Source organism: Scardinius erythrophthalmus (assembly GCF_964197995.2).
Source record: "Scardinius erythrophthalmus genome assembly, chromosome: 8".
Classification (NCBI taxonomy): Eukaryota; Metazoa; Chordata; class Actinopteri; order Cypriniformes; family Leuciscidae; genus Scardinius; species Scardinius erythrophthalmus.
This window is the reverse complement of record NC_138228.1, coordinates 41,524,466-41,596,554: the sequence shown is the minus strand read 5'-3', so window position 1 is coordinate 41,596,554 and position 72,089 is coordinate 41,524,466. Positions and strand designations below refer to the sequence as shown.

The window sequence follows — 72,089 nt, the reverse complement described above, 5'->3', positions numbered from 1 at the left end:
GGCGATAAAGGTCGTTAACCGGAATCAGTCCAGGAAACATCCACAAATCCAGAGGAGCAAAGAAACGAATGAGACTAAATAGCAGACAAATCAAATGGAAAAACTAAACAGTGTGAGCGAGGCTACGTTTGTCATGACTAGATCCAAGGAGGACGGAGATCATTGAAAAGTAACAAGTTTGTTTAATGCCAAGTTCACACTGCACGATTTTTAAAGTTGTCAGGCCATTGGCCAAATCATAAAAAGTAGGAGGGGTCATAACCATTCCTGCTACACTTGCTCGATGAAGAATGAGACAACACAGTGAGCCCAACGGGCGGTTGAAATTTTAAAGACTGATTTTCGCACTTCAGGGCAGTGACGAGTACATGTAGTCAAGTGGTTGTCAAGACACCATAGGCACAACCTTAAGCAATGGCCCTGAGCGGTGGTTTAATGTCAACATTGTGACAACGCTGTATCAACCTTCACCACACAACGTAGTTATAGCATCCTTATGGCCATGTTGTTAAAACATTGTTAGAAGGTCAGGTACGTTGTGCCAACATTCTGTTTCCTCGGTAAGCAGCAAATGCTGGCTTGTTTCAGTGATCTGAGAGCAGACTGAATGAAGACTGATTTTTATATGTGACTGCTCAAAATGTTCTCAGATCCCTTTAACCCTCAGAGGTCGGAGATCACGCCGGCGTGATCTGCTCGCTTTTTTCCTTGTGAGTTGAATTGAGACCCGAAATACTCTTTTGACTTTGATTTTACAAAACAAGTTTCATACATCAATCGATTCTGTTAAATGTGTATTATTTTTGTGTATACTCACAATAAAAACAAAGTGTTGTGCTTTTTGCCAAATAAAGAAAAGTAAACACGAGGCGAGTTCTGCCTTCTCTCTGCCAGTGTAGTCCATTCTGAAACGCGTCCGAAAATGAACAATAACTCAGCGAATACTCAGTCAAACAGGCATACAGTCACACAGGCATGAAGCTTGAATTCTCTTCTTTTTAATGAAGTAATTTATATAAAAAACAAATATTCTCATCTTGTGAAATCTGTATTAAAAGAGAGCGATTCCAGTCAAGCTAATTACATCTGATTCAGATGTAATGTGACTCCGCCCACGGAGAGCGCGCGCTATTCAAACGCAAATGTCTGAGGCAATCCACGCAATCCTGTGAACGCCCCCATATCAGCTCGAGAAAACACAAGTTTATTCAGATCATTACTTGTTTACACCGTCTTGCAGCTGTGAGGAATAATAATGGAAAATGTCCCCCAGAAGTGCGGGTATATCGAGGAGCGAGCTGAGGAATACTAGTAAGTTTTTTCCTTCTCACGTGAATTTCTTCACGTGGGTTTCTGTTTATGAATGAATGAACGGCAGAGATGCGCGCTGTTTACCACAGCTGGCAAAGACAGTTTAAATTTAAATCGCGTGTGTGAATGAATGATGATGTTTCAGCAAACTGTATTACTATACTGAGATGAGTAAAAATCGACTGAAATATGCTGAAATAAAATGTAGGCTATTTGTATAAGCAACGTATTAAACTGCAAATTAACAATATGCCCTAATATTTCATGAAAACAACGTTACAGTCAGTCGAAATATGAAAGTAATGAATACATAGATAAAATGTAGGCCTATAATCATTTTTTTTACAAAGAAAGAGTACACTTGAAATATTGTTGAAATTGTAATATTGTTGTAATTGTAACCTTTTTAATAAAATGGCAAAACATATTTACAAGATAGATGTAAGCAAAATCTTAAATGGTCAATATAAGTCTTCTTCTAAATATATCTTTGTCCTTGCATTGTGGCTCAGTCAGTGTCACACCTGAATGAATGGCTAATTATGCAGAGTCATTATGCAGAGTGGGTGTTCTAAGTTGTAAACCACTCCTCGTTCACGCCCCCTCGCATATTGGCTTTCCAAGCAAAACCTGTTTTACATCAATTTAAATCAATGTATTGTTTTATGTGAACGATAAAGCAAGACTATTTTCACATAATTTTGAAGAAAAAACACTAGGCGAGGACATCCATTATTCAAAAGTCTTATTGACACATATTTACTATGTGTTTTGTGGCCTTATTTCAGAATTTTTTTTTTTTTCAATAACCATGCATAAACATTATTCTCTCAAAAATGAAAACATGTACATACACGTGGCTCACATATTATGGTAGCCCTGTTTGTGCTTTATAGAGTGAATTTACACCTTTGCCATTAATATGTTTATAAGCAACTGAAAAAAGCACAAATGTCAGGGCATGTCAGAACATCTCAAGGGCCCCAAAAACAGCCCAGACCCCAGAGGGTTAAAGCAATCAGAACTGGGAAAATCTCATTTGGTGTGGGTATACTTTAATATTTTGGACTGTTACAGTTTACACTACAGATTAGAGCAATATGTAAATGTATAATATAATATCACTTAAATGGGTCTTAATTTGGTTCTTTTTTAGACTCAAGTGTAAAAACATGGGGGCGGTATTGCATGTATTTTTTTGCAGCTGATACAAATCAAGAATGCATTGCAAAAAGCAGAGTCAAGGCAATTTTGATTGGGGTCAGTAAGAGTTGTTTAATGTTTTTGAAAGAAGTCTCTTACACCAAGGCTGCATTTATTTGATATACAGTAAAACAGTAATATCCATCTGATTAAAAGGGTCTGTTTTCTCAACAATTATGGTTACGCGCAGTAACGAAAGAGATGAAGGTCATTTCATCTCTTCGCGCAGTAACGAAAGAGATGAAGGTGAGGAGGTGGGGGTTTGGGAGGAGGAGGAGCAGCAGACGGAGGGCTGGCAACAGGAGTGGGCGAAGGTCGGTGGATTACTGGGAGAAGAAGAGGGTCCAGGCAGAAGGGAGGTGTGTCCAACGGGAAGACTCGTGACCCATGGTGGAGCCGATGAAGGGAGGAGCCATGGAGGTTGAAGGGCAGAGGGTTCTAGGGTGATAACAGACTGAGGCGGAACCGATGGGGGAGGATGACAGGGAGGAGATGGAAGTTTGATGGGCCATAGTGGAGCAGAGGGACACGGGGAAGCTGCTGGCTTATGCTGGGTACACACCAAAAGATAATCGGGCTGATGTTGGGCCAATTTCCCCCCTTCCGGCAATCCAAGGTATGTCCCGATTATCTTGATGGTTCAACAGATTATCTTATCAGTTTTTCCCTTGGTGTGAGGTGTGTTACGAGTGTCCGAACCTGCTCGGATGAAAGTCGGAGCCGATCAGAAATCCTGATGTGTGGGGGGGAACTCCGAGCACAAACGCGCACACGTTCTGGAGATTATCACATGAAACAAAACAATATCCAATCAGAAAACGAGATGATGGAAGACACTGTCATTCTCTCACACACACTTGTAGGAAGCTGAGTGTTAAGGGTTCAGTGAGGTTCTATAGAGGGATTAAATAACCTTTTCTAAAGAGACAATAAATCCAATAAAGAATAAATAAAGACGATAAAGAATTAATATATTTCTGTATAAAAGGTTATATATAATGGTGGGTACAATCTACAATGTTTTTTTTTCACGTGAATTTTCTGTGAAAAACATTCCAAAAACAATCACAATTTCTTCCTGCATATCATCCGCCATGCTTTTTCTGAAGTCTCGCAAGATTTTGCAAGATTCCCTGTGTTCACAGTCGAGACTCTGGTTGAAAATCGGTTTGTGTGTGGTGTGCGGTCTTTGTCACATCATGGCACACCACACACTATAGGAGCAAAACGCTTAAATCTAGGATTTTTTTTCCTCACGTTTGTGGTCATCACATTTTGAAAATCTTATAAGATGTAAAAAATATTTTGGTGTGTACCCAGCATTAGGCGACTGAGGTGTAGGCGGGGACACAAAAGGGCACGGTGGAGACAGAGGGACTGATGACCAAGGAGGAGCAGAAGGGAGTGAGGACTCCAATAGAGCCGGGGGAATGAAGGGACGAGGTGAAGTCAGAGGAGTGCAGTTCAGAGGTGATGGAAGGTGGACGAGCAACCAAGGCGGACCCGGGGGGACGAGGGAGCCTGGTGGAACTAGTTAACTGATGGGCCACGGTGGAGATGAAGGAGGTAGAAGCCAAGGGTGAACTATTGGATTGATGGGCCGATGTGGAATCCTGGATGCGGTGGCTGGAGTAGGATTCCAGGCATCCACAGTCCAAGATGGTGCTGAGGACTGGAAGCCCCTCAGCAAGCCCACTATACCACTAGCGTGTAGAGGGCGAGTGATGGGGCTGATAGGAGGCAGATGAGATGAGGATGATGGTTGGATGATGAGAGGGGGGCAGGAGAGGGTGGGAATTCAGGCTCAGGAACCGACTAAAGCGTGGTGGCAGCCATCTTGGCCGGAAACAAAGGCTCGACAGGCATGACATGGGAACAGTCTTCGGGAACGGTCTCTGGCTCGGCAGGCATGACTGACGTGAAGAAACTGGGGCTCGGCAGGACTGACGGATAGTTCCGGGCAGACAGATAAAAAGACAATTTATATTGGTTTCGAAGTCTATTAAATCTACTTCCTCTGGACGAGGATAGGAACAGGGGACTCTGTAAGGGTGATCTCGACGGGACAAGACTCTGGATGAAGATAGGATGTGTGGCGATAAAGATGGCTGGTGACAGTGGTTGAGCAGTGATGTCAGAATCAGCCTCACCCATGGTGAAGGCTGAACCGCTCAACCAAAGCACATGATCCAGGTATTGTTCGAATGTGCCTGGGATTGCTGCTGCTGGGGCTTGCTGGTGCAGATGATCATCCAGTCCGTACCAGAATACAGTCTTTAGGACGTCATCTGCCCAGTCCATGAGGTGAGGAATTTCGAGGAACCTCTCAACATATTTCTCGATCCGTTGGCCGTCCTGGAAATAGGTTACAAGCCGATCTGAAGGATTCAGCAGGGTACAGAGAACGCCCATGTATTTTACCAACTCTTTGGATGTGGTCGGTTCTTCTGTCACACTTGGGCTGCGTGAGACAAGACCAGGAAGACCAGGAAGACCAGGAAGACCAGGAAGCACTATTTATGAACAAGACACATACCAAACATAGCAAGCAGAAAAGACATAGAACCAACAAGGAAGACCTGAAACTAGGGAGACTATATACACAGACAAATGAGGAGACTAAGTGACAACAGGTGCACACAGTGCGTGGTGATGACAGGTAACAGGTGAAACTGATTAACAAGAAAACACATAGTGCACAAACACAGAAGGCAAAACAAAGTCCAAGACAGGTGTCACAGTGACAGACAGATGTCAGACACATAATCAACTACTTTGCACTTAAACCATACTTTAACCCTCTGGTGCTTCGTGTGTCTGTCAAAAATGACCTAAATTATTATTTTTTATATCAATGAAATGAATGTACTATATTTTATTTCGATTTTTGTATTTTAGGGTATTTTAATGATCCTTAATTATATTTATGCTGTATTTATAATAAATTTATTCACTTTTTGAGCAAAGACCTGAAAATATAATTTCCAACTTAAACTGTCGTAAATGTGGAATGCTTTAGAGCACAGACTTAAGTTTGATCTCTTTTCAAAGACAACACTTGGCAGATTATTGCTGAAGTGAAAAACGTTTTAAAAAGTGAAATTTTATTGTTATGAAAAAAACTCTATTTTGTTTTACTCTAAAACTGAGAGAAAATCAAAGCCATAAATCTAAACAAGTTGTGTTAAAAATTTTAGCCTGATATCTCAAAAAAATTGCTTTCAGTAAGATTTGGTTTGGCCACAGTATAAAAAGTTTCCACTAGATGAAATTCATCTCCCATTCATTTCCAATGAGGTCAGGACCATGTCCATGATTTTGTGTGTGTGTGTGTGTGTGTGTGTGTGTGTGTGTGTGTGTGTGTGTGTGTGTGTGTGTGTTTTCACATAGCAAGTGCCAAAACCTTTACCAAGTTTCATACCATTCCGATGAAGAAAAAAAGGTAAGACTTTATTTTGATGGCCCCTTTTGAACATTCTGTTTACTATAAGTAACTTTGCAACTACATGTCAACTAGCAGTCATTAGAGTATTAGTAGACTCTCTGCTTAAACGATTAGTTCACTTTCCAAAAAATTTTGATGATAATTTAGGCTACGTCTACATTAATCCGGATACATTTGAAAACGGCGTTTTCGTTTGTAAACGCTCTCCATCTACACTAGCGTTTTCAGGTGTTTTCGGACGTTTCAGTGAGTATGAGAATTCTTTGTAAAATGCCTGAAAACGCAAAATTCACCTTACTGCGCATGCGTAAAACCCCACAAATGAACACTGATATGATTCAGATGGAATAATAAATAATGAAGTTATCGCGCAATTCTTCTGACAGGATCATTTTATTTAGTAAAATATCTCACCATGCACTGTTGCGGTCCAGGTCGCACGCAGTCACCATATGTTTGGTCTAAAACGCAAATGCTCTCATGTATTGCCGCAGGACAGCAAATGTGAGTAAATTCTGTCATCTTCGAAGGAATGTGATATGAAGAGTGTGCAATGTAGAATATTTTTAGCAACAGTGTGAAAGTGAATAGCACATAACAGGCACAATACTGGTATAAACATGAATATCTATTGGTACAATATGCGTCACATGACTAAATTTACGTCATCGTTTTTAAATACCACCGGTTTCACAGTCCACACTACAACGTGAAAACGAAGGTTCAAATGTCCGTCTCAATGCAGCTTCAAAGTCTCTACACGATCCCAGTTGAGAAATAAGGGTCTTATCTCGCGAAACGATCTGTCATTTTCTAATATATATATATATATATATATATATATATATATATATATATATATATATATATATACTTTTTATCCACAAATGCTCGTCGTGTACCATCTCTGAGATGTGCCACGCATTGCGTCATCACGTTGGAAAGCAATTATCAGCAAAAAAAATTTTTGAAAGTGAGCTAATCCTTTAAAGGGGTCATATAATGCCATTTTTGTACAAGCTAATATGATTCTTTAGGGTCTAAATTAAAAGTTTGTAATATACTTTAATTAAAAATTCTCATTAGTATTGTAAGAAAACACTAATTTTACCTGGTCAAAAACAGCTCTGTTTTCAGCACGCCGTTTCAGTGCATGTGTCTTTAAATGATAATGAGCTTTGCTCACCCCGCCCCTCTGTTCTGTGCGTACACCGTTTCTAACACAATAACCACGCGTTGTTCATTATAAACGTGGGATTATGAATTATATTGAGAAGGTCGTACATAGAAAACATGCCGTAATGTACCCTGAGTGTAAACCTTAGATGCATTCATTGTGAAGCCTGCAGCAAGGTTTGCAAATTTCGCATAGATTATTATAAATACTAATATAAAGGTTAATAAAACATTACACTCACATTTTCTGGAGGTTCAGCAGGAACACGTTGGTACCGATCCGGTTTTTTCTCGTTTGTAAAGCTGTCTGGTGTGAAATGATTCGCGCAAACATGAAAGCATGGACGATCGTGGGGAATCCCCGTGAGGGAATCCCCGCGTCAATCCTTTGGGCATATCGCTTCAAAAACAAAACTCTTCAACGGCTCGGATTTAGGAACATCCAAATTACTGCTGTGTTCCTTATTTCATCTAAGAACAGAACACCACAATCGCTTAGACGCCATTCTGCTCCAGCATATCCACAATGGCGGACTACTAAGACGGCTGTCACAGCTCACTCAGGGCGGGTCTTGTGTTGCAACACAGCTGTCAATCACAATCGCGGGAGGGGCGTACGATCTTATGACGTCACAATATCGAACGGCTTGATTTCAGAGAGGGTCAAACATATAAGGAGATTAAAACAAAACCACTGGATGGATTTTTATCATGATAGGATGGTTGTGTACAGGCACTGCCAACAGACATTTCAGTGCAATTAACTTGTAGAAGTGCATGTACCATTATATGACCCCTTTAACTGCTGACTCTTTATTTTGATGCTCCCAACAGACATTCGGTAGCCTGACTTCGTCATACTCATATTCTAGTCAGAAACAAAGTTCGGGAGGAGCACGTACAAATAATCAATCCAATATCAACTTGTCATCAAACAATACCATGTCTAACGTTACCCCTATCTATCAGCATGAGGAAGCATATTCACTCTGTCAACTTACCTAACACTCCTTGACAATTTTTCAGCATCCCTCCACCACCCCGAACCCTCACTCAAGTCAAGTCAAGTCAACTTATTTATATAGCGCTTTTCACAATACAGATTGTATCAAAGCAGCTTCACAGTATTAAATAAAATAGTACATCAGTGTTTGTTTCTGGTGTAAAACATCCACGTTTGGTAATCCTGATCAATAGCACTGTTGAATCGATTAATCAAATTAAGTATCCCCAACTGAGCAAGCCAAAGGCAACAGTGGCAAGGAACCGAAAAACTCCATCAGGTGAACTAATGGAGAAAAAAAAAAAAACCTTGGGAGAACCCAGGCTCAGTCGGGGGCCAGTTCTCCTCTGGCGTTTATGAAGTAGAGACCGGATTTAACTGTAAGATTAAAATATTATATGAATGCCTGGCTGAAGAGATGCGTCTTTAATCTAGTTTTAAACTGGGAGAGCGAGTCTGAGCAACGAACAGTATCAGGAAGGCTATTCCAGAGTTTTGGAGCTAAATGTGAAAATGCTCTCCCTCCTTTGGTGGATCTGGATATCCTAGGTATGACCAAAAGCCTCGAATTTAGTGATCTTAAAGAGCGCGATGGATTATAGGGCGATAGAAGATCCGTTAAATAAACTGGAGCTAAGCCGTTTAGGGCTTTATAAGTCAGTAGCAATACCTTGTAATTAATACGGAACTTTATAGGTAACCAATGTAGTGATGATAAAATTGGTGTTATATGGTCAAACTTTCTTGATCTAGTAAGAACTCTAGCGGCGGCATTTTGGACTAACTGTAGCTTGTTTATTGAGGATGCAGGACAACCAGCTAATAAAGCATTACAGTAATCTAGTCTTGAGGTCATGAATGCATGAACTAACTTTTCTGCATCAGAAACTGATAGCATGTTACGTAACTTAGCAATATTTCTAAGGTGAAAAAAGGCTGTTTTTGTAACATATGAAATATGATTTTCAAAAGACAAGTTACAATCTAATATAACACCCAGGTCTTTTACTGTAGAGGATAAAGTAACAGGACACCCTACTATGTTAAAGTTGTATTGTAAGAGGTTTTGTGGGCGGTTTTTTGAACCGATAAGTATTACCTCTGTCTTATCTGGATTTAATAAAAGAAAATTGTGCGTCATCCAATCTTTTATATCTTTAACACACTCTGTCAATTTGGATAATTTAGCGTTTTCATCCGGCCATGATGAAATATATAGTTGAGTGTCATCAGCATAACAATGGAAACTAATTCCATGTTTCCTTATAATATTTCCAAGTGGCAGCATATATATTGAGAATAATAGAGGGCCTAACACAGATCCTTGCGGCACTCCATAGTTTACTGGAGTTATGATCGATTTTTCTCCGTTTAAATAGACAAAATGGTAGCGGTCAGATAGGTATGATCTGAACCAGCTTAATGCTTGTCCTTGAACACCGGTATAGTTTTGTAGTCGATCTAAGAGTATTGTGTGATCTATAGTATCGAACGCAGCACTAAGATCAAGTAAAACTAGTATTGAGATACAGCCTTGGTCAGAAGCTAAGAGTAAATCATTTGTGATTTTAACAAGCGCAGTTTCAGTGCTATGATGCGGCCTGAATCCAGACTGAAGCTTTTCATAGGTGTCATTTTCTTGCAAGAAAGAGCCCAGTTGGGCAGACACAACTTTTTCTAATATTTTGGACATAAAAGGAAGATTTGAAATGGGTCTATAATTTGCTAGGTTATTTGGGTCTAATTGTGGTTTCTTAATGAGAGGTTTTATAACTGCCAATTTAAATGTTCTTGGAACATGACCTAAAGATAAAGACGAGTTAATAATATTGAGGAGAGGCTCTTCCACTATAGGTAACACTTCTTTCAATAGTTTAGTTGGTATGGGATCTAATAAACATGTTGTTGTTTTAGAGGAAATGATAAGTTTATTTAACTCTTTTTGTTCTATAGTTGTAAAGCACTGTAATTGTTCTTGCGGGGTGATAATCGAGGCTGAATTATAAGGCGCGATTGAAGATTGAACGTTTACAATTGTGGATCTGATGTTTTCTATTTTCTCTGTGAAAAAATTCATGAAATCATTACTACTAAACTGTAACGGAATATTTTGTTCAGGTGACGCTTGTTTATTTGTTAGTCTAGCCACGGTGTTAAATAAGAACCTAGGATTGTTTTGGTTATTTTCTATTAGTTTGCGGAGGTGCTCAGCCCTGGCCTCTTTTAGGGCCTTTTTATAACGTGACGTACTGTCTTTCCAAGCGATTCTAAAAACCTCTAAATTAGTTTGTTTCCATTTACGCTCTAAATTATGGTTTTCTCTCTTTAGAACACGAGTAGTATTGTTGTACCATGGTGCTTTAATTTTCTCTCTGACCTTTTTTAGTCTCATTGGTGCAACAATATCTAATTTTCCAGAGAGAATGGTGCTCATAGTGCTAGTTACTTCCTCAAGTTCATCTGTTTGTTTAGGTTCAGGCAGCAGCTGAGACAGATCCGATAAGCAATTTGAAAAATTATCTATGGTGGATGGAAGGATTGTTCTGCCTAATCGATAACGCGGCGCAGCATGATATATTACCGGGGTACTTAATATGCAAGTTACCATGTAATGGTCAGTTACATCATCACTTTGCGGAATGATATCTATATCGGTTGGATCGGTTCCATGTGATATAATTAAATCGAGTGTATGATTAAAACGATGAGTTGGTCCGGTAACGTTTTGCTTAACCCCAAAGGAGTTTAATAAGTCTATAAACGCAGCCCCTAACGTATCATTTTGATTATCTACGTGTATGTTAAAATCTCCAACAATTAATACTTTATCGACATTGACCAATAGATCTGAGAGAAAATTTGCAAATTCTTTTAGGAAATCAGCGTAAGGCCCTGGTGGTCTATATACGGTAGCCAAGGCTAAAGATAATAGGGATGTTTTTCTATCATCTAAGAGCGTAACATTTAGTACAAGTACTTCAAATGAAATAAACTTATAACCCGTTTTCTAAGTAACATTGAGAATATCTCTATAGATAGTTGCAATACCGCCGCCACGACCAATCAGACGGGGCTCGTGCTTATAGGAGTATCCTGATGGAGTAGACTCATTTAGACCGAATAATCATTTGGTTTAAGCCAGGTTTCAGTAAGGCAAAGTACATCGATGCTATTATCTGTGACTATTTCGTTTACAATAACTGCCTTAGGTGTGAGTGATCTAATGTTTAAAAGACCTAGCTTTAGAAATTGTTTTTGTTTACTAATAGCAACATTTTCTGTTTTAATAACAATTAGATTTTTCCTAGATCCTGCAGTAGATTTATTATTTGATCGCACTAAACGAGGAATAGACACAGTTTCTATGCAATATTCTACACTAGTATTTATATCAGTTAATTTGGTGCAGCAGAGACTATGATTTGGACTTTTGGTTACTAGTCAAAAGGTATTTAACATTTTGGAGATGTTATCTGACAGAAGATCCGATCCGAATCTGTTTGGGTGTAAGCCATCAGCACGGAAAAGCCTAGGACGCTCCCAAAACGAGCAGTTTCTGCTCATTGCACCATGACGTTAACCATTCATTTAGCGCGAATAATCTACTAAACTTGTCATGTCCTAGACGGTACGTGGGAAGCGGTCCTGACACAATGATCGTTATATCAGGCGATGTGCTGCGTACCGTATCGATCAGATTCCTGAAGTCTTTCTTCAGAACTTCCGTCTGGCGCAGACTGATGTCGTTCACTCCCGCGTGCAATACCAAAGTTCCGACGCGCTCGTTATCGTTCAGAATCTCGGGAACGCGAGCAGCGATTTCAGAAACATGAGCACCAGGAAAGCAGTGACTGTGCACCTTATTTTTACCTGATGTAGCATGGACGTGCCGAACAATGGAATCACCGATGATCACAGCATCGCGTTCTGTTTCGCGAAGAGGGGAGAAGCGGTTTTGTGTGGATAACTCGAAAACCGGGAGGGTCGGAGAGGGTCTTGGTCTAGACCTGACTCGCGTCTTCCGCTGCCGAAATATCCAGGCTTCGTGGTGGCGTGTTGGAGCCGGAGTGAACGAGACCATGGCTGATCGCGACCTTGGCGCTCGGGACCGATGCCGAGTAACGCACGGAGTAGACGAGGTCGGAGTCAGCGGGTTAGTAACATTAATCTCTGATTTGTGAGCATCGGCGCGTGATGTTTCAAGAGCCAAACGCCGGTCTCTCAGCTCGGCCTGTCTCACTAAAAGGTCGTGGATCTGTTTCTCAACAGCTTCCAGCTCAGACTGCACAGCGTGCAGCTCAAATGTGTCCTCACCTGCACCAAGAGGTAGACTACTTACATCTGATATATTCGCCATTTTAACAGATGGACAGTAAGTTAGCAACGACACTACCAGTGATGCTATCAATTAATACTAATTTCTGACAAACGTCTTAGATATAATCCGTCTTTTTAGTGGTACGGGTGTAGAATAGACGCACGATAGGTGAAAAATGTTTGTAAGTGAGTGTTGAGAAGACGCGTTCAGCCGTGATCCCTGGGAGTAACCTATAAGAGTATCCAGCGTTGGATCACTAACAGGCTTGAGACACGTCTGCTCAACAGTCCGCGTTGTAACTATGAGGTTTGAGCAGTAGTGCTTCTCAGTGAGGAAAAGTAGAAAATGTTTGTTGTAAGTAAGTTTAAAGAGTAAAATCAAGAATTATAAATCAAATCGATAGAGCTCCAAAGACAACAACGCGTTCAGACGCGACGCATGCGCATTCGACAACAGGAAGAAGAATATGTTGCACTCTTGTCTTGGCTTGTTCTCTCTCAACCAGGAATACGGGGGGACTATGGCTAACGAGCCAACAGCCCTCTCCTCGGACAGCACGTCATATACGCATTTATTCTATCTGACTTATTTGTGTGAACTTGTTAAATCTCATATACGCATTTATTCTATCTGACTTATTTCTAAGTGTGAACTCGTGAAATCTCAATTCTCCAGCGGCAGTCATCTTTGTTGTAAACTAATTCAACCCAACCACCCTTTGATGACGTGGGTGATTACGTAACCGCAGATCATCTGTCCATCATCGATTAAAGCCCGCCCTGGCAATTTGATTTGCTCGGCCTTCTGGGAGCCGAGCATAATTACTCCTCAATGGATCGAGTCCAGACCGAATTTCCTGACCAAAAAATGTTGTGGGCAGGGTTTGGGCTGGCACCCAGGCTAGACATTCGGCTGACTATAAGTAATTTTGCTACTACATGTCAACAATTCTAACCCTAACCCTACGAATCTACTAATACTCTACTAACACTCTAATGAGAGTTAGTAGACATGTAGGTGCAACTTTACTAAGTCAACAGAATGTGTTGAAGGGACCATCAAAGTAAACTGAAACCGAAAAGAATATAAATAAAAAAAAATAAAAAAAGACCAAATAGTACCAACAGTTTTAAAGGTTACTAAGTGTAACCTTTTATTTTTTTTAAGTGTGTAGGGTTTGGAACAGAGCCAGTGTTTTCTGTTTATCAGCTCAACCCCTGTATGTGTGCGTTGGTGTGTATATATTTCTCACCGTGTCTTCGTTGAGCGGATTACTCTGCTTAAATCCCGCTCAAAATGCCCCTGCATAGCCAAGTGACGGCCACCGCTCTTCTCCGCACGAGTATCTACAGCTCTGCCGCCCAGGTATACACACTTCCAAACCTCTGTTAGCTCCATAGGGCAGGCATGGATTAGCTAGTCAAGGCTTTGATGTCAGATTCTCACACAGAGTCAATACACAGCAAGAGCCCCTCAGGATTAAAATGATAGCCACATCATGTTGTTACTTTAGTAACAGAAAATAACAAAGAACAGATGCTGAGAGAAACTTGTTAATGTGTTGAGTGTGATGATTATTATTATTATTTTTATGTGAGATATAATGACAAGCATGATACAAATTCCAGGGTAGTACTTTACTCAAAGCCATTGCTTCATGCATTAACATTGATTCATAAAAACCTATAATACAGTAATCAGAACATATTAGTTCCTGTACAATTTACAATAGGGTATACAAAGTGCAGTTGTAACACAGTTCGAACTGTTATCATCCATCCACATTCAAATCAGCATACTATCTGTATGTGGAAAATGATCCACATTCCTGTAAAGATGTTAAAGGGGTATATGTTTTTATTATTATTATTATATATATATATATATATTATTTTTTTTTTTACTTTTTTACTCGTCTTCTATTTTATTGATAATGTTTTTCTTTTTGTGATGGCAAAGCTGCATTTTCAGTATCACTACTCCAGTCTTCAGTGTCACATGATCATTGAGAAATCATTATAATATGCTTATTTGATGCGCTCAATAATTATTATTACCAATGTTGAAAAGAGTTGTGCTGCTTAAAGGTATAGCGGAGGATTTTCTTTTTCCGGGTGAATCATCAAGAATATTGGTCCTCTTAAGTGTCAATCATTCTGGTGATATGTTTACGTAAGGCCGTCGTACGTGCTCGTGCACACGATTCACACGATGGCGTGCGCTCAAAACACAGGTTGGGTTTCCCACTGATGCCTCAGTCGCAAAGTTTCTACTTGACAGGTACAGTTTGGCATGCTATTTGGAGAAATCCATTTAAAATCACTGCTAGTAAAAGTTAATGTAAGCAATGATTAGCTCGTGCATGCTCTCTCGTGCACACGTTTAATAGGCGTTCCCTCTCTGGAGCAGGTAGAGTGTTGCGCATGTGCATTTTTTCAAATTGTGGAGAGGGCGGTTCTTTTCTCAAATTCGGGAAAATCCTCCGCTATACCTTTATTAATATTTTTGTGGAAACCATAATACATTTTTTTTTTTTTTGATGAATAGAACGTTTGAAAGAACAGCATTTGTTTGAAAATAAAAAATACTTAACTGTCACTTTTGATCAATTAAATGAATCATTGCTGAATAAATAAATAAATAAAACTCTTATTGACCTCAACATAATGCTTCAAATAAAGTTCTACCACAGCAGCTCTCCAAACACGATAGATAGAGACAGCTGTGTTCTCACCCCACTTTCTATATGACAATTTAAACTCTCAGCATGTGTGAATCCATACAAGTTTTAATGAGATACGTGTGTTTTCTTCACTCCCCAGTTAAAAATAAATGAGACATATGCAGTTTGACTCTGGATTGAATGAAAACCATAGCTAGCATCTGTCCCTAAGGTCAATTTTCCTTTATTCCTTCTTAATTTCCCTCTTGTCCCTCAGCCATGTTCAATCTCCTCTGGCTTGGTTTTATTATCTGTGAACGCACAGATGTCAGCTGGTATTGACATAATCAGGAAAAGTGCCGCTGATGCAGTGACATTTGCAGTAATAGCATCCTGCTAATGTTCATATTCACACAGTACCAAATGGTACAAAGGACAAAACGGTACAAATATGCACACAGGCCATGTATTTACACACACACATACAAACAAACGCAGGCTCTCTCTTGAATGCTGAGGTTTTAAGGCATTGAGCTGGCTGTGGTATTGTGGCAGTATTGTATTATTCAAAAACTAAATAGCATGGCACCATCATAAAATGGTGATATATATAGCAATTCAGTCAAATGTACAAGCAGCACCCTAGTACAGGATTTGAGTGAAATAGCCTAAATACAAAGTTATGAAACTTAATTTTCCCCTTAACCAAAATCGATTGTCTCTGGAACAAGATTAATAAGACCAAAGATTGCCTGTTTGATAGACACCAAATTAATTATATATCATGTTTAACGACTATCTACATAAGAGCCAGCAGCAAATTCCAGAAGGACTGGCCAAGATGAAGCTGTTCTCTGCGGGTACATGAGCGATGAACACCCGCTGACGGCCTGGAGCTCGCATCACTGAAAACGTATAAACAAATTGTCAAATAGGTGCTATATTAATAAGTTGCATATTTAAGGCCTAAAAAACTCGTAAAACTACATTCCGTGACACAACAACAGTAGTATTTGTAAAATTATGGAGGCCATTTGAGTATAGTGAACTCATTGTCATGTTCAAGAGACCAGTTTGAGGTGATCTGAGGTTTGTGACATTGTGTGTTATCCTACTGGAAGTAGCCATCAGAGCATGGTAATCTGTAGTCATAAAGGGATGTACATGGTCAGCAACAATACTCAGGTAGGCTGTGATTTTTAAACAATGCTCAATTGGTACTAAGGGGCACAAAGTGTGGCAAGACAATATCCCCCACACCATATATATACACCACCAGCAGTCTGGACTGTTGATACAAGGCAGGATGGATTCATGCTTTCATGTTGTTTATACCAAATTCTGACCCTACCATCTGAATGTTGCAGCAGAAATTGAGACTCATCCAACCAGGCAACGTTTTTCCAATCTTTTATTGTTCAATTTTGTTGAGCCGTGTAAATTGTAGCCTCAGTTTGCTGTTCTTAGCTGACAGGAGTGACACCCGGTGTGGTCTTCTGCTGCTGTAGCTCATCTGCTTCAAGGTTTGACGTGTTGTGCGTTCACAGAGATGCTCTTCTGCATACCGTGGATGTTTGAGTGGTTATTTGAGTTACTGTTGTCTTTCTATCAGCTTGAACCAGTCTAGCCATTCTCCTCTGACCTCTGGCATCAAACAAGGCATTTTCGCCCACAGAACCGCCGCTCACTGGATATTAACTATTTTTCAGACCATTCTCTGTAAACCCAGATGGTTGTTAGGTAAAATCCCAGTAGATTATCAGTTTCTGAATTAGACCTGCCCGTCTGGCACCAGAAACCATGCCATTTTCAGTCACTTACATAATCTTTCTTCCCCATTCCGATGCTCAGTTTGAACTTCAGCAGATCGTCTTGACTTGTTGCTGCCATGTGATTGGCTGACACTATAACAGGTGTACCTGTTTTATTTATATATAACAACATAATTATCCCTTGTTAATACACTGTTTTTGAGTTTTAAGTACTCCTCCTTATATATTTGATTTCAGTACCATCTATTTGAGTCACCAGTTGATGTTTCCAGTTTCACTGTGAATTTCACTCTCTTTCATGTAATTACTTTCAGCTATAATAAAATTTTGTGTCCTGCCACCAGCTGTGTTGCATGTTTGGTGCTTCTAATATTATGCAAATGTATAAATTAATTGCCATTGTCATTAGCAGGAGCTATTTTGTATTTTCAGTTTATCATGCTGGGCAGAGAAATGCAAGATATTAAAAAGACTGACAGCTTATGTATATAGTTCAGGGGAGACCAGAGTTATCACACTTATTATTCCAATGGGCATTTCATAAGCATATATCTTTAAAGTCTTGACTTCAAAAAGCTATTGAACATTTCCACAATTATTCAGTTAGTATATATGGAACAATTTATTGCATTTTGAGCCTGCCATTAGGCTTTTCAGCTAAATTTAAACAGCAAACCAATTATAGCATTCAAAAATGTAAAAGGTAACATAAAAATACAAAATAAAAATATCCAACAACTTGTCCCAACAAGATATTCAAATTCTCTTGTTTTGAGAAAATAAAGTTAAAAGGAAGTTGACTGTAGCATACACTTAAAACAAATATTTAATTCTATTTATGGTGTGAACTATATGTTTTCAGAAATGTAATTGCTTATCTATTATAAATGTATTATAGTTTTGAAATTTCTATTAAATACACTGAACATTAGAGTGTAGAACTTAATTACAACTCTATATACAATTGCATAATTCTATTGAGTTTAAATTGGTTATATATATATATACAGTGGGGAGAACAATTATTTGATACACTGACAATTTTGCAGGTTTTCCTACTTACAAAGCATGTAGAAGTCTGTAATTTTTATCATAGGTACACTTCAACTGTGAGAGACAGAATCTAAAACAAAAATCCAGAAAATCACATTGTATGATTTTTAAATAATTAATTAGCATTTTATTGCATGACATAAGTATTTGATCACCTACCAACCAGTAAGAATTCCGGCTCTCACAGACCTGTTAGCTTTTCTTTAAGAAGCCCTCCTGTTCTCCACTCATTACCTGTATTAACTGCACCTGTTTGAACCTGTCCACACACTCAATCAAACAGACTCCAACCTCTCCACAATGGCCAAGACCAGAGAGCTGTGTAAGGACATCAGGGATAAAATTGTAGACCTGCACAAGGCTGGGATGGGCTACAGGACAATAGGCAAGCAGCTTGGTGAGAAGGCAACAACTGTTGGCACAATTATTAGAAAATGGAAGAAGTTCAAGATGACGATCTCCCTCGGTCTGGGGCACCATGCAAGATCTCACCTCGTGGGGCATCAATGATCATGAGGAAGGTGAGGGATCAGCCCATAACTACAAGGCAGGACCTGGTCAATGACCTGAAGACAGCTGGGACCACAGTCTCAAAGAAAATCATTAGTAACACACTACGCTGTCCTGCAGCACATGCAAGGTCCCCCTGCTCAAGCTAGCACATGTCCAGGCCCGTCTGAAGTTTGCCAATGACCATCTGGATGATCCAGAGGAGGAATGGGAGAAGGTCATGTGGTCTGATGAGACAAAAATAGAGCTTTTTGGTCTAAACTCCACTCGCCCTGTTTGGAGGAAGAAGAAGGATGAGTACAACCCCAAGAACACCATTCTGACCGTGCAGCATGGAGGTGGAAACATTCTTTGGGGATGCTTTTCTGCAAAGGGGACAGGGCGACTGCACCGTTGCGAGATCTTGGCCAACAACCTCCTTCCCTCAGTAAGAGCATTGAAGATGGGTTGCGGCTGGGTCTTCCAGCATGACAATGACCCAAAACACACAGGAGCTGAAAGTCCGTATTGCCCAGCGACAGCCCCGAAACCTGAAGGATCTGGAGAAGGTCTGTATGGAGGAGTGGGCCAAAATCCCTGCTGCAGTGTGTGCAAACCTGGTCAAGAACTACAGGAAACGTATGATCTCTGTAATTGCAAACAAAGGTTTCTGTACCAAATATTAAGTTCTGCTTTTCTGATGTATCAAATACTTATGTCATGCAATAAAATGCAAATTAATTACTTAAAAATCATACAATGTGATTTTCTGAATTTTGTTTTAGATTCCGTCACTCACAGTTGAAGTGTACCTATGATAAAAATTCGACATGCTTTGTAAGTGGGAAAACCTGCAAAATCGGCAGTGTATCAAATGCTTGTTCTCCCCACTGTATAATATAAATATATATATATATATATATATATATATAAATCATATTTTATTGAGCCTATAAGTGTCCCACCGTTGAAAACTGAGGCATGTCATGTCGTGGACAGTCTCTGCTTCTAATAGACAGAAGCTGGTCTACTTTGAATAAGAGATTGAATCTGCCAGGCTTTGCTATGTAAATGCATGCTAATTTATGCGTGAGTGATGTGCAGATGTTGGGCAGATCAGATGTAGAGGGGCAAAGGAACGTGATTTATGTTCCATGTTGATTTGTCATCATCAGTGTTTTTCACAAGGTGGCCAGGGAGTGATCTGATCCAATGATCCCTCTGATAGAGAATAGCGGTATAACAGCTAACATACATGCTGAGCTCAAATATTTCCATTGAACTATACTTGAGGAATCACAGTTTGTGCCCTCCGGTGTAAGTCCTAATTTGGTTGTTGTTAATCGATGATTTATGACTATACACCTGTATGGAGAGTATAAATACAGAAAAAGTCATGATGATTGAATGTCCATAATACAAAAGCGTTCAGATTACCATGGCTTTTTTGCTGATAGTTGCATTTTGTGCTTGACTTATTACCTCAGCTATTTCATATTAGTTATTTGTAGGATGCAGCAAATGGTTCGGAAACTCTGGCCTTTTGTAAAGATGCATTTACATAAATAGGATAATTTATAAAAAAAAATAAAAAAAAATACTGATGACTAAACTTAAGTGTGCCTTGTGTAATCCTGCAATACGTGTTCATGGTTTTTTTTTTTTTTTTTTTAAATACATGACTATAGGGTTTGCTCAGAAAAACACTGGCAAATGCCCTTATCAGCAATTTAAGCAATGGGCAATTAGAGTCCTATGTAAGGACAGAAGGTAAGGCACTATACAGCATTGTTTACATAAATGTTCCCCTTTTTCTTGAGGTTTACTATTTGTCTTATTAGTCTATATTAATCAGTGAAACAGTAAAAACCTTTATCTAATAAAAAAATATATCCATTTAAATGAGAACTAATGGTGATCAGGCACTCCTACCAGACTCCTGTGGGAATGTACAGTCCAGTCCAAATATGAAAAGGTGTCTGCCGCCCTCATGTGGCTTTGAGAGAAAACGCAACCACTTCCCACCATCCACTTCAGGTGAAGGCAAAACATGTACATACATGTGGCCAGTGGGCAATGTAAAAAAATAAAAAAAAATAAACAAGAGGCAGAATATAGAATGTTAAACAGCAATCACACATATAATTTTGAAGATTGTTAGTAACATAAAATTTGAATAATTATAAGAAACCGAAATATAAGGGATCCTGGGGCTAGTTGTCATATGTGGAAGCAGTCACAAGGACAATGGTTTGCAGTTGCACAAATGTTTTTTTTTATTTATTCATTTTTTTTTTTTTATCAGTCTATGCTATATGTTTGTTTTATACCTAATGTAATCTTAAATTATTATTATTATTTTTTTTTAAATGCCGTCCTCCAAACTATAGGGCCAATGTTAGATGCTTTTTTTTTATTATTCTTTTTTTTTTTTTTTTACCTGGAAACAATATAAAGTACCGCTGTGCCACAGTAAAATATTACTGTTAAATTGGTTGCCTTAATCTAAATGGAGATTGCCGTATACTGACTCCATATCCATTCCCCCTTTAGCCTGGTTAAAACCAGACCCTTCTCAGTTGAAACTGAGTGTAGGGTCTGGGGAAGCTGTGTATACAAATCATTTCCAAAGGGGCGTCACCAACTGACGTAGCTCAAATTCATCTGTGCGCAATTGTATAGTCTTAAAACCAATCAGATCGATGAAGGGGATGACGTATGCTTCGAGTGTTGTTCTTTGCTCCGGTTTTAACGAAAACGGTAAGTTTAAATCGCTCAAAACAGTCGCGATAATTGATTCGTTTATATACTGTCTATGATTCAAACGAGTGATGTTTCACGGCGGCAACCGGGAAGGGTGCCCTTTGCGTCGGATATTAAAGAAATTTCAAAAGCGTCAGTATTATGACGCCCTAGGATGAGAATGCGTTGCATGTAAATCCCTCCCCAAACGTTTCTGATTGGTGCCGCGATTTCAGCGGCACAGTAATGAGTTTGAATGGGCTCTTCTCCAGACTATCCTGAAGAGAGAATTAAAATTCGCCGGAAGTAGTCTGGGTTTTCCCAGGCTATTCCCCCTTATAATATTTTAGCAATCATGTTTGTTACTGTTATGCTTTCGTTATGATTATTACGTATTCAAAGAGAATCTGGGTGCACGCAGAACTAGTTTTATCATGAGGATTTATTAACTCGACTCAGCAACATGAGTGTTAACTCATCAGCAGCATAATACACACTAAACTTTTAGAGCTAATTTGCATAAACTTTACTGACAAGTGCTATAGCCAATAAGAACACAGGATACGATGTCTCTGGCATGTAATTGGTTCTTAGCAGAACGTAAGAATACTACATCCCCCTTCTTTTGAAATAAACAATATAAGGAAAATATTGCATATCACATTAAGTGAAAGGAACATTCAGCTTTCAAAAGTCACATGCACAAACTAGAGCATCAATATAGTATTATACTAAAGTACTAGCATATTGTACATGTTCACACATTAATGGATTGTCACATACAAAACACAAACTGCATTGAACATTGTGAACTTTTTTTTTTCTTTTTTTTTTTTTTTAAGGGCAGCGATCCGCCTACACCCTTGTACAATCACAGATCCAGAATGACTCTGGGCTTTATCTGGCGTCCATATCTGGTTCTGTAAGTGACGGATTTGGGCAGATCATCTGTGTGGTCTGGTGTGTGTATAATGTCATTGTGTGGTGAACTGTTGATTGGTGTTTCACATAGCTCAACACCATCATGTCCCAAAGATATGTCGGAACTGTCCTGAGGTTCCTTCGTGTCCAGGAGGTGGCGTCTGTTTCGTCGATATTCCCGTCCATCAGAAGTACGCACGTGATATGATCTCTCAGTGTCGGCTGCTCTGACGATAACGGCTGGTTTCCAGTATCCTTGCTCCTGTACTCTAACTGCCTGTCATTCCTTGAGCTGAGATAAAGGTCTAGCCGATCTGTCATAATAGCTTTTTTGACTCTGTTGTTTCTGCAACCTCTTTGCTCTGACATCCTCCCTGCTGACAACTTTTTGCAGGAGCTGCTGATTGGTATTTGGTAAGGTTGACCGCAGACGGCGACTCATCAACAGCTGAGTTGGGGACTTGAAACCATCAACAGGGCTTTTGCGATACTCCAGGAGGCTGAGGTGTGGATCACTTTTGTCAGCCTTAAGGCCTGTTCACACCGGGAAAAATTTCGTGCGCGATATTCGCCGACGTTTAACGCCTTGTGACTAAACAAAGGGCGTCAATGTGAGTGTGCACACCAACGCGAAAAACACCACGCGTAAAAGCGTCATTTTTTAAAAAACGCCTCGGGTTCGTTTTTTTGGTTTGACGCGCCGCGTCAAAAAATATCCGACCAATGAGATTGGCGCTTTTGCTCACATGTCTGGAGCTTCTGAAGTTACAGTAAAACACAACTTGGGGGCGCTCAAACACAAAACGGTCTTGCCGAGCACACATACGTAACGGCAAAGAAGATATACGCCGAGTAGCGTCTACACTGCCGGGAAGAAATAAGACGAGGAAGATGCAAGGCAAGTTGAATGTAGAGCTGCTGGTCTCGTTGGTGTCGGAACATAAAGAACTATATGACAAATGCGACAGCGACTACAAAAATCTTGATAAAAGAGAACTTTTATGGAGTGGTATTAAGCGCCATCTAATGTCAGGGAATGAATTTGCATGTTCACTCGGCTCATCGTCAGCGAAAATCGCTTGGGTGTGAATACAAAAAACGCGTTGAAAAACGCTGGCGAATAACACACGCAGATATTCGTCCCAGTGTTTACGGCCCTTTAGCCTTTTCCAGCAACATCTTTGCAGTTTGCACAGATTTCTCTGCTAGTCCATTACTTTGCAGGTAGTATGGACTGTGGTGGTATGCTTAAATTCCCACGTTCTTGCAAATGTCGCAAACTCACCCGAGCTGTACTGGAGGCTGTTGTCTGAGATGACAGCCTCTGGAATGCCATGTCGTGCAAAAGCAGCTTTTAGTTTGTCTATCACAGCAGTTGAGGTTGTGCTGCTGAGCTTGTCCAGCTCAAAATATCTGCTGTAGTAGTCCACTGTCACAAGATAATCCTCATTGCTCCAGGTGAACTAATCGGTAGCCACAACTTGCCATGGTCTATCTGGAATTTTGTGACTGATCATAGGCTCTTTGGTGTTGGAGGCGCGATATGTGAGGCAGATTGAGCATTTCCTAATTATGTTCTGTATTTCCTTCCCCATCCCAGGCCAGAACATGATGTCACGGGCTCTCTGCTTGGTCTTCTCGATGCCTAAATGACTGTTATGTACACGTGACAGCATGTCTGAACGAAGGCTTGTGGGAACGACAATCTTTTCACCTTTGAAGATTATTCCATGCAGGTACGAAAGCTCATCACGGTGGTTACAGAACTCTGACACACTCACGGTACACTTTCTCTTTTCCTCAGGCCATCCTCTTTGTATCACTCCTTTCAGTGTCTGGCACTGTGGGTCCTTTTCAGTTTGAGCTCTGATTTCCTCCAATTTTGAGTCACTGACAGGAAGACTGCTGTACACTGTGTGCACTTGAATATCTATACCCTCACTTAGGCTTGGATCCTGGTCAGACAGCGACTTTCTGGACAATGTGTCTGCGACAGTATTTTTGGAGCTGAAGGATCATCCTCTGTAGCCTTGGGGGAACTGATGCCAGGGATTTCCGTATTATTGACTCAAGGGGCTTGTGGTCACTTTCAACAATGATTTGATGGCCATAGATATATTGATGGAAACGCTTGCAGCCAAATAGTATGGCAAAGAGTTCCTTCTCAATTTGAGCGTAATTGATTTTGCATTCAGAGAGTGACTTTGATGCGTACGCGATAGGTCTTCCATCCTGCAGCAGCACTGCCCTGAGCCCATACTTGGAGGCATCAACCTGTAACCTGATCTCTTTGAGAGGATCGAAATAGGCCAAGACTGGTCCTGGTATGCATGTGAGTAGCCCTTTTATTTTCTCGAAGGCTTTGTCATGCTGAGCATCCCAAACGAACTCACTTGACTCCTTTAGGAGCTGTCGCAGTGGTGCTTTGACATCAGAAAGGCCAGGTGCAAATTTGAAGAGGTAATTGATCATACCTAGCACTTTCTCAAGTACTTTGGCAGGGTCTGGCTTTACTCCCTCAGCAGTGAGGAGATGTCCAAAATAGCTCACCTCTGTAGCACAGATGATACTCTTTTCTGGATTGAGCCTGACTCCTCTCTCTCTGGAACGGTGCAGCATACCATGGAGGTGTTCATCATGTTCAGCTTTGGTCTTACCATAGATGAGAATATCATCAACAATGGCCATGACCCCGTTCAAACCTTCATACGTTTCATCAATTTTTCTCTGGAACTCGTCCTGGGCTGAAATCAGTCCGAAGGGAAAACGTCGGAAACGGTAACGCACAAAAGGTGTGTTGAAAGTGGTCAGCCTTGAAGATTCCTCAGTGAGCTTAATAGCCCAATAGCCCGATCTAGCGCACCAGCCCAATAGCCCGATCTAGGGCACCAGCTAGCTTGGACGTTATATCTTTGAGAGTAGGTAATGGGTAATGAGGTCACTTAATGGCCTTGTTAAGGTCCCTTGGGTCCAGACAAACCCTTAGCTGACCTGTGCGTGGTTTTTCAGCCACAACCATAGAGTTAAACCATTCAGTAGGCTTGGTGACTTTAAAGATGACATCTTGTCTTATCATGCTCTCAAACTCCTCTTTGAGATGACTGCGTAGTGTGAGAGGAACACGTCTGGGTGGGTGGACTACTGGGGTTGCATGTGGATCTAAGTGTATGGTACACTCACCAGGAAATAGTCCAATTCCCTTGAAAACATCTGCAAACTCCTTTAAGATTGGCACTTCCTTCTGTGTTTCTGTAACTGATAGTACTAATTTGATGAGGCCAAAGTCAATGCATCCTTTTAGATCTATGACGGGGATGCATTTGTGTCGACTACATAAAATGTCATAGCCATCTCAATGTCTTTGTGCTTGCATATCAGGTCACATTTGCCTTTTACTGCCAGGCGTTCACCACCATAGCCAAAAAAGGGGCGAGATGTCGGCTGCAGAGTGCACTGAGTGTTCAGCTTGTCATACTCATACAGGGGAATGACGTTGGCAGATGATCCAGTGTCTAGCTTGAACTTGACTTCAAGTTGTTTTGGACCTATTTTAATATACACAAAAGCTTGCTCTGTGTCTGAACTCTGTCTGCCCTGTGTCACCGAGTCAATAAACAGCTCTTCATACTCATCAACTTGGTCTTGTCACAGATTGCTCTGAGACTTAAGTATAATCCAAGCACAGCTTTATTTGAAAATCCAGAATCGTAGTCATGCCAGGCAAAGGGTCAAAACACTTGCAAACAATCCACAAAGAATAATAGAGACAACAGAGAGTGCTCAAACATGCAATGTGACATTTACAAAACCTCAATGAGAAATGGCAGAGAGAACATGGTATAAATAGGGTGAGACAAACAATGTAACGACACACAGGTGAATGCAATAATAATGATGAGTCCAGGCAAAGAATTTTAAGAACTGCAGTTCATGGCTGAGTGGCAAAGGTCAGAGAAAAGAGTGCCCTCTGGTGGTCAACATGGGTACACCAGCTGGTAACTGTGACAGGTCTGAGTTTTCTTCACTTATTGCATGGACAGTTTTCTCACAGCTGGAGCGACAGACTTTTGCAAAATGGTTTAATTTACCACATATTTTGCACACCTTTCCTTTTGCAGGACAGTGAGATCGATCAACGTGAGGTTTGTTCCCACAGTAGCCGCATCCTTTGTGGTGCACTGGGGTAGTATTTCTAGGTTGCAAATTCTCGCTGTATTTCTTTGTGTATTTAGCGTTACGTTGCTTTGGAACTGCGTCTTTTGATGTATGGCGGAAGATTGCGTGCACTGCATGTTCACGTGAAGCACTCATGTTGCTTGAAATAGTTTTTAGCTGTGCCTGCGCCAACTCATGAGATCTAGCGACATCTATCGCTTTTTCGAGCGTTAACTCGGAGCCCACATTCAAAAGTTTCTCTCTCACTTTCGGTGAATGTATCCCGAACACAATGCGATTGCGGATCATCTCGTCACTGTTTGCATAATTACAGTCTTTGACAAGCAGACACAGGTCTGTCACAAACTGCTCAAAAGGCTCACGGTCTCCCTGCATTTTTTCATGGAATTTATAACGTGCAAATATCACATTCGCTTTGGGTTCAACTTATGCCATGAAGCGGTCGTAATATGACTTTAAGATATTTGCTTCATCTGCAGACAGTGACCATGTATTAAAAATATCACGGCCCTTCTCTTCGACCCGTAGGAGAAGATAACTACATTTCTCATCCTCACCCTTTCTCTTCAGGGGTCCGCTGAACATCAGCTCTGCGTGCTGTTGAAACTTGCACCATGCTTCAGGCAGGTTAGTTGCTTCCCAGTTCATTGTGGGCATTGGAACTCCAGCGGTATCCATCCTTGTTCATATGATCCGTTCACTCTGACACCATGTTATGCTTTCGTTATGATGATTACGTATTCAAAGAGACTCTGGGTGCACGCAGAACTAGTTTTATCATCAGGATTTATTAACTCGACTCAGACTCGCAACATGAGTGTTAACTCTTCAGCAGCATAATACACACTAAACTTTTAGAGCTAATTTGCATAAACTTTACTGACAAGTGCTATAGCCAATAAGAACACAGGATACAATGTATCTGGCATGTGATTGGTTCTTAGCAGAATGTAAGAATACTACAGTTACTACCATCAGCGATTTAGAATTAGAAGGGATTTGCAAATTAATCACTATTAATTGCAAAAAGATTTTAAACAGTCTGAAAAGGGGATACTTCAAAAAATAGCACTGAATATTAACCTACAATCCATTGAATGAATCAAAACACGCAAATGTACGGTGGCCGAGAGAGCTCAACCCGCTGCAACTGAAGAAAACACTTGCAAATAGAAAAAATACCTGCAAATTAAGAAAACATCTTTTACAACACATGTGTGCTCCAAATACTCACAAGACAACCAAATACAGAAACGCGCTGCAAAGGTTCACAACACAACCAAATACAGAAACATGTTGCAAATAGCACAGACCCCAATGGAAATGTTTCCAGGGGACCCCAATAAGTGACAAACCCGGTTGGGACATGCTTATAGCTCAAAGTGTACTTTTTTATTTTATTTTATTTTTTTAACTTTTTTTTTTTTTTGTGCAAAACATACAGAGATGTCCTGTTTATGACATATACATTTGTATGCAATATACAAAATGTATTAACAATATGTTTCACAAATTTCCAGTATACAGAGTTAACAATGAGCTGAAACCTAAAATAAATAAATAAGATAGAGAAAAATAACATGAGGGTAAGATACTAATCTATATATTAGTTACATTCAACATATTTTGTCATGCTATGACTTTAAATAAGTTTCATAATAATGTTAGGTAATGCAGAGTCCAAAGATGAGAAGGCAAGTTTTAAAGTTGAGACACTCACACACAGATATAACGCATATTTTAAAACCTTTTTTATATAAAATATATTTATTTATTTGCAACATTTATGTTAACCGCAATAATAGGTGAAAATAATGAGGAAATGAAGTTGTCTTTCGTACGTTGCTCCCTTGATCAAGTGCATTCCAAACAGCTACATAATGGCACACAAGTCCCTGCTCACTCCAAAGTCCCACTTCAAGGGCTCTGCTGTCTGCCCTTCAAAGAGAGTAAGACATACCTGTAGGGATGCTCATGAGCAATAAGCATGTCCCAACCCGGTTCGTCACTTATTGGTAGGGTTGCCAACTGTCCCAAATTAGCCGGGACGTCCCGTATTTTGGATTTAATTTATTTGTCCCGTACGGGACCTCCCTTGTCCCGATTAAAAAGACTGCTACGCTGATCTAACCACTGACTGATACAACAGCAACACGACACTTTAGTGATCACGAGACCGCATCATCCAATCACAGTCCATACTTATGCGCATCAGACCATACGAATAACAGACTCTAAATTGAGAATTAATTATTAATTATTCTTTTGGGACAAATTACTGTTTGATTTGCGCACAGAATCATCTGCTGTCTGGTCACGCAGCTGTCTTATATCCGGAGATTCTGGACTCGCGCTAACGACAAATGCCTTTCACTGTCCTGCCGGGTTTTGATTTTGGCAAATCAGTTTTGGTGAATTCAAACAACGTGATTATTGTTCATGAGTCCAACACCCAGCCACGCAAGAAAACATGAAATCTTCCTGAGGGAAAAGTATGCTATTACTTTCTTTAATTTCTCTAAAGTGTAGTGTAGGCTATAATCTTACAAAAGCTTTCTATTTCAGATAAATGCTATTTTTTTTAACTATGGTTTGTGTGTAATGTGACTTTTTTGTGTGACCTTAAAATTGTGTGATTGTCCCGCATTTTTCTTTTCTGAAGTTGCCAACCCTACTTACTAGGGTCCCCTGGAAACATTTCGGTTGTGGTCTGTGCTATTTGCAGCACATTTCTGTATTTGGTGGTGTTGTGAACTTTTGCAGTGCGTTTCTGTATTTGGTTGTGTTGTGAGTATTTGGAGCACACATGTGTTGTGAAACTGATGAAGATGTTTTCTTAATTTGCGTGTATTTTTTTTCCTATTTGCATGTGTTTTGTTCAGTTGCAGCGGGTTGAGCTCTCTTGGCCACCGTACAAATGTCTTCTATCGTTCATGTAAAAGGTCATTTATATCCATATATCCAAAACAGTATCAAAAATGAGTATCAAAATATGGGGACACTTTTTGATGGGAGGCCTGTGCCCCACAACTTGTGAAAGGCTAAAAACTTGTGCTTCAAACTAATATCGTATTTTAGAGAACACAATGCAGGTGAACACAATAAAACTATATTGGTATAGGCATTTAACAGGAGGCAACTATATACAGTAATTCAACTATTCATCTATTTTCCAAACCATTGGATGCTTTGGTCTATTAACTGAATGTTTTTTAGATTGAATTTAGGTCCTCGGTGTCATCAATTGTGCAAACATGTTCAATATGTACTTGATCTTTACTTTCGCTTGCTTTTCATTCACAAAAGAATGGAGCAAAACGTGTGGGCTGATTCCATGGCACAGAAGTTGTTAAATTATAGGGTCTAATATTTTATGATTCATGGTTCGTTTCCAGATTCGATGTTGTCTGTTTTGTTAGCCAGTTATAAAGGACAAAGCTGGAAATGTAGGTAGTTTAGATAATTACAGGCCCATATCTCTAGCCAGGATTCTTTCTAAAGTTTTAGAAAATATATTGCTAAATAGGATAAATGTGTTTATTAACTCGGCAGACAATCAGTTTGATTTTCAAAGACCACTGATATAGTAATAGTAAATAATTAGAGATAAAAACTCATCAGTTTAATTGATGCATCCAAAACTTTTGTAGGTATGTTGGTATGCCCACCAGTCAATACAAATAAAATGGGACAATAAAGTCTCTGCCCCTTGTGGTGTATCTAAATGATTGAAAGCCTGCAACACTGGGTGTATGATTAGGCATATTTTAGGGAATTATGTTATGTACAGTATGCAGATGATCTTATGTTTTTTAGTCGTAGTAGTGCTGGTCTCCAACAGCTTCTAAACAGATGTTCTTACGGAGTTAATACGTTTCAAGCTGTGTTACGAAATCTTATGCATACATTTATCTGCTGGCTAAATGTTTCCAAAAATAAAAATATTTTATTTTGTGTTCAGCACAGGAAAGAAATTCAAGAATTCAATTAAAGAAATTCAACTTAATGGTGAGTAAATGATGACAGAATTTTCATTTTTGGATGAACTATCCCTTTAAGTCATAGGCTATGCAGTTTTACAAAGAATTTTTTTAGCTTGCCAGTTTGTAGAAAAGTCTGAAGGTGCTACACACAATGACTTAGACAGAGCCGTATGTATGTCAGGCTTTTATATCCTTAACATCCCACAGACTTAATCAAACACAGACCATTTCAAAGTCCTGCTTCCACCCCCTCTTCTGATTGGCTAGTGCGGAGTGCTGGAAAGTGTTTTGCAGGGAACTCCTCTTTTTCTATAAAAATCCTCTCATTTTGGATCTTGGTCCACTCACTGGGAGGAAATGGCATCAGCTCATGACAGAGCCGTTTTACAGGCCATCTTTAACCCTACCAGCCCTTTTGGAGATATTCCTGGATTAAATCAAGAAGATGATCTAATAGATGATGGTAAGATGAAAATCCATAATCAGAGGATAAATGACTAATAATGATAAAAACAGTCTCTCACTTAATGTTACATTGTGATAGATAGATAGATAGATAGATAGATAGATAGATAGATAGATAGATAGATAGATAGATAGATAGATAGATAGATAGATAGATAGATAGATTTACTTTTAGACATAAATCACTTCTTTCATACTTGAAAGTTTCAAATGTTACAAAGATGTGTTTGAATGTGAACACTTCTATGCATTTCTTTCATTTCTATCTATAGACAGTGCTTTTGAGCCAGAGCTAGTGAAACAGGTGAAAGATCAGGAACTGCAGGGAGTTTCGGCTGCTGAGTCTGGAGACCTGCTCGCTTCTCTTCAGCATTTTAACCAGGCCATCAGAATCCTTCCTCAAAGGGCTTCTGCCTACAACAACCGAGCCCAGACCAAACGCCTGCAGGGAGACACGAAAGGTGATACGCCTCTTCCTCTCTCACCCAGAATCGGCTGGAAAGTTTTCCAACTTTAATTTCTACATTTTTTTAAAAAAACTCAGAGACCATCAAGGAAATACATTCTAAGTACAGTACACTAGTGACAGTAAAACAACAAATTTTATTGCTGTTCACACAAATCATAGCCTACAGAGGCAGATTATCAATGAATTAAGACTTATTTTCATGCAGTTCCATGCTCAATACTTGACAATGTTATGACCTTAAAGCACTTTTCATTGTCCAGTGCATGATTGGAAAACTAATACATCATGACATTCACATCACATAACTAAATCCATATAGCTTTTCTGACATGGTAAACTTGCTCGAGTCTCGTGAAAAGCGAGTCATGCTAGAGTTCAAGCCAGCTAAAATGGCTTGGCTGCTTCACCAATTGTGTTTATGTCATGTTTAGTCACTCTTAAAAATAAAGGTTCTTTATTGACATTGATGGATCCGTAAAGATAATTTAACATCCATGGAAACTTTCCATTCCACAAGAGGTTCTTTAGATTTTTTAAATGTTCTTCACACTAAGAAAAAAAACGGTTCTTTTAAGAACTGTTCACTAAAAGGTTCTTTGGAGAACCAAAAATGGCTCTTCTATGGCATTGCTGCAATAACCTTTAGGAACCTTTATTTTTGACCTTTTAGTGCCACTAACCAGACATTTTGTTTCAGAACTGCAGCCATACATACAACTTTCAACATAATAAAACATTGCCAGATACACATTGTTTCACCTGTTAGTATACTAACTTTTTCCCACCAATAAGACTGGGTTTTTAAATGTTTAAGCTTGTTTCCATCATGTAATAAAAAAAAAAGTAATTGCAACAATTACCTGCACAATTTTGACTTTTATTTATAAAATGGAGGTTAACATCTTGCAATTCTCTGTTTTTATCTCACAATGTGGAGGGTAAAAGTCAGATTTGCATGATATAAACTCAGAATTGCAAGGGGGAAAAAGTCAGAATTGTGATATAAAAAGTCACAGCTGTCTTTTTTTATGAATTAATTATTCTGTGGCAGAAGTAAGCTTCCATATAAAAAATCTAGGCCTGGTTTCACAGACAAGGCTTAGATTAAGTCAACCTGATCTCACTGCAATCCATGCAAATTTTACAAGGTGGCTAATTCGTACACATTCATACGATCTCACTTGTATGATTTTTTCTAAATTGTTCATATTTTATGAGTTGCCCAATTCGTATGAATTCGTACGAATGACCTACCCATGGCCCCGCCCCTAAACCTACCCATCACTGGGGTTTAGACATATAATCCAAATTCGTACGAGTGAGGTTTTACGAATTTGTACGAATTAGCCACCTTTTACTCACTCATACGAATTCGAATGAAATGGTCGTGAGAGAGCGTTGGATTAATTCAGGATTAGGCCTTAGTTCATTTGGGACATTTAAGTAGCTTTCATAAACGTGCCTTAGAAAAAAACACTACTGATGTGCATCTTGAGACAAAACTATGACACTGACATATAAGATATGTCAGTGCAAGTTGCTTTCAGATAAAACAGCTCAAACATTTTAGTCTGGGACTATAGGCTTAAGCCTTGCCTGTGAAACCAGGGGGTAATTTTGGGTTTCATGCAAGAAATCTCACTTAACTGATCTATAATTTATCTCAGGTGCAGTTGAAGATCTGGAGCGTGCCATCACTCTCAGCGGCGGCGTTGGGCGATCGGCCTGCCAGGCTCTGGTCCAGCACGGGCTTCTTCTCAGGTTGTCGGGTCGTGATGAGGAGGCTCGAGTGGACTTTGAGAGAGCAGCGGCTCTAGGCAGTGAGTTTGCCAAGCAGCAGGCTGTGATCCTGAACCCCTACGCTGCCCTATGTAACCGCATGCTGTCAGAGGTCATCAATAAACTACGCAACCCAGAAGTGTCAGAGATGCAATAGAGATTTAGCAACATACTCATAAATACTGTATATTCATTGTATTGAAACAAAGGCATTTGTTTATTAACTTTGTATTTTAACTGGTTTTCATAAGTGAATCAAGTCAAAGCTTTTTCAGGTGACTGTCACTTTGGGGGATATGGGGAATGCAAAAAATAAAAATATTTCTGTGTCTAAAATACAGCCTATATATGACTAATGAGAAAAATCTTTCAGGATTTTGCAACTCCTAAAATTATGAGAGCACTGCATGGAGGAAGAGATGAATAAACTTTATGATGGGAATTTATGTCTTTGAAATGAAAAAATAAACTTATCTAAAAAAAAAAAACAAAAAAAACAGTTATAACATAAAATGGAGAAATATTTAAGATCACTAATCAAATAAGTGATTCCTTTCTACTGATTCTCAAATCATGCTAAAAAAGATGATCAGATTGGTAAAGCTTTACAGTAACACATTTGTTAACGTTAGTCAACTACATTAGTTTACATGAAGTAGTAGTAAACAGTACTTTCACAGCATTTGTTAAAAAAATATATATATATTTTTATGTTAGTTAATGCACTGTGAACAAACAGTGACCAGTTGTATTTTTATTAATTAACATCAACAAAGATTAATAAATGCTGTAAAATTATATTGCTCATAGTTCATGTTGGTTAATATAGTAACAAATGAGACCTTTTTGTAAAATGTTAACATCTAATTTTACACACACTTGAGTGCTCCAGTCATTAAACCGAATGTAGGACAAACCAAAGACATTCTGATTGTCATGTTAATTTTTGTAAACTTATTATATTATGATAGTATAATTTGTAATGAAACAAAGGTATTGAATTCAAAATAAAAGCTTTTTCACTATCCCACTGAAAATGCATTTGTAGTATTACAGTTATTTTGTAGCCTTTATGACAGTGCATTTTTTTAGCCAATAGAGGTCAGCAAAGATCTGTCTGGATAGTCCACTAAATTATTATTATTTTTTTTTTAATCTGCATAATTTACTCACCCTCATGTTGTTCCAGACTTCTATGGCTTTGTTTCTTCTGTGGAACACAAAATAAGTTATTTTGAAGAATGAAGAATGTTGGTTACCAAACAGTTTTGTTACCACTGACTTTCAGTGTATAGACAAATAATAATAGTAATTTCTTAAAATATCGTCTCTGACATGAGTGTGAGAGCAAATGATGACAGAATGAATATCAGTATTTTTTTTTTTTTGAGTGAACTGTCCCTTTGACTATAACAATTGACTATAACATGTTTTATTTAGACTAATTTGATGAGGTTAGTGCATGCAGCATGCTTTTATATTATACATCCACAGCTTGTGCCACACAGCCATCTCTTATTCTCTGTGTGCCTTGACAGTAGTGAGGACACTATTGACTAGAGTCTGAAACTCTCTTCTTTCCTGGAGATCTGTCATGCTGGGTAATGCCACAGGTTCACTTCGAATCTCCTTCTGATAGAAAGGACAGACCTTCAGGTGCTCTGCCATAGAGGGCATGTCTTCAAAGCACCATTTATCCACTGGAGAGAACACACTGCTAAACTCCCATACCTACATGGAGATGAGAAGGGTCCCATATAAATCAGTGCAATTTCAGTAAGGCTTTGTAATGACTGAAAACTATGGTCTTAAAAATATTCGGACACTTAAAGGAGAACTTTGGAGTGCTGTCAGTACAGAGAACAACGACAAAAATCGGTGTTGCCTACACCGTGTTATCCTCTTTTTAAAATTTGCACCCTGTTGACTTCAATGGGGCAAGTTTTAAACCTGCTTTTAGCCTCTTAACATTCTTGATGTGTCATTACAAGTGCACAGGTCATGTGAGTGATTCCTTCGGGGTGAACGCGGGTTAATCTGACTGCAGTAGATGTGAAAGATATGAATAAAAATGATGTTTATTCAGCCAGAGCACATACCTGTATTTACATCCTGTTTTCGTTCTAAGGCCACAGTAGTCGATTTGACGCGCGTGATCATAGGTACTAAACCTATGCACGTGAACTCGACAATCGACTACTGTGGACTACTGTGGACTTTTGTCGTTGTTCTCTGTATTGACAGCACTCCAAATGTGCAAAAAAATGAGCTCAATGTTAAAATTGACCGGAGTTCTCCTTTAAGCACCACTTACGTCATTGCATTAAAATAAATCCAACCAAATGTTTTTTTGTTTTTTTTATACTTTTCAGGCAAAACATTCTCACATATCCACACACAAAAGATGTTAAATGATACAACTATGATACTGTACAAAATTAAGTGCATGACACTTTAAGTAATGTTTTTTTTTTTTTTTTTTTTTTTGAAATTACAAGGGCTAAATATATCTATGCGCCTATTATGAACATATCAATATGGTGATCAGTATTCCACAGTGCTATTCTCATTGGCTTTCCACAATGCAGGTTACACCCCCAACTGGTTAAACACTGAGATCAATTGCTTCCAAAACAATGAGCTAAGAGAGAGAGAGTGACCACCTGTCATCCAAAATCAAACCTTTACCAGTGTATAGCTGACTGACATGGAGCCAGAGAGAGTAAAATGACCCATGTAAGCCCTCTCTGACCCACATGCTTCAGAGAATAGATAACAGAGCACCAACGTACTTAGAATGTTTATCATGCCCTGCAACACCACTAATGTTCCTGGAATAAAATTAGACAGGGATGGAAAGATTTTTTTTCTTTTTTTTCATTTTGGTTTGTGACTGTGCACATGATTTTGAGACTTATAGGAATCTTTTTTCTGAATAATTTAATGCATAATACAAAATTAAACAATACTGAAAATAATATGACTTCCTCACATAAGCTATAACTCACATTAACTGGAATACAGTGCATGAATCATAAATAAAACCTTAATATATCCATTTGAGAATGTTGTGTATGTGTTCTTATTAGGTTATTGCACATACACAAACACACACACACACACACACACACACACACACACACACACAAAAAAAAAAAAAAAAATACCAGCAATGCTTTAGTTTGAGGTTATAAAATAAAATCTAAAATGACCGTTCCCAGAAAGTTTGGAACTTGGAAGTTTTGGAAGAAATAACCAAAGCGGAACCATGCACTAATGTTTGGGGAACGTTCTTTGTTTGCTGGGTTTATGGTGTAAAGCAGCTTAAAGATTTTTTGTATGCTTTTGAACTCTTCGAGGAATTAGTTGAAGACTATCGACTGATGATATGAGCAAGGCATTTACCTTTTTCCGGGCCCTCCAGGTGAATCCACCATGAGAGTATGTCTTTTTCTCCCATTTGAGGTACACCATACCCTTTTGCTGAAGAACAGTGCTGCACACCTCCCTCATTAACTCGGAAACTTGAGATAGACGACCCAAAGACACACTATCCAGGTAACTCACAATGTGTTGTAAAAGCTCAAAAGGAAGTCTACTCAGAGAATCCAAATTCCTTGCTCGTTTGCGTTCACTGTTAGCGATTCTTACTCCTTTGTAAAGTGTTGGTGCCACCTCTGGTTGTAAGATGAAAGTGCTAAGATCTGTGTCATAGCTCATTGTAGCCTGATATTTAGATGGTCGAAATTTCTTCTGGCTGAAGGTGCAACCAAGGTAAGCCAGTGGGCACCGCTGTAAAAACCAGCCTGTAAGACATGACTGAATGTCTCCATGCACGTTCTTAAAATGCCAGGGGTATTCATCACGCCTGAAGGCATGACAGCACAGATAAGTAAAGGCTGAGCAGGATTTGTTGTGTCTTCTAGTCACACATTCGGTCTGAATCTGCACATGTAGGTTTTGCGGCTGGTCCTCAACAACATCGGCCAGAGATGCATCACTTTTGAATGGAGCAGAATGAAAGTCATAGGTCTGGGTGCCACAGTCAACATATAGCCCGTCGATTCCAACAGACTCGCATATCTGATGACCTTTTAGTTCTCTTTCTAGTGCACACAGCAGTGTTGCCTCTATCTCATTCGCCTTTGGGAGCTCTTCAATACCAATGCCTAAATCAGATGTGTCCACATTCTGGTGTGTCTTCTTAACCATCTTTGATGGATCCTTGAGGTGGCTTCGCTTGGCTCTGTAGCTGGTTGGAAAGTTGAAAGAGTGTATGGTTTGAACTTCAATGGGCTCTAAATTACCATAAACAAAATCTTTCTCTTTAGGTGTGCAAGCAGCCAGCTGACCAAAGTTGATAAGCATGCATCCGTTGTGCACCAGATACATATTATACTCGGCCACGTTGACTTCTTTACCGAGTCTCTCAAGAACGCCATCTTGCCAAGGAGCTAAACCTGTTCTGGAAATGTCATCGTGGGAATTCTGAGGGGTCACTTTTGGGTCTTCCTTATCCTTAACCTGACAACTTTTATCATCTAAATTCTTCATAGTTTGCTTGCATCCTTCCTTCTCCTTCACAAACATTCTCTCCCACTTCCCATAATTATCCAAGCAGGCCACATCTTTACTCTTAGCAAGGGCCAGCCTCTCCTCTTGGGTTAGTTCTTGTCCTTCTTCCCCATTAAGACTATTTTCCAACATTTCTTCCGGGTGTAAGTTCGGAGACTCCCAGTGCTCTGGATCAACACCTCCAACAGCTCCATCCAGTTGAACTTCAGGCTCCTCCATCTTGTCTATCAACTCAGGGAAGAGTGTCTTCATCTGAATTGAGCTAAACAAAAGCTTCTGATCTCTAAGGGCCATAGCAAGGTCTAACTGACTCATGCAGTTTGGATCCTGGACGGCATTTCTGTAGAAGGTGGTATCGGTCTCGTTCACAGGCCATCGGTTCCATTCCAGGGTACAAGTGATCACACTGGCAGGACACACTTCTAGGTGATGGGCAATTTTTTGACGAGTCATGGTCATGGGACAGCCATAGCCAGAGTTGAGGCAGTGTACAATTTCCATAGGGCAGAGAAGACGATGCTCATCCTCTTTACAAAGATGGAAGGCTGCGCCGCATTTCAGCCGGCAGGAAATGAAGACACATGACGTTGAGGTGTCTATAGGAATCGTGCAGTGCTGGTTATGACATTTTTCACAGTGTGCATGAAGACCTGAGCTGGTGGTCCTATTCTTGCCCTGAAGGTGACAATCCAAAACATGGCCAACAAGATAACCACATTATTGTACTTGCATTGTTTAATACATAGCATTAGCTTGTTTGAAAGCAGAAGTGTATGAAAACTTTAAAACTTGAAGCTTACCATTTTTGTGTTTGAAAATAAGACTCTGAAATGAGACAAGGGAATAGACGCTGAAAGTAAACAAGTTTCTGAAATGTTCCAGTGTTGCTATACTGTCTCTAGACTATTATTGACTTGTCTTTCAAGACTAGACACAACATAAGACCACATGAAACAACAATTCTTAGACAATCCCAAATAAATATGTACATATCAGACGCTTTCCAGAAGAGTGGGCACAACCTAAACATTTGAGCTATTTGACTATGAAACAATAGTAGAACGCCTAAGAAAACTGTTTATAATATCCATGCACCTTCAAACATTGCATCAGACAACCTTTGAATTTAAAACAGTAAACAGGTTTACCCATTGTAATGACAATACATGTGCACAATTATTCTTCACTGAGAGAGAGCAGTAACACTCATAGACATCTTTGTCATTGTTAAGGGTGTCGAGCATAAATACAGGTCAGCCTCACTTACCCCTGGCTCCCCTGATGAAGCTAGCACAACTTGTGTTTCTTTAAAGTCGTGGCCCTAATGGTTAGAGAGTCAGTCTGATAACCTGAAGGTTGCGGGTTCGATTCTCAATACCGGCAGGAAATGACTGAGGTGCCCTTGAGCAAGGCACCTAACCCCCAGTCGCTCCCCGGGTGCCACTCTGGCTGCCCACTGCTCTGTGTGTGTGTGTCCACCGTTTGCAGTGTGTGTGTGTTCACTTGTAAATACCTCTCCTGTGTTCAGCTGTTATAAATAGACAAAGAGGCAAGTAAGACTAAGCATTTGAGAAACATAGGTACATTACATCACACACAATCTCTGTCATTTGTATATTGGGCAAACTGATTGTCAAGAATGATCAATAGCTCTGAATTACCACATAACAATGAGGACAATAGTTGTTTATTTACTGAGTTTTGGATTGGTGAGCAAATATGAGTGAACTTATAACAGGAGGTTAATATCCATGAATAGCAAATATATTCAAAGAAAAAGAAAATCAATGCCTTTGCAATAACTGTATACACTCTTCTGAGCAATATGTTGCTGAATTATAAAACACAAAATAATGATCATATTAAACATACTGTCCACTAGGTGTCAGTACAGCCCTATGATGTAGATTATGGAATATCACAGGATACATTTCTAGCCTGAAGATATTGCTCATGTTGTGTTAATACTTATGAACTGATATAGAAATGAGCAGGAAGCATTAGAATGCAAGGAACATATATCTGACCATATTATTATGTATTTAACTCACATTGTTTAACTCAAACTAATTAGTTTTATTTATTTATTTTATTTTATTTTCTCAAAATGTGGTATTATTTGATTTATAATTTCAGTGCTTTTTAATTATGTCCAAAAACTAGTTGAGTCTACAAAACAACAATGACCTTATTAGCATCCTTGGAGTATAAAAATGAATTAATCAGATGTCGGATCTGAAGTGAAGTCAGTCAATAAAATGAAAACTGCTGATGCCTCATTGAAAATTTTGGTCGATGAGTTTCTCACTTTCATTCAACCTGAAGAAAAAAACAAGGCCCATGTATGCAGGTGTTTACGATCATATAAATTTAGCCCATCAACAACAAATCTGAATCCAGTCTCACGTTATTAATGTCAAAAAGTAATTAAAGCCACCTTGCAATGATGTCTTAACTGCTAATACTACTTAATGAGGAAAGGGATTTTATGGGTTCCCCCGGGACATAAAACTTCGTCTAATTTTGCTACATTAATGAAGAAAGTTTTAATCAGGACAAAATGAGTAAAATTGAAAATGAGGCGTTATTAGTAAAGCTGTTTTTACAACTAGACAGACTAATAACAGATTAGAGCACCAGCTACAGTCGCAAGAGGAAGACGTGACCGCAGGTCAGCGCATCAAATGGAAAAGCATCAACCCATTAAAATTGGGGATGTGCTGAATGTCAGAGCTCTCTTTCACATGCAGCTCAATGAAAGATGAGTTTAACAGAAATTGCAGATTTGAGATACCTCTTCTTAAATGTAACATTTTGACAATGATGCACTCATGGGGTCAGTGTTTGACTGGTTTGTTTTGACCCAATGTCATATTAAATTGGCAAAAATTATCTTTCTGCTTAGATGGTCATTGATAGCTTTGGAATAAAAAAACATTATGGATACAACATGTGTCCCAAGAAATCCATTATACTACAGTAATTGCTTCAAAGCATTCAGGGAACATCCAGCTCTCGTGCTTTCAGGAATGATAGCCTTTCAACTGCCATTTGAGATTAATGGAAATCCAACCGCTTTCTCCAGGTTTATTAGAGCTCCTTGGGTGCAGCCATATGGTATCCTTTTTGACCTTTAAAAAGCTTTTTTTTTTTAGGTGGATAATCAGGCTTGTATGGAAAAGTAAAAATTTAAGCATTGGAACATTTGCAACTTACACTTTTACTAATAAAATCTGACGCATCGCTTTTTGCCTTTGCTTTCATACTGCCAATGAGATTCATGTTTATATCTCTGATTGACAAAAAAGCAACCAAATGTCACCTAGCTACAAACTGATGAAGATAATTCAGCATCGGCATTGGTGTTAGAACAGTGTGTGTGTGTGTGTGTGTGTGTGTGTGTGTGTGTGTGTGTGTGTGTGTGTGTGTTTTGGAGTGTGTGTACGCTTGTTCTTGTGTGAGTGTGTTTGCTGTTATGGAGCTATGAGATAAGAGGCCTGTTCCTGATAAGAGAACTGAACAGAATTCTGGGAGATGGCACACGCGGTTCACTTTGGCCGACTGATGGAAACATGGTCTATTTAACACACCCCATTTATCCTTGCTCCATATTTCACCTTCGGCTTTATGCCAGTAGCAGCAGTGCACCTTGGTAATCTTTTCTTGTTTGGAATGAATTATAGTGTTTGTATGTTTTGAAAGGTGTGGAAGGATGGCTTCATCTGTTTATTCTCTTTGCATCCTTGATTTGTGGACCCGAACGCATTGCATTTGAAAAGTATGATGACACTTCACAAGGACGCACAACATTGCAAAGAATTCAAAGCCAAATTCACCTTTTCATCTATGGTCAGCTTTTACATGCCATGAAGCCTTTTGATGACTTACAATAGCAAACGTGGATGCCTCAACTCATTTCAAATTGAATTTATTTCTTCTGTGAAACACAAAAATAGATTTAGTCATATTTTATTTTATTTTTATTTATTTTATTGGTTGACATTAACAATGCTCTCCTTACAGCAGAACCATATTGCTAGAAAGCATCAATAACAACTATAAAATTAAGGAAATTGTGTGAAATGAGTGAACTTATAACAACAGACTAAAATATCACCTTTAAATCTAATCTGCGTCATTTCGCAGCGAGTGACTGTATTGCTTCTGATGACGAACTGTGAGCAGTAACCATGTCTCTTATTAAAGCACTTCCTATACTAACAATTTAAAAAGAGCCCTGACATTTCTTGCATTAGATGTCAAAGCCTGAATAATTGATATTTGCATGAAGTCTCTTGCAAAATACAATTACAGAATTTAAATTCTCTCCCCAGTTAGACTCACGTTCTGAGAGGAATAGCCCTGCTGCTACCACACAGCAAGAACCTAAATGCAGCCCATTGAAGAAAAAGAAAAAAAACTTGCCTGTGGCGACATTTCTGCAAAATAATATGCTTCTTAGACATTTCGCGCCACATTCAAACTGAAATATACAGTATATGTTGTGTGTATATCGGCAGTTTGGAAACATAATATTCGGTGAGTGCCGCTAAAATCCTCTATTTCTTTTGAAAATAACCACGTAGCCTATACTAAACCATACCCTAAACCTAACCGATAGTGTCCACAAAAGCAAGCTGAAGCAATGCCATTTTACTTGAGTCTTTAAACTCTTTTATCGTGACTTATGTTTCTCGAGTCTCGGTTTCACTATGTCAGAAAATACATAAATATGGAGTTAGCTATGTGATGCAAAGGTCAAAATGTATTAGTTTACAAATTGAGCACTATTGTAAAAGTGTTTTGAGGTCATATTGTGCAACATGATAATAAGTCTTTATCATTCGATAAACTGCCCCTGTTTGATTGTAGAAGAATAAAGGTTGTTGGTGTTTTACTGCCACTAATGTTAATTTCAGCTACTTCTGGCTGTCTTGTGTCAAACAGCATTTGGCTGAGTTCTGGCATGTGTCTGTAGACTGGGTAAACCCAGCCCGGTGATTTGATTTCGCCCTGCAGCTCAGGCTGGAAACCAGTACATTCTTCTATCCTGCTTCTTTTACAAATCTGCGGGGACCAATCACAAACTGGCTTATCCACCTGGCGCGCTATTGGCTCTCACACAACAGTCAATCCAATTCCTTTTAACCACTCGACGATGCGCAATGGCTTCTTTAGTTTAGCAAACAAATCGCTTGAGTGGGTGTAAATACCACTCTCTTTCATGTTTTTTTGCACAACCTGCAAAATCGCTCAATGCTATTGCTGCTTCTGCAAATCGCTGATCAATACTACAAACCAACGCGTTTGTTGACACGTTTCCTGCCAGAGTTTTCGCTGCAAAGTACGTCACCCGGATCGTTGGTCTGATTGGTTGAAGGACTATCCAATTGCGTACAGAGTCATTTGAACTATGCCCGTTGATCACGCCTCTTGTGCAGTAGAAAATACAGAGCAGACTCCCCAGACTAATGAGTATGGCCAATCAAAAGTAACAAAAAGCAAAAGTTTTTTTCTGGCTTGAGTTTGTTCAGAAAAAAATCTATGGCATGAATCTAGTTAACAGTAAAACTGCCTTGTGTAAGATGTGCTTGTAGAAGTGTTGAGTTCATTTTAATTGTATACATCATTATAAAGCTAATTCTGTCTAAATAATTTTAAAAATAAAAATCCCTCAAATATAGTAGACACTTTTATTAAAAGCGATTGCAACCATGCAGAATAATGTTCTCACTTTCTGTGGAAAGTATTCTCATTTACCCTTAACATCACAGGCTATAGATCTTATGTTATGATATCTAACCTAATTGAAAAAAGCAAATATGTGGGCGACTGTATCTTTATATTATGTCTCCAGATAAAGAAAGCAACTCCTACAGACTACTCTGCTTCATCTGCTTTTTGATATGTAAATATCTATACAGTATTTTGCTGTTTTCAAGTTTGTGTTTTACACACAATTTGACAACAATTTTACAGCATTATACAACAAATATTTTGTATGAGTTTCTAAATTATTTTAAAGGATTAGTTCAGCCAAAAATGAAAATCATTTCAAGTCATCATTTACTCACCCTAATGTCGTTCTGTCCCTCCATTGACAATCTGCGTAACTAGCACTTTGACGTTTCAAAACGTTCATAAGGGGATGGTTAAACTAATATAATGAGCGGTTTAGTCTGATCGCTTTATATAGCCTAATAAACAGATTGAATTTAGGCTTTTACTTGCATATAAACATTCATCAAAGCATCAGATATGGTAAATGGAATGAGGTTCATTTTTGTGTTACTCAGCACCTCTGAGCTTCAAGAACCAATGAGGTTTGTTTTTGCGCATCAAGCAGGGACGGTTAAGCTGATAAATGTTTATACATAAATAAAAGCCTAAATTAAATCTGTTCATGAATGAATGAATGAGGCATTTATATAGCGCTTTTCATATGTACTACACCCAAAGCGCTTTACAGTCATATCAGGGGATCTCTCTCCTCAACCATCATCAGTATCATCATATAAAGTCTCTTCAGAAAATTTTCACTAAACTGCTCGATTCATATGGATTAGTTTTACAATCTCTTTATGAACTTTTTGAAGTGTCAAACTGGTAGTTGCGTGGACTGTCAGTGGAGGAACAGAAATATCTCAGATTCTATTAAAAATATCATTTGTGTTCCGAAGAGGAACAGAAGTCTTACAGGTTTGAAACGACATGAAGGTGAGTAAATGATGACAGAATTTTCTTCAAGCAGTTAATGAAGTCTTTCTATCATTTTAAATGCTTACAGTATTTTGATTATAGCTTGATATAAGAGGACAACAATATAGCTTAGTAAACAAAACTCATGGAATACACTACTTATCTTGTGGACAGTTGTATGAAAGAACAATCTTGCAATGCACAGGGGCGGAGCTACTGGGTGGACAAGTTTATTTTTTATTTTTTTTTATCTTGACCAGAATTGGGTTTTAGAAAAAAAAAAAAAAAGGCAAATGCATTACAATTAATTGTATTCATTTGGGTTGTAGGCACTAAACAGTCCAGTAATTTATAATCTCACAAGCAATTTCCACCAACTGTAGAACGGCTGCGGATCTGCTCCGGAACGGCGGCAGTCAATAGGTTTCCATTAAAGTCAATGTGTGTATTTTCACTGACTGCGGAACGGCTGCGTTCCGACTCCGTCCAAGCTCCGGCGATCCGCAGCCTTCCGGCGATCCTTCTATTTTTGCCGGATGCCAGAAGCTCCGCAGCAATTTAGCACAGGGCAGATTGTGCGGGACAGGAAGTTGAGCACAGAAACAAAAATAAAACAGCTGGTTCATTTTCTAAATAAGATAAACCGTGCTCACGGCGGATCATATTTCCCTGCACTACACCTTGGAAACGTCATAATGGGCAGAGACAGGCCTGAAGGGCTACTCCTCTGGATGGAAACAAACTGTTGCTGGTTTTGTGGTTCTGTTTATAGAAACTACATCCTATTATATCATGTGATCATACATGAATTTGCGAGATCTCGTTCCACAGTTGGTGGAAATCCGGGGTAACTAATTTTTTTTTAATGTTTGAATAATGAAGATTTCTGAGGCAGCCCAGACTGGTTGCTGGCCCCTGCTTGGCCATACCCTATGCAAATATTCTGGCTCCGCCAATGGCAATGCATCTCTCATTTTGAGTTCAAGTATGCAGTAGAGTGTTAACCTCTTTCTAAATACTTTTCATGTGTCAAATCGTTCTGACAAGAGCAAAGAGCTGTCATTTCTGTGATTGTGTCTGGTCTTGAATCTGCAGGGTGTTTTGTGGGTGTATGGTGTCTGGTGTCTGCTCCGGGATCTTGAGGGTAGTTTGTCAGCAGTTAGCACAGAAGGGCACACCAGCATCCAGATGGCTACAGTGAGTAAACTCTTCTGCTCTCACACTTAAACTAGATGAAAGTTGAGTTTGACAGGATCTGAGTTCTTTTTCTTTCAGAAGCATGTTTGTTGAGAACTCAGATTTACGTTGAACATGATGTTTTTATACAATAATAAAAAAAAAAAAATTGGTTTACTTTCTAAATTATTTAATTTAAAAAGACATTAAGTTGTGTAACCATAATGTAAAAAAAGAAAAAAAGAAAAAAAGAAAATACATTTTAAGTACTGAGTTATATTAATTAACTATATGTATTTACTATAGTGTAAGGATTAGGTTTGGTTTAAAGTTGCATGTAATTATGCATAATTTATAGTAATTACTATAGAAACTATATGTAACGTGTAACAAGGACACTGTAAAATAAAGTATATATGTATGTATGTATGTATACAGGTATGTGTGACCCTGGACAACAAAACCAGTCACATGGGTAAATTCTTTGATGTGTGGTTTGTTATGATAGGACAATATTTGGCCTCTAAAATCGCCTTTAAAGTTGTACATTTATGTTCGCGATTGTGCTTCATTCCTTCACAAAAAAAAAATGTTTTATATATTTACAGTAGGACATTTACAAAATATCCTCATGGAACATGATCTTTACTTAAAATCCTAATGATTTTTGGCATTAAAGAAAAATCGATAATTTTGACTATTGTTGGCTATTGCCACAAATATACCCGTGCGACATGTGACTGGTTTGTGATCCAGGGTCACATATACATATAAGATTATGCCATATTGTCACAAACTGCTCCAAGACACGAAGGTTGAGAATCCAAATGAAGTGTTTATTTTGAAAGGGTAATCCAGCGGGTGGTGTGGCGCAATGGATAAGACACATGCCTTTGGTGTGAGAGACCCGGGTTCGAATCCACTGTGAGACACCAATGTGTCCCTGAGCAAGACACTTAACCCCTACTTGCTCCAGAGGCGTGCGACCTCTGACATATATAGCAATTGTAAGTTGCTTTGGATAAAGGCGTCAGCTAAATGAATAAATGTAAATGTAATGTAATGTAATCCAAAAACGTAATCGAGATAACAGGCAATAGGTCATACACACAAAGTAAGCAGTCCAGACAAACAAACAAACAAACAAAAAAGGCAGGGGACACAGACAAAAAGGGGAATCCAAGAAACAGGCAAAGATAAAAAACCAAGAACACGGGAAGAACAGAGAGAATGTTCAGAATTGCAGTAGAGACACTAAACAAGACTTCACAGGGAATTAATGTGAAAACCAGGCTTATGGGGTGAGCTAAACAAGGTAATGACATATTGGACATTATGGGAAATGTAGTTTGTGGATGTATGGTGATTGTCCATGTTGGAGTGCCCTCTGATGGTTATCCCCGGCATTCCCACTGGTGATGTTACACATATGTCAAATTTAGGGTATTTTTCAGCTTTTTAATGATACTTTTTTTATTTATTTTTTTATCTCAGGACAGTTACACTACCTTGACATTTTTTTTAAAACAAATTTTAATTCAGGACATTTAGTCTATAATAGAAGAGGTTTATTTCAAGTCATGGTGCATTAATGCATTTTGAAATAAATTGATAAATCCAGAAAATAATATGAATTCACAGATAGAATCCAGTGCGTAAAACATAAAAATAGCTCTGTTTTAAGAGGCGACACACACTCAAATACATTTCCAAGCTCTCTGTTCACACAATCACACCCGCTATGAAGTGAACAGAGAGTGATTTTCTTTCCACATAAGAACCTCAAAGAGCCGAATATACGGCTTCCAGTCCTTTTTAGCCTCTGTGATATGAGATCATCAAAGGTGTTTGTTTCCCATGTGTTTTTTGAGGAATTTCATTGGTCTTGTGTGATGTTTTGTTAAAGCCAGAATAATAAAAACCTTTTTTAGATTTGAAAGAAGCATGGATATATATGACAGTACATAATTGTCTGCATTATTGTAAACTGTGGAAGCATCTGCATTTATTCTACTGTTAAGCATCTGTACCGTGGCTTCATGACATACACTTCAATTTGTTTTTTATACAGAACAGGAATGAATGACAATAAACTGACTTTGACATCTGTAATATTTTCTAAGTCATAAAAATGCATAATAGTACTATTAAAAATTGCCAGTCATGAACAAAACATTTTTGAGCTTTAGTTGTACTGCCCAAAACAACTCTGTCTTGTATACAGTATCGTGTTATGTTGTGATTAGGTTATCCCAGAATGCCTTACAACATGTTCGAGGGAAAGGTTCATTAGAACAATATTTTATTCAGGACTGAAGTATCCTTGAAACAGTTTATTTAATTGAAAATGGACCATTTCACCCAATTATGACATGTGTTGAAACGTTTTGGGAGATACTGTACAAAGTCATATTGTTAAGTACAGTATAAATATACATTTGTTGAGTTTAGGATGCTGTAGTTTAAAGGTTAGTTCTGTGAAAGGTGAAAATCATGTCAATTACTCATCCTCAAGTCATTTCAAACGGAGATATATTTAATGAAACCTGAGAGATTTCTGTTCCTCCCTTGAAAGTCCATTCAACCAAAATATTAATGTTTCATAAAAAGTTAATTAAAAAAATAATAAAACCATATGAATAAAGTGGTTTAATCCAACATAACTTCCGAAGAGACGTGAGTATTGAGTAGGCTGTTCAAGCTATATCTGACAAGAGTTTTGACTTATCATGCTGTCTTAAAACATGCTAGAAACATGTTAGAAATGTCCTAAAACAGGCTAGTGATATGCTAAATAATGCTAGTACCATGTTGAAACAGACTAATACATGCTATCATCAAGCTAAATCATGGTAGCAATGTGCTAAAACATGGTAGCCATAAGCTAAATCACAGGCTACTAGTAACAGGGTTCTCAAGTTTTATCAAAATCTTGGAGTGAGATCACATGCGGTTGGGGGAGGAGCCCTAATGGAGCCCCGCCCCCACCTGTCCCCGCCCCCCAATTTTACCCCTTGTTCATAATTAACCAGCACAAATTAAAAATAACAATTGGTAAATCTGATAAATGACAGAGCAATTAATCACATCAAATATACTCTTTAATGTTATATTTCAAAATTACAACTAAGTTACAAAAATTACAAAAATATAACAAATTGCTCCAAACAGTTTGGAAAAACAAATATTTTTGCATTTTGAATGTGTCTAGTCGAAATGGTATAATGATTTATTGTGTGGTGGGACATTGAGAACAAATGACATATTATTAAGGTATGTTAGTGTGTTTGTGTGTGTGTGTGTGTGTGTGTGTGTGTGTGTGTGTGTGTGTGTGTGTGTACACAAGAGTACACACTCCAGTCTAAGAAATGTGTTTTGTGTTGCTAGTGTTTGAAAAATACAAATGCATGGCAATCAATGATTAAAGTAACGTTATGTTTTGACAGGATATAAAATATTACCCAGAGCACTCTTGCTTTAATATGTATGTCTTAATGTAACCAGAAATACTATTAATACAGTATAATATATAATATAATTTAAAATAAAATAAATACATTTAAATTTATTTAAAATAAAATGAAGAAATACATCTTCATTCCTTCCCATACCCACTAACATTTCCCTTAGTTTCAGATAATGTAAGCTAGTCAAATTGAGCCAAAGCTTCTGGCCTGGTTGCAAAGTAGTTGTAGAGTTTTTGATTGCATCAATAATAATGTATACTATGGGCTATATATGAAATGTTCCAGCCTTAAAAATGTTAGACGAGCTTTCGTCCAACTTACCTTCTCCATCACGACGTGTGTTCGCGCGATGTTGTTGGTTACCTAGTAACGAACGTACGGTGGCCGAGAATGTTCCGTCAACTTCCGTGTGTTCGCGCATCTATGTTGCCTAGTAACGAACGCAATCTGGCCGAGATACGTGCTGGCGGCAGGAAACTTCACTTTGTGTGCCCGCGCCTCATATACAACGTTATATATAAAGCTTGTAGGACAACTTGGTTGGCATTGCCTTTTCAGCGTGAGAAATACACGGTGTGGCGTGTGAGCGTGTGAACTGGTTGAATTGCGTGTGTCTCACGGCCAATGCGTGAGACTTGAGAACCCTGTAGTAATGAACTAAAATGTGATAGAAGCTTGTTAAACATATGTTTGAAACATGTTAAACATGCTATAAACTTTTTCAATGTGCTAATTTCATGCTAGCAAAATCATGTTAACCTCATGTTAAATCATGATAGCATCAGGCTAAATCACTGTAGTGCTAAACCATGCTAGAAATGCCAGATGCTGGCAACATGCTAACAACATGCAAAAACATAATAACAAAATGTAAATCATGTTAACAATGTGTCAAATCATGTTGGCAACATACTAAACATGCTAAATCTAGCTAGCTATGTGGTAAAACGTAAACAACATTTTATTGACTTTCTATGACTTTTAGTCGTAAAACTTTCAAACTACAATAAGGCTTTGTCAAGCTAACGTAAAACTACTCAGTTTAGATTTGAGGTTTGTTCTTGCGTGTTAAGCAAGTACAGTTGAACTTATATTTACCATATTTGATTGGCTCTATGTAAATTTGTATTGATCTATGTGAATAAATGTCTAAATCTATAAAGCGATCGGATCTTCGGAAAATTAATCTGCTCAATTTATATGGATTAGCTACATTTAAATTATTTATGATCTTTGAAGTGCCATAGTTTTGATTGAATGGACTTTCAAAGGAGAGACATCTTTAAAAATATCTTAATTTGTATTTAGAAGATGAATAAAAGTCTTCTTCTTTATGAAAGTTCTAATTTATAACAGAATTTTCATGTTTGGGTGAACTATCCCTTTAATACCCAAAGCTTTATTGGTTAACCAGCTTCACCAGAAAGACAATGCTGGTCAGACTTACTCAGCTATCAACTAATACCAGCATAAAACAGCCTGGGAATTCTAAGATGGATGTTTCAGCATTTGTATTAAGATGCTGTCTAAAAAGATAGATGTGGATGAAGACACTAGCAAGGTGGCTTACTAAGGTAATTATTTTTCTTTAGTAACAGAAGACCCACGTTTCCACTTTTAAGTTGAAGACCCCCCTCCACTGTGGCACCATGGGGCCGTGACTCCACCATGCCCCATTACTCTCAAAGTCTCCTGCAATGAAGAGAAACGTATTCACTGAGCAGCCTCAGCATGGATGCCGCTTCAATTCCCTGTTGCACCTTCAGCTGCGTGGAGCAGGATCTACCGGTCAGGAGTCTGCAAGTTTGGGTTCACCTCAGATGGCAGAAGAGATATGCGGGTCTCTGCAAGATAGATTTTACCTGGGGTTCTATGGGATGCCATGCTTAATTTCAACAACCTGCAGTCCAAGGGCATCCGCCACAATAATGAGCAAGTACACAGCCTACATCAGCCACCCTCAGCATAAGTGCCTGTGACACTTTATCAGACTGACACAAATGGTTTCCTGGTTTGCTGATCTTCCCGCAAAATACAGCTAAACCAGACCTGGAGAGGCATATTGAAAGTGACGCATCCCCAATTCAAATGAGCTGTGTTTCACCTTGCATCGGTTTCCTTGAATTTAGATGTGTTTCAAAATAGGAACTCTTGAGTTGCTACAGATAAAGGGGATTGCACTCCAGTGCTGTGAGGCATTGAGCCCTTTTGGGCTCAGCTGTAGGTTATTTTATTCTAAAATCAACTATTTCAAAGTCATCTCAAGTTAGAAACTAGCAAAAAGTGACTGGAGCCCACAAACACAGTTCCACAGCACACACTGAAACAGAAAATAGGAAATTGTAAGCGCCATGGGCCAAGAGCGTTACTTCAATCTGAATAGAGCGAAGCACATAAAATAATCCGAAACATAACTGTGGCGGCTGTGATGGTTGTTCATTCAGCATGTCTGGGTATGCACCAATATGGTTTTAAAATACCTGAAGATAACTAAAGTATCTGTTAGCATTCCCATTCAATAACAACCACTTAGATGGCCCCTTGAAGTACCTGATCCACATGCTACCAGCTTTGCTTGTATTTTGGAGCTACAGGGAAATTGTTAACAACATGCAAAATGGCAATAAAGGTGAGTATGAGTAGATAAATGATAATTGATTGGAGTAGATGGAGTGAATGACTTGATGTTTTGTCTGTAGCATGGAGTAAATGGTAGAATCCAGGAATCACAACACCTCAATGGGAAGCAGGTAAGTGTAGTGATGGGCAATTTCGAAACTCTGCTTCATGAAGCATTAAAACCTTTGCGAATCATTGGTCTCAAATCAGTGGTTCGTAGCAGTGGAACTGCCAAAGACATGTGATTTCAGTAAAGGAGGCTTCGTTACGTCATAACTGTTTTGAAACCTTTCCAAATTTCAATGGTTCACCGCTGGGGGGCGATGATCTCTGTGAACTTGTGAATCATGAGGATTCACTGAGATCACCCCCCAATATACAAGTGTATATGAGTTTTGCCTGATCTCTGATCAGTTTTATACATTTGTAGATGTTTTAATTAGACATTAATATAATTAAAAGGAATAATGGAAGTAATAGTCTTTTATTGGCCTATTTAGCTGAGCCATTATGGAACAAACAAAACAACCCCTGAAAATGTATAAAATAACACATATTACATACACTTGAAAGGTAATTAGATTATTAATAAATAACATTTAATAGATTTTACTGTCAATAAAACATTTGCAATGTCTTTGTAAAAGGAGTTTTTATGTATGCTTGGCTTGAGTTTCTGTTGCATTTACACTGTTCTGACCAGCAGGCGTCACTGTGTGTGGCGTTTCGAACGCTTCGGAAAAGTGTATAATTTTGCAAAGCAAACTTTGAAAAGCTTTGTTTCTCTCATCACTACAGTAGGTAAGTGGATATTGGGTACTTGCAAGTATATTGAGCTGTGTGATAGCCAAGTGAGTGAAGGTGAGGGACAGGAGGAATTGTATATATATATATATATATATTTTTTTTTTTTTTATTCAATTCAATTCAATTGGAAACTATTATAATCGAAATAAGTGACATCAACAGAAACGTGTAATCAATATTTGTGTGGAAATTATTTATATTGATTTGTACATGCATTACATAGTTTACATATTTAACACTAAGGAATGATATATATATATATATATATATATATATATATATATATATATATATATATATATATATATATATATATATATCATAATCACAATAATTGTGTACTCCACTGTAATTTTATTCAGCAAGCATGAAAATATGTATTAAATGATTATATTTAAACTAAAATAAAAAAATGCTAGCAATACGTTTTTATAATGTTGTTTTAGAAAAATATCAAACAAGGCAAAAACAAACATAATGTTTTAAATTGGTTTAATTTCTACAAGTATGCAGGGTCAAATCGACCTGTAGTTGAAGAAAAGCCCTACTACAGAAGGGTAAAATTCTGAAGTGATGCTCTTGTTTACCCGGTCAGACGGTCTGAACCTGCAGCTCCAAATGAGATAAACGAGGGAGCAAACACTTAGGTCACCGCTGTGGTATTGATTACCTATTGCACCCCGCTATCGGTCTCAACCTCTATCTCTTTCTCCTGCCCTCTCTTTTCGCAAAACACTCTCTCCATCACTCTCACCTCTTCCTGGTTTGCCCTCATAACTTTTCCTTAGACACAAATGCAGACAAACAAAAAACAAACTGAAGACGAGACGTCAAAAACTCCACAAGAACGAATGTTTGTTTTGAGTCACTTGTTAAGTCAGGCTTTGACAATAAGCAGAATTGGATCCTTTGGACTGAAGATGCATTGTGGTGTCAGTTTTCCGTGAAGTGAAGCTTGGTCTTAAAAATATGGTGTGTTTTGACAGAGAGGCAACTGTGCTGGATGAATTACACAAACCCTGTACCTGATAAAATATTACTCAATTAAAAGTACTAGTTCAAAAATGTATGCTTGTGTAAGATTACAATAGTACCTATTTCTGCATAAAAGGGTTTAATGACAAAAACAAGTACGGGATTATTATGAGATAATATGAGTAATCAACTAGTCAGTGACAGTCAATTAGGGAGATTTGGATGAAAAACAGGTATTTAACTGGCAACTGCCGGGACGAGAAGCAGGTATGCTAACACGGTGGCTAAATGAGGCCATGGGACTGATGTTTTAACTGCATTGTTACCTTTTCCCAGCTAGCCTCCGTTACACTCAGCCACCTAAAATCTCTGCAATTAGTTTGCTCTCAGTGGGGGTTTAGCCAGAAACAGTCGACATGGTAAGCAGGTATGCTAACAAGAGAGCTAAAGACCGCAGCTTCTAGTGCACTAGCTCTCAACGAGCAGGTCTGGACCCACTGTGGGGGCCTAAGCACACTTCCAATGGAGCCGTAAGATGGCTTAAAAATGTTTTAAATAAGACAAAAGGTTTAAAATAAGATGAAACAACTAAAAATCAGGATGTAAGCTGAAATCATATTGCTTACCGTGTGTCATTCCAAACCTGAATGACTTTCTTTCTTCTGTGGAACACAGAAGATATTTTGATGATTGTTGGTAACCGTTTCAGTTCCCATTGACTTCCATTATATGGAGAAAAAAAATACAGAGTACGAAAAAATACTATATACAGAGTATAAAAAAATATACAGAATACGTACCCATACGTTCATTCAAGTGTTCTATTAGTATACTTCTTTTAATCTAAAAATAAGAAAGTGTACTTTCAGTCTACATTTTATATACTTCTCAATAATATACTTTGTGTACTTCTCAGAAATATACTTAAAATTACACTTAAGTGTACTTGACTTATACTGAGAGAAAAGTCCAAGTATATTTGGCCTGTATTTGTACTCAATTTTTTGATCGAGATATACTTAAAAGTATAATTAAGTAATCAAGTGTACTTGGCTTCCCAGATAGCAATGAGTCGGCGGACCACCGTCGGTGCTCCGGCGGCAGTAGAAGCGGCAGAATGGCGACATCGCAAACACGTTGGACGGCGCACCGCCGGCGGCAGCCGCTTTTTAAAAGCGGCAGCCGCCTTCCTACCGCCTTCGTTCCGCGGCCGGCCCGCGGGCCAACCACTATTCCGCCGCCTTTATATTGAAGGCGACCCTTCCGCGGCCCGCCGGAGGCAAGCGCTATTTTCCAGCGATCTGCCGCCGCTTATTCTGGCTATATATATATATATATATATATATTGAATATTTATAGCATGCAGTTTATCAAGAATAATGATTGCTCAAACCAGACAAATATCCACTTGGCATTTTTATTCCACATTTCAAAGTACAGTAACTGTCATTTAAACAAGATGTGTCAGATCACTGAAACATAACAGAAAAATAAATAAATAAATATACTAACATGCAGGTTTCTAATTAAATTTTGGTAAAAAAGAACAACAAAAAACAGCCTTACAAGCAAATTACAACTCTTACAATAATTGTTCATATAAAGAGGACAGCTCTAGGGTGAAAAAAATTACCAGTAAACATTATGACAAGTAAAGAGAATACTTGAAAATAATGTGCAGCATACCAAATAAAATAAATAAAAGTATGACATCACATTTACAAGCCATTTCTAACAATAGGATAAGTGGCAGTAATTTATAGTAAAGCTCTGGAGTAGAATAGACCATTACCGGTATAACTGCAATGCTGACCTGTGGCACAAGGACTAATATTTGAAAAAAGAAAATAAAAGTATTTTGCACAGTTAGTGAGTATAGCGTGACACTTCTGACTTCTTTAGGGGTCTTGATGTTACTGACTGCAAGATTAAGAAAGGATTCCAGTTGTCAGTGATTCTGGGGTGTCAGTAGTCAGCCTGGTGCCTTTTTCTGCCTTCACGGTCAGATGCTCCTTTCAGGTAACGCGAAACGTTAACCTAGACCGCTTCATCAGTGGCATCCTGGGTTGCCGGGTTCTTCCTGATGGCTAATTTAGAAAATACAGATCTATCATTTCATTTGAATTGCTTGAGGCCATACACATCTACTTAAATATAATAAAAAATATATCCAACTTACTTTGAACAATGATCTTCAGGAACATGTCTCTAAAACATGCTTTATCCCCGACACCAAGCTGAAAATCCAAAAAAGTGTTACAAATTACATTTCTCTGAAGCTTCTCATAAATAAATAAAAAATGTGAAAGGCTAAGGATTCAGACTGTAATATATGCAGTATACAATCCTAAATTTTACTTTTTAGATTACTCTATGGCGTTATAATCAGCAAACTTACAAATTGTTCCTGGAGCTTTTTATCCTGCTTCAAACTGTTGTCAAGACACGGCAAATCTTCCTGGGTGTGTAGGGGGAGTAACAGATCCCCTGACAGGGATAACTCCAACAGACACAACATCACCAAATTCTGCAAGACGTCACAGCATAAGGGTCTGATCTGCACCTACAGGGTTTCCCAGAATAAAATAGTCAGTCCTGGTCCCTCAATTACTAAACTATGACATTTATATCTAGATCTACTACATGTACAGGTAGCCCCAGTGGGAATTAAACCAACAACCACAAGTGCTGTTTGCAAGTTGTACCTGATTGCCCAGTGCAAGCAAACATCTTCAACATTGTTTGTTGAACTTGCTTCACCTGCTCTTGAAGTAAGCCGCTGTTATCCGAAGCTACAAAATGAAAGGCATATGGTAATTTTGGACTTACATCACACACAAAAAAGTACAATTTAAGAAACAGTGCAAATTCTCACCTGCTCGTGCATTGCTTTCCCTCAGGGCCTGGTTCTACATTTAAAAAATAAAATAAAAAACAACTAAAGGCACTATTTTCAATACTGTTAAAACACTGGACATTAAAACATAGGGCTAGAATATACCTTCACAGCTGAAAACTTCATGCTTGACACGAGATGCCATTGGAGTACAAGGGCCAACAATAGATCAATGACTTTCTCCCTCCTATTGACAATCATTGACATGTAAAAATATGTTTGAAGTTAGTGCATACATTTAATGAATTGGACTTAAATGTAACACTTAGTTAAGCGCAACGTATTACATATCTCCAGAGTTTTCACCCATATGCTGCCAGGGTAAATTTGCTGCCGGGGGTGTAAAGCTTAGTACTTGATGAGCTGGGGGAGCAAACATAACATCTTTCATTTCAATGCAGAGTAGTGCATATTCAGTAACGAAACAATAATTGAACTGTGCAAAGCTAATGGAATGTACAACACACCTCAACACCTTTCATCCAGAAACTGCTGCAGCGAATCCCATCAAGTGTCCTAGTGAAAAACAGATTATGATAAAAGGATTCATCATCTTAAAGTCAGCATGAATTTTTTTTTACAATTTGTATTTTTATATGTACTATTGTAGTGTTTATGTAAATGATTCATCTGTGCACTTCATTTTTTTTTTATTCATGTACCCTTATAATCTTTAATCAAATACATTACCCTTCCCTCCCCCCTCGAAACAACTTCTCTTCCAGTCATGTGCAATGGCGTGAGGGCGTGGCAACTTCCCTCAAACCATTAGTCTGCTATGAGCAGAGATGGAGGTGAGGAGAGCTAGAGTAAAACCCTGCTCCTCTATTCAATATTCCCTTTCACTTGGAAATACATCACAACACTGGAGAAAAGTCGTTTGTAACTTCTGGTTCATGCCGACTTTAAATAGAAGCAATAGTTTCCAAGACAAAAAACTTCACAAATAACATCACTTACTTGTACTCAAACTCTTGGCGGATTCTGGATTACTGGGGAGAAACCTGGTTCTGAGGAAGAGGAAACAGAAATTTGATAATAATAATAATAATAATAATAATAATAATAATAATAATAATAATAATAATAATAATAATGAATGAAAGAGTCCGTTATCCACAATGAACAGACAAATAAATTACACAGATGAAATAAAGGAAAATCAAATGTACAAGTCAGACCCATATACCTGCTCCCTTCATGAACTTAAAATGATGTTTCTCCCAGGTGCTGTGTGGAGGTGTGCAGCGGATGGCTAAATTGTTCCCTTGTCTTTTTTGCGGAGGTTAAATGGGGGCCAATGGCACATGCCCTTCGCTAAACCACTCTTGCGGAACCACTGCAAATGGCAGATCCTCCTTGTTGATAAACTGAACAATGTGAAGCATCTAAAATAGAAGACACATTAGCATAAAGTATACTTTTTGATTCATTTTTTTCAGGCAAAATCAACAACATTAAAATGCTCACCCCTTCGAAAAAGCAGTAATTTTCACAAGTGGATCAACAGAAAACCATGTTCAGACAAACAAAATCATATAAACAACCTATATATATCGTTATTTTTGTAAGAAAACACCAAAAGTTAAACTACCGCTAAGTCTTTCTAGATGTAAAGTTTGGCTAACGTTACCTACTGTAGCTAGATACATTTCAACATGTAGCAACGTTAGAACATGCTTGAACTGTGTAAAAAAGGTGAACAGCATGTGGTAGCGAACACTGTAATCTAGACTAGCAGCATAATTATGTTTAGTTAGAAAACAACACAAGTTATACTACTATAAAAATCAGTCTTTCTTGTCGTGAAGATTTTGCTAACGTTTCCATTCCCACGTAACGTTAGGCGGCAGAATAATTGTCCGTAGTTCAGGAACTGTAACGTTAGTTAATTCGACTGACCAATACTATCTTAAACCACATGTACTCACACTTGTACAAACATACGTAACAGTTAAACATATACTTAGAAGAAGAAAAAAACTCAACGCCAGGAAGAAACCAAGTAACGTTAGCCTAGCTATGTCAGAAACATGGCGGAAACTTTGCAAACAAGACTAACTTAAAGGGTTACTTCAGGATTTAGCATTAAGCTTTGTATTAGTAGAAAACCTGTAGTATTTTCGAATTACCATGCTTTCCACCCTCATATCCCCCTGAGAGGAGAGATTTATGTATTTTTTGTCTGGAAAAAATCCTCCGATGACGCAAAAATCGTCATTTTGCGTCATCGGAGGATTTTCTGGACAGAGGCTAAAGACTACAGCCAGTAGAAGGCGTTGTTCCGCATGTTTTTAGCCCGCCCATAGAGGGTGGGATCTCACTCAGAATGTACACAGTGTCAGCCGTCTTTCTTTGGAAGCTAAGCTTGCAGGCTCTTGTTCTGTGGAGAAAGCTGAATAGTAGGAGAAAGCTGAGTAAGTAACCATCCTCCTTTTCCCGGACTTGTCCGGCGGGCGAGATCGTTCAAAATGTCCGGGATTCAGCTTTTGCTTTCTGCGGTCGCCATTCATTGTTTACATGCACACCTTTCAATCTAACTGAATTCATTACGATTGGTGAATTTGAATGTAGTGTTTACATGAACGCTAAACAAGTGATCGGTTGATGTGCGTTTTACCATTGCTAAGAAAAATTCCCGCTCCTCCGTGAGAGATGGGAGACCCGGCGCGTCTCAGTAATGACGCCACCGGCCTCGCGCTGTTCTCCCGCGGCCGTCAGCCTCGTCCTGCTCGCCACAGTAAACATGATGAATGGCGACTGTAGAACGCAATAGCCGAATCCCGGACATTTTGGACGATCTCTAAATCCCTCGCAAACTCATCACGTAGGCTAGCTTTGTTGTTTACAACTGCGCACTCTTACCGGTAGGCGTGGCCTCCTAAGGCAGCGAAGCAAGTGCATTCTGGGAGTTGTTGTCTTTCATCCACATAAGCCAAAAATACATTTTCTGGCTTTTCTCAGTCTAGAAAGCTCCAAATTAAAAAATTTCTTCACATTTCTTCTACTTAAATGACCTATTTTAAATACACATTCATCTTCTCAGAGGTGAAGTATCCCTTTAAGTTACTTTAGCTTGACTAGTTAGGCAAGAACAGATTTTAAGAAGAAGTACTAAAAACAATGTCAAAAATGAACATAGTAATATTGCATCACACAAAAAGGCAAAATGTACTTACTTAAAAGATCGTATATTTCCTCTCTCCAAATACTGAAACCGTGTGAGGAGCATAGAGGTGACGAGACGAGTTATCTGCTTCAGTTTTTTAGGTGCTGCCCCTCTCGACCGGTGGAGGTACTTCTCTGTTTGTGCTTTAACATTTTCTTAAACATTTGTACAGGTCGTGAAACTCGCAATTGCAAACTGCAAAGTAATCCCTTATACATGTAAAAGGTAAAATAAATAAAAAAAAAATTAGCTTGTAAAAACAATGAAAGACATGACAGAGAGACAAAATATTTCTAAATATTTCACTTTATCCTTCAGGTCAAAACAGACATTTTCATGTTTCTCATAGACAATACCATGGTTGCAAATTAATAAAAAAATATATAAAGCAAACCCAAGATTTTGGCCAAGTTGCAGATGTCTTTCATTGTTCACTGATTTCAGGCATTGGTGAAAAATCTAAATTGTTCATACCATGAATGAAATATTTAAAAAAAATAATCAGAATCAGAAAGATATTTATTGCCAAGTAAGTTTTAGAAAAATTAATCATTTTTGGTCTATTATTGGTACATCTCAAATTGTGCATAAATCAAAGAAATGTAAAGAATTGTCACCTTAAGTGAATAAAATAATTCTATATATTTTACATATCTGCTATCGCTTCAGAGTTTCAAAGTAGGCTAATTTAAATGGAATCAGAGTCAAATCTGTTATAACCCCTAATGGCTTTAGAGCAACAACAAAAATGTATATAATTCACATAATAATTATAATCGCTTTAAATGTGAAAAGTAGTTAAAATGCTATCAGTTTCACTCATGGCTGGTCGATATCAAAGCGGCTTGCCGCCAGCCGGCCGCGGTTCATTTAGACGGCGGCAGCCGTCAGAGAGAATGAAGTCGGCGGCCCGGCGGCTGTTCGCCGGCGGCATCTCGCAAGAAATGGGAGTGACGTATTCGGCGGCAAACGTTTAATCTCCGCCAGCGGGGCGCACCTATAGCCGACAGCTTGGGGCCGGCGGCAAAAAGAAGCCGTGCAGATATTTTTTGCTATCTGGGTTGTAGTTGTGTTAACTCTTTTGATCAAGTAGCCTATTAAATATACTTTTTTTTTTACAGTTTACTTTAAGTACACATTGATATTAGTATACTTACTACATAAAGTATACTTAAAAATATACTTGAACATTATTTAAGTATACTTCATAAAATTAACTTGACGTATACTTCTTTTTCGTAAGGGTAATTCGTACAGTTATTCTTCTGCCTTTTTCCATTGCATATCAGCTCGGAGATATACAATATATATATATATATATATATATATATATATATATATATATATATATATATATATATATATATATTAGGGCTGGGGGAATTAACGCGTTAATCTTTGCGATTAATTTGAAATGTTTAACGCGTTAAAAAAAAATAACGCATTTAACGCAGCACACTTTTTTTGCCTCGTTTTAATGATTTCCTGTTGCGGCTGCTATTGAAAAGGCCGCCCCTCCGTGTTCGGCGATCACGTTTCATTCTCGCGCAGCTTTCATGAGCTGGTCTTTTCCGCTCCGTGTGTGCGCCGCGCTGTGTTCCGCGTGTGTGTGTGTCGGCGCGCTCTGTCGTTAACGGCCCAGCGGCGCGCTCTCCGTTCCGTGTGTGTGTGTGTGTGTGTCGGCGGCTCTAACGGCCCAGCGGCGCGCTCTCCGTTCCGTGTATGTGTGTGTGTCACGTGTGTGTGTGTGTGTGTGTGTGTGTGTGTGTCGGCGGCTCTGTCGACAACGGCCCAAACGCTTCAATCATGTACCGAGCACTGGAAAAGTAAAGTCCACTCAAATAACGTGAAATTCTGTTTGCTGAGCTGGTATATTAGTTTAGTTTACGATTCCCAGCCCTAATATATATATATATATATATATATATATATATATATATATATATATATATATATATATATATATATATATAAGAAAATAATAATGACAAGTGTAAATAAAGCTCCAAACAGGAATTAATATTAGGATAAAAGTGTTTATCGGGTAGGAGATGAGGGCTTTAGAGGCAGGAACAAGTAATGTCACAATAAGGCAGCATCCCTTTTTAGTATTGATTTTAATAAATACAATGTGTACTGCAACACACCAAGGTGCAAACAGTATCTGCCACTATTTGCATTAAGTATAAATCTAACTGCAATTTCCACTTAGTGTTCATATAATTTAATTAATTAATTTAATTTAATGTTATTTGCACTTAGTGCAAATAAATACTTTTGTTGCTAGTTACACATAGTGTAAATAGTATCTAATGCTAGTTGATGACCCATTGTTTTCATTATAAATAACATTATATTAGTGCCCAGCACGGGTAACAAGTAAGGTATACAAGTGGTATCAAGACACAGTTCTATTACAGATTTTGTATAATAGTATAGCCTAAGGCATCAACTGTACTTTGAGCCAGCCAGGTAAGGGAGAATGACATCATGACTGGCAGTTTAGATTGATTCAAAACCACAAAAGTATGGAGTGAAGAAATATCTGCCCAAAAGAGTTGACAGAGATGTCAAAGAGTGCTGTATAAATAATATGTTTTTCTGGCACTGGGTAAAGCTACTGATGTTGACACAATTTGAGCTGCTGAGCTGACAGAACTTTTGCCTCTTTTTTACATTTACATTCTAAAGGCCCATTCACACCAAGGAAGATAACTAGATAACGATAAACATATAGTTCAAAGAATCATTCTCAATATATTACAACTCATATATTATCCAGAGACTGGTCTTTTCACAGTAACTGTCAACATCCAATATTAGGTGATGCACAATACTAAGTAAATTTATTTTGTTTGACACCTTAATGGCTGATGTAGGATTGAGTGCGAAACAAACACAAATGAATCTTCCAGGTGAATTGTTCAAACATAGTTTCTCACAGAACTGAACATTCCAGACACCAAATCACCAACCCCAGAGCCATAAAAGAAGGCTCCAGCCAGCCAGTCTCCGCTGACCAACGAAAACCCCCAGCTAAGAACTTTATGGCCATGCAAGCTTCAAAGAAGATGAGCCCAACTAAAGAAAGAACTGGTCAATGTAAGATAGCTTGGAAAAGAATGATTGGCTCAGAGATAGCACAATTCAGCCCGATCAAGATAACAGCAGAAGCTGCTCGAGCCCACAACATTCCAGACTCCCCCCCCCCGTAAGGACCTCGGATAGACCTCAGGGTGTAAAATCGTTTCAAACCACAGAGCTGAGATTTTACCTATAACATAAATAAAATCATTCAAGAACAATTTTCAATGGACTTATAGATCAAGCATCATGCAACGACATGATTCTATATTGTTCCTACAATAGATGGGTGTATCTGATATGCTTAGATGCCATACAATTCATGTAATTGTAATAATTGATAGATTTTTGAATGAAAATGTGTTGTGTTTCATATCGATATGATCTTATGTTCTTAATTCAAAGGATGGCTTGATTGAAATCTGTGGAAAATGTTTCGGATTCTTATAATAGTAATAATGTCTTAGCTGTGGCCTCTGTACTCTTTGCTAGAGCTTAGAGAGTAAGGAGAGCACAGATAAGCTTGATTTATGATAAGAAGTGAAGAGAACGCCACCTCCTAAACAAAGACAGTGTCTAATTGGTTAGAACTGATCCAGGAGGCTGGGTGGACATTTGAGTTTAAAATCTTAACACCAGAACAAAGTAGAGTTTCAGTGCAGAACCAAAAATGCAGCGGGAGATGAAGATCTAAGACAGACAAGTAACCATGTAAAACGCGCAGACGAAATAACCCAAATCAAGATCTGAAGAACATGGGTTAAACAGCTTCATTCAAGCCATCATCTACTCTTCTCAATTTCCTTTCTTTTCTTAGTTTCCTTTCTTTTCCGTTGTGAGTCTCGGTTCTAAGTTAAGTTTTGCGATAAGATTTCGAGCCACGTTTCTTCTGCAAAGCCAGCTTCAAACAAAGACTTTCATCCCGCCAGCACACCACGTGACTGACCACGTGACCCAGACATCAGGCACGCGAGACCAGCCAACGAACGGACCGGGAAAACCCCTTTACACGCAACAAAAAGGGAATCCCCAAAAGCAAAGACAAGCAAGTACTGCCTCCAGACTCTTAGCTAAACTGGTGTATTTGATACTGATTTAATAACCTAGGAAACGACAAAAGGGTTAAACTAATGATTGATGGTTCATTCAGGTTGTGTCTTATAAGTGCATAGAAAACTGGGATTACATCATCTCACTCTTACTCTCACTCTTAAAACTTAATCTTTCCTTACTCTTTTCTTTCTGCAACGCGTATGAATGTGTATGTGTGTGTTTGTGTTAGATATTAGTTTTATGTGTTAGAATAATCAATAAAGTCTCGTTTGTATTTTAAAGAGAAATATTACTTGTGTTATTGTGCTTACAAATTTAATGTCTTAAACTTCTGATCTAAGTTACCTTGCTAACTATATAGTGTTTCACTATAGTTCGGATATTTATATCCGTTGCAGAGTGGATAGTTACAGCCAGTTCAAATGAACCGCGAACGAGTCATTTGCTCGGTTGTAATAAGTGACTCTTTTGAATTCCCTATAAATTAATTAATAATTCCTTTGAGCTAAATTGTAATCACTACAGAATACATAATATCTTACATATTGGTGGAGGATGCGGGCAGTTTAACCTAAAATTGTAAGCATATACGAAGTAATTATATTGTCATAGTAGCCTATGCGGAGAGATCCGAACCTCCGAGTCTGTGTGTGTGACGTATGCAGCGCGCGCCGCGCGCTCTGTTTGAATGAATGACCTGCTGCTTGAGCTGTTACTCTAGTCTAGTCTGCCTCCCCATTTTATTCTTTTTATTTGTTATTTTATTCAAACTGCAGTAAAATAACCCAAGATATAAGATCCCACGCAACGATAAGGTAACAATTGAGCGTGTCCCTCGATTCTGAAATACTTTATTTATAGCTTAAGACATCTGCGTGTTCCAGAGTCTTTCAAATAGCTATAACGTTATGTGTGTTTGTATCAGTCAGAGAGATGAATTAAATTAAAACTGCAGTAATTAAAATAACCATGTAAAGGACGGACGAGCGTGTCCCTCGTCTAACGTGAACGTTAGTCCTTATTTATCTGATCGTCACTCAGTGCGTGTTCCACTGGGACAACATTCTCCTCACAGAGCGATGAGCGTGTTTCTAACGTTATTTGTTTGATTCACCGTGCGTGTTCCACGGCGATTCGTGATAAACTTAGAAGCCTATATTTGTGACTGGCAGTGCGAGTTCCACTGCTAGGACGAATATTCTCAGTTAAGTTTTAGTTTTTCCCAGGTTGTCAGTGCGTGTCCCACTACAATCCCCGTGATAAATAAGCTTATCTGTGTCTGTTCAATTAATTTTCGTATAAACACTGCGTATGTCCGAGTGTAATTGAATAGGAGTTATTTAAAGTTGTGTTCAAGTAAAGCTTGACGTTGAAACTCAACCAACAGTTAAGAACCCTGTTGTTTTCGTGTGCTCAGATAAAATTGCACAGAGACGATCCACAGAGATCGCTATAGCGATATATTGTTCCATCTATTACAGCACAAAGCTGTCCTTTAAAGTTAATCACTCTTAAACAACTGAGTGAAGCCCCACGTCGTAAAAACAGCTACGAGTGGTGTCCTTTATTTGTATTTTTGAAATGCGCCGACATTTCACGTAAGATGATCGACGTGTATATTCTTTGAACATTGTTGAAATGCGCCGACATTTCATGTAACATGCGTAACTGTTTACAAACTGTTGCAATTCACATGTTTGCCCACTAGCGTTGTTTTGTCGCCATAGTTACAATCGTGACACGGAAGTCTTAACCAACGCTTCCGGGTGAACTCTGACCAACGCCAAAGTGTAAACAAACTGAAACAAAACCCAGTTGTGGCTAAGCTAAGGCTAAAGCTAAGCTAAGTAGTTGTTTACAATTGAGGCCTAATATTAAATGCTAAAGCCTAAGCATTATTTCCGGTTATCAGTAGTAAAATCAGTGGTTAAATACAGTGTCTGTTTGAACAACGTTAAAGTGATTTAACCATTTAAACACCTTGACTTTTATACCTGTTGGTTCTTTTCTTCTTTCCTCTTTTACCTGTCTCATACTTTATTTTTCTGTGAAAAGGAAACTTCGGTTCACAATTATTAATTTCATTTACCTGCATTTTACTTGAAAATAAAAGACTGGTTTATGATTATTAATTGCCAAATTCTAATTTGATTTAAAAAAGGAAATATTAAATCAAGATTGAAGTTTTATTTTTCTAAACAGGTAATCTCTAACGATTTCTAGATTTATTTTTAATAAATCTAATTTCTTAATTCTCATAATTTCTAAATTTATCTTTTAGATTTAATCACTTCAGGTGAATAAGTCTTAAACTTTGAAAGTTAAGTAAACTTATTCAACCAACATTTCCCTATTACAAATATTGTTAGACTCATACTTGCTCCTGTATTGTTAGTGCGTTGTATCCTCCGTTTCTCCTTTCTTTTTGTTACGGTTATAAACCTAACTATTCTATCTGATTTAGTCATTTACCTCTTTATTTTAATTTCCCTTTTGCTTATTTCGTCCATTACATTATTACTTTCTTTCATCTTTTTATTACCTTTTTCTTTTCTTTTTACTCTAGCTTGGGAGTAACACACCTGAGCCTCAATAGGAGACATTGGTATCTCACTACAAGTGTCAAATAAATCAGAGATAACCCTCTCCTACAAAGTTTTATTTTTGAATGTTTAGTTGTTGGCAACTAGCAATTCTGCACTCGTAGTTCGACAAAGGCTCCAGAGCCATTTGTGGATCCAATCTCCTTCCCTCCTTTCCTTCTTACATCCTTCCTGTTCTGTCCTGCTTTCCCATTCTTCACATTTGTAGGGAACAAACCTGGAAGAACCATAAATCGAGTCTAAAGAAAGAGAAAGATAATTTTTCCAAAGAAAACAATTATTAGGTATTTGATTTTTGATCAAACCCTCTCTGTTCTCCATACTCTCCCTGCATCTGTAAACGCAATTTACAATTTGACATCTTATCCAAGATCAATTAACAGAGACAAGTGTTGAGCAACCGTCGCCTTCAAAGCATCCCATCAGAGCTGTAAGCGGTCCAAACTGAAGGTGTGTCAATCCTGTCAAACTTAGAAAAGAGGTATCAGCATTATTATTGTATTATTTTTCGTTGGAAAACAAACAATTACATTGTTTACCTTTCTGGAAACAGATTCTCTTTGATAGGAAACGTTTACGAGAAAAATATTTCTCATAGTTAAGAACTTTCTTTCTTTTTGTTATTGAATTTGTTTTAACCTTTTTCTCTATTTTTCCCTCACTTAGTTGAGTGACAAAGTTTCCACATCACTAACCTACCTGTCTACACTGAGACCAACACTTAGACATTGCAACACTTCACTATTGTTGTACAGTCACTGAAACGACACTTAGTGTTCAACCACATATACTGTAGCTCATACCCCTCACAGATCTGTGTCAGTCTCTTCACTCCAGCGTGCCAACATGCCGTGGACGACAAACCCCACTGACGACGTGGACGTCTGGCTCAGAGGCATCACAGACTGCCTCACACCAAAGACAATTGAACTGTTATTATTTTTAATAATAATCATAACGCTGAGAAGATTCCTGACAAATGATTCAAGCCAAAACCACAACCACGTGGAACTAACCAAGATCATCTGTTCCCTAAGCAATGCCTTTACAGCCCAGCTGACACTAAGCGACAAGCACATCACCCACCTTCAGGAGGAGCTGACACGTGCCCAGAGCCGCATAGACAAGCTGGAAGTGAAAGTCCAGGACGACTTCAAGCGTCAGACCACTGAGTTCTTGAGAGAGCTGATGCACACTCAGCGCTGCACAGACCAGCTCAAAATGAAAGCTCAAGACAAACTCATGCCTGATGTAGTGGAGCAAGAAACAAAGAAACAAGTTGACAAGCTCCAAGAAGCCCTTGCAGTCACTGAACGTGACAAACAAGAATTAAAGACTGTCCAGAAGCACCTGGTAAACCAACTCCAGGCTGCTGAACATCAGCTAGAGAAAGCTAAAGCTGACATTAAAGACAAGAACTCTAAAATTAATGCTCTGAAAGACCACCTGGAAAGGTGCAGTGCTGACATTGACCATCTGACCCAACAGCGAGATGACGCCAACGACGAGCTCTACGCGGTCAGAGGTGAACTCCAGCACATTTTCCAACAGAAACCAGAGCCAAGAAGGGAGAGACCTCCCTCAGCATCACCACTGCTGAGCAGAACAGAGTCCTCCATCCAAGAACTGCCATACAACAGAAAAGGTGAATGGCCGCAACCCAAAACATCACCAGCCTTCACTACAGAACTGTTCACTGCCAACAAGCAACGAGAGCTCATCCAGGCAGACTCCAAAGCTGCGCAGGCGATGACCTTTAAAGATCTCAACAAGCTGGTTAAGAATATCACTCAGTTCAACCCGAACTCCACAGAGGGCCAAGACATTGAAGCCTACATCCGAGATATCAACTTCCACCTAGAGGTGAGACCACATGTGACTGACAGAGACAGGTTCTACCTCCTCCGATCCACCTGCAGTCCAGAGGTACGAAGCTTCCTAGACCGACAACCTGCTCATGTCAAGTCAAACTACCAGCTGCTATGTGAGACACTGATTAAGGAATTCACAGGCCCAGAGTCGGAACATGGTGTGTTAATCGCCTTGGAAACCAAACAAGGTCGACACGAGACTCCCCAAGCCTACTACCACCGTTTTCGACAAGCCTTCTTTGGTGCACATAACTCACCTGAACATGAAGAGGATGTGAATTTCAAAACCCTCTTCCTGAGAAACCTGCACCCTGGATTGAGTCATCATCTTTATCTCATGGCCAGCCCAGACACAATGACAATTCAACAGCTACGTGACCTGACACACAAGGCCCACATCAAACAGAAGATGTCCTCAAAGAAAGGTTTGAAAACATCCACAGTGTCAAACTCCTTCAGCCAAGACACAAGCTATGCACTGGAAGACACCCAGTGGCATGACAACACCACAGTCCTTCGCAAGGTGCACAGAGAACGTGACCCCCAGGCCAATGACGGCTACCACACCAACCGCATGGAAAAGCCATGGGACCAGCCACGCTTCTCAATGAACCCACAAGAAGGAAACAACTGGAATCCTAACTGGATATCCAAAGGCTGTCAACCAACGCATCCAAAAGCATTCAATGTGAGTAATCGACGACGAAACTCACCTCGGCACCACTCAGTCAAACACAACACTGAGTGTGCCCAAGAACAAGACAGTTTACCCTCAGAAGACATGGAGCAACTAATGAGGCAAATGAAAGTGTTCATAGAAAACAAGCTGAACACGAATGACCAACAAGATGAGTCAAATTCACTATGACTAGCGATGGAACGGAAGACCAATGATCATCTGGTACACCTTCATAATGAAGATGACGACCACCTGTTCTACAACAACACAGAACAGAGGGGTCTCTCACAGCCAACCACTGACAAACACCCAGAGGTACCAGAAAACACCACACTGGCTTCCCATTACTCACAAAGAAACCATCACACAAGCTCCAAACTCAAGAACCACGTGTGTGCTACAGTAACCACAGTAAGCACAGAAGGTCAGAAAGTCTGTCACAACCAGAAGGCATCACAAGAGGAGTGCAACAACGGAGACAAAGTTTTGCACCACAGCTTCACGCATCCATGCCAAACTGCCTCCCAATGTCTGCCAGAGAACTTCCTGCCTTACTGGACTGACCCCCAGCAGATCATAGAAGATCCCTTTCCTAAGGCAATGATGCAACAAGCCAACCTTCATCTAAGCTCATCAAAGCTAAGCCAAGAAGCACGTGGGCAAGCCTTCAAGAAAAGGGGGGGAGCCAAACAGACTGAGACAGATCTGACCATACATACATACATACATGCATTACCCTACGCCACTAACATGCTCACTAACACGTAGAGGTTAACCACATCTACCATGGAAAACATTCAACAAACATGTTTTCCCCACAGGTAGAAAACTAACTTCAGAAACTAGCTTAACGACTTAGCTACACTTACCATAGGAAACATACTAGCTATCCATCCAACAAGTAGAACACCTCTCATTACCCTGTGATACCTGACACCTTAGCTGCACAACAGTAGTTATAAGCCATACTAGGAACACTCAATTGTTTTGTTTTACCTCTTCCTTAACTTTCCTTCTTCTTGTATTAGGTAAAATGCATGTCTACCCCCCCTAAGGGTCAAGGTCACGGTAATAGGATTGACGCACCACGCCTGACACTTGTAAGCCGCCTTAAAACGAATGTGAGCCAGAGAGCTCCATGCATGATGGGTCACATAATTGTTACCACAAATTATTTCACCAGAAAATAAAAGGTAAAACGTCTTAACGTGAAACAACTTAGAAGAGAAGATAACAAACAAACGTAATCACAGAATTTGATCAAAGAATCACCGTACCGAAACAAATTAGAATAACAATCCCAAAATTTAAACTCTACTCAATATAATAGACCATATTGAGAGAATGAACTTGAACTTTTAATACTTAAGTAATCTAATGCCCTGCACCAGTACAGTGACCAGTCATGGAGGTGTTGTCTTGTTGTTTGCTTTGTATGTGTCTGTTTCTTCTACCCGTGTTTCTCCAGCGTTCACCGATGTCTTCATCTTAACACATCGCCGTACGAAGAGGGGATATGTAGGATTGAGTGCGAAACAAACACAAATGAATCTTCCAGGTGAATTGTTCAAACATAGTTTCTCACAGAACTGAACATTCCAGACACCAAATCACCAACCCCAGAGCCATAAAAGAAGGCTCCAGCCAGCCAGTCTCCGCTGACCAACGAAAACCCCCAGCTAAGAACTTTATGGCCATGCAAGCTTCAAAGAAGATGAGCCCAACTAAAGAAAGAACTGGTCAATGTAAGATAGCTTGGAAAAGAATGATTGGCTCAGAGATAGCACAATTCAGCCCGATCAAGATAACAGCAGAAGCTGCTCGAGCCCACAACATTCCAGACTCCCCCCCCCCCGTAAGGACCTCGGATAGACCTCAGGGTGTAAAATCGTTTCAAACCACAGAGCTGAGATTTTACCTATAACATAAATAAAATCATTCAAGAACAATTTTCAATGGACTTATAGATCAAGCATCATGCAACGACATGATTCTATATTGTTCCTACAATAGATGGGTGTATCTGATATGCTTAGATGCCATACAATTCATGTAATTGTAATAATTGATAGATTTTTGAATGAAAATGTGTTGTGTTTCATATCGATATGATCTTATGTTCTTAATTCAAAGGATGGCTTGATTGAAATCTGTGGAAAATGTTTCGGATTCTTATAATAGTAATAATGTCTTAGCTGTGGCCTCTGTACTCTTTGCTAGAGCTTAGAGAGTAAGGAGAGCACAGATAAGCTTGATTTATGATAAGAAGTGAAGAGAACGCCACCTCCTAAACAAAGACAGTGTCTAATTGGTTAGAACTGATCCAGGAGGCTGGGTGGACATTTGAGTTTAAAATCTTAACACCAGAACAAAGTAGAGTTTCAGTGCAGAACCAAAAATGCAGCGGGAGATGAAGATCTAAGACAGACAAGTAACCATGTAAAACGCGCAGACGAAATAACCCAAATCAAGATCTGAAGAACATGGGTTAAACAGCTTCATTCAAGCCATCATCTACTCTTCTCAATTTCCTTTCTTTTCTTAGTTTCCTTTCTTTTCCGTTGTGAGTCTCGGTTCTAAGTTAAGTTTTGCGATAAGATTTCGAGCCACGTTTCTTCTGCAAAGCCAGCTTCAAACAAAGACTTTCATCCCGCCAGCACACCACGTGACTGACCACGTGACCCAGACATCAGGCACGCGAGACCAGCCAACGAACGGACCGGGAAAACCCCTTTACACGCAACAAAAAGGGAATCCCCAAAAGCAAAGACAAGCAAGTACTGCCTCCAGACTCTTAGCTAAACTGGTGTATTTGATACTGATTTAATAACCTAGGAAACGACAAAAGGGTTAAACTAATGATTGATGGTTCATTCAGGTTGTGTCTTATAAGTGCATAGAAAACGTTTCGGTTACTCACGTAACCTCTGTTCTCTCTAGAAGAGGGAACGAGTATTGCGTAGTTGCTTACGCTACGGGAAAGCCTTTCTTTCTCGAGATACTGAAGCCAAAAATTATCCTTAATTTTTATAATCTTGTCAACGCAGTGCGGCAGCCTGCAGACCTAGGGCAAGCTTACTAGCGTGCCCATTGGCTGCCCTGCGGCAACTGCAGCAGCCTACCGCTGAGCCCTTGGCGTGACGTCACGACCAATGAGCGCGCTTGGCGCGCTTAATGCGTCACAGCCCGCGAAAAGGGGTGTGGCTTTGCGTATATAAACAGGGCTCGGAGGCTGCTTCTCTGGTTTCTGTCGCATGAAGCGGAATGAGCTCGTGGTGCGAGCACGGCGGGCTACGCAATACTCGTTCCCTCTTCTAGAGAGAACAGAGGTTACGTGAGTAACCGAAACGTTCTCTTACGAGAGGTTCTCTCGTATTGCGTAGTTGCTTACGCTACGGGAACGCCCTTGTCAACGCCGTGCGCGCCCAGCATCCACTGAATGAGTCCCA

At 38.9% G+C, this 72,089-nt stretch overlaps 2 protein-coding genes and 1 long non-coding RNA gene across 5 annotated transcripts; 1 reads left to right on the top strand and 2 right to left on the bottom strand.

The window, feature by feature from the left end:
• Positions 1–25,965: 25,965 nt before the first annotated feature.
• On the top strand, positions 25,966–34,000 carry ttc36 (tetratricopeptide repeat domain 36). The gene is made up of 6 exons (XM_081372288.1): positions 25,966–26,103; positions 26,842–26,898; positions 30,233–30,279; positions 30,462–30,717; positions 30,992–31,180; positions 32,856–34,000. The coding sequence occupies exons 4-6, from the start codon at positions 30,612–30,614 to the stop codon at positions 33,122–33,124; spliced, it is 564 nt and encodes a 187-aa protein (XP_081228414.1). The 5' UTR covers positions 25,966–26,103; positions 26,842–26,898; positions 30,233–30,279; positions 30,462–30,611; the 3' UTR covers positions 33,125–34,000.
• Positions 34,000–39,028, bottom strand: LOC308694643 (F-box only protein 40). Of its 2 annotated transcripts, none has more exons than XM_081372287.1 (4): positions 38,810–39,028; positions 38,343–38,367; positions 36,373–38,217; positions 34,000–34,177 (listed from the first exon to the last, which is right to left on the bottom strand). In XM_081372287.1, exons 2-4 carry the CDS (start codon positions 38,343–38,345, stop codon positions 34,133–34,135), a joined length of 1,893 nt encoding a protein of 630 aa, XP_081228413.1. In that variant the 5' UTR covers positions 38,346–38,367; positions 38,810–39,028; the 3' UTR covers positions 34,000–34,132. The 2 variants fall into 2 exon arrangements, with proteins under 2 accessions (XP_081228413.1, XP_081228412.1); XM_081372286.1 differs by having other exon boundaries at positions 34,121–34,698.
• A 15,661-nt stretch (positions 39,029–54,689) lies between these two features.
• Positions 54,690–59,387, bottom strand: LOC308694506. 2 transcript variants are annotated; one of them, XR_014030611.1, is made up of 11 exons: positions 59,361–59,387; positions 57,371–57,569; positions 57,142–57,191; positions 56,649–56,697; positions 56,469–56,544; positions 56,287–56,368; positions 56,161–56,194; positions 55,991–56,077; positions 55,684–55,848; positions 55,465–55,522; positions 54,690–55,372 (listed from the first exon to the last, which is right to left on the bottom strand). It is a non-coding gene; the product is annotated as an uncharacterized lncRNA (long non-coding RNA). The 2 variants fall into 2 exon arrangements; XR_014030612.1 differs by lacking the exon at positions 59,361–59,387 and having other exon boundaries at positions 57,371–58,120.
• Positions 59,388–72,089: the final 12,702 nt, after the last annotated feature.

Excerpts from the sequence above, each read along its gene's own strand:
- ttc36 (XM_081372288.1), top strand. The coding sequence starts at position 30,612 with ATGGCATCAGCTCATGACAGAGCCGTTTTACAGGCCATCTTTAACCCT. Across the intron at positions 30,718-30,991 it reads AGATGATCTAATAGATGATG|ACAGTGCTTTTGAGCCAGAG; the intron begins GTAAGATGAAAA and ends TTCTATCTATAG. Across the intron at positions 31,181-32,855 it reads CCTGCAGGGAGACACGAAAG|GTGCAGTTGAAGATCTGGAG; the intron begins GTGATACGCCTC and ends AATTTATCTCAG.
- LOC308694643 (XM_081372286.1), bottom strand. Across the intron at positions 34,699-36,372 it reads CCTGGAGGGCCCGGAAAAAG|GTATGGGAGTTTAGCAGTGT; the intron begins GTAAATGCCTTG and ends ATCTCCATGTAG.